The 72089-nt window shown below is 35.3% G+C and overlaps 2 protein-coding genes and 1 pseudogene across 2 annotated transcripts in view; 2 read left to right on the top strand and 1 right to left on the bottom strand.

Moving 5' to 3' along the window:
• LOC138311483 (nascent polypeptide-associated complex subunit alpha, muscle-specific form-like) overlaps window positions 1-1009 on the top strand; it is a 19423-nt gene extending 18414 nt beyond the window's left edge. The window contains 1 exon segment of the mRNA XM_069252815.1: window positions 1-1009. This exon segment is cut by the window's left edge and continues 1780 nt beyond it. The gene's annotated coding sequence lies outside the window, so the exon portion shown is untranslated.
• Window positions 1010-9503: 8494 nt separating this feature from the next.
• On the top strand, window positions 9504-30254 carry LOC138311482 (histone-lysine N-methyltransferase NSD2-like). The gene is made up of 16 exons (XM_069252814.1): window positions 9504-9830; window positions 12976-13083; window positions 16920-17045; window positions 17327-17573; window positions 17977-18180; window positions 19208-19387; window positions 22520-22679; window positions 23208-23336; window positions 23636-23715; window positions 23915-24027; window positions 25247-25519; window positions 26278-26399; window positions 27341-27477; window positions 27878-27984; window positions 28508-28721; window positions 29472-30254. Exons 1-16 carry the CDS (start codon window positions 9504-9506, stop codon window positions 30086-30088), a joined length of 3144 nt encoding a protein of 1047 aa, XP_069108915.1. The 3' UTR covers window positions 30089-30254.
• A 17964-nt stretch (window positions 30255-48218) lies between these two features.
• The window catches only part of LOC138311484 (histone-lysine N-methyltransferase NSD2-like), a 25285-nt pseudogene continuing 1414 nt past the window's right edge, over window positions 48219-72089 (bottom strand).

A 72089-nucleotide genomic window follows, 5' to 3' on the forward strand; every position in this document is an offset into this window, starting at 1 on the left:
AGACAAATAAAAATTCTTTCCTTTTTTTCACTCATCAACTGTTTGAAACAAGCTTACCTCGCTCTAAGCATATTCAAATATCTAATAACACAATTACAGTATTGTGAAATAGATTACATGTAATGCTTAATGTAAACCTAAAAAAAAGTGTTGTTGGTTGGTTTTTTTTTCTCTCTCTCTTTCTTTTCTGTCTTTCTGCGAATTGCAATTCTTAAAAAGATTGTTTTCATGTGAATGTGCTCATAGATTTTTATCAATATATGCCAGGATCATCTTTGTATATATTTCATGTACCATTGTCATAATATTATGTACTGTATTGTCTTGTTCAAAGTCGTGTACCATATTTTAAGTTAAAACTGTATTTAGTTATAGATATGGGAAGTGTCTTCCTAGAATCACTTGCTGCATAATGTGGAACTAAATATAGACTTCATTTGTGAAATATGATGTAATTGTGAAGTAGGTGTAGGAATGTAATTTGTTGTCGTGCATATGCCATGTTCATTTTTGTGCTTACCAGTATTTTAAATTTAAATTATTTGTTTTTACTATTATGTTCATTACTGGTTTTGGCTATTCTTTCAAGATAATTCAAAAAATTGTAACAAAGTTAAGAAATTTAGTCTTTCATTTTATATATCTATAAGGTAATGGTGTTCCCCAAATAGATTTTTTACAAGGCATTGATTGAACAAATTTAAGCAATTTCATTTTAAAGTGATTTCTAATATTTGTAATAAAATTTTAATAAGGTAAATTTTTAAACATATGAATAAGATATTTTAGAATCTTGAACAATTTGTAATGCATGTTTATGTAAATTGTACACTACTCTGCTATTGTCATCTTAAATGTTGTTGAATGCCTTGCTCGTTTCCAGGTAAAAATTTAATTTGATGTTGGCAAACATTACAGCATTGAAGGAAAGATATTGTTGAATTAATTATATCAGAATTATAGATATGATAGAAACATGAGTCTTATAACAATAAAAAGTCATCTCCAACATGCTGTTTATTTATTCTTTACTAGTTTAGTATAATGGTTTTACAAAATATGGGACAACATAACAGGTAACTTGTTTGTGGTTACTAATGTTCACCAACCCTTCACTTCAAACTAACTTTTTGTTGGTCTGGGGAAATGTGTCCATTTGTTGTAAACTGTATACCATTCTCGCTACTCCAGGGGCAACTATCAATTCTTATATCCACCCCTGGAAATTGGAATGTGTCGTAGCAGATTGGAAGGCTTGCAGATGAGCAGGTACCGTATATAGTTTGGTCATTTTGTTGTACACAAAAGAACCAAATAACGTACACTTTGGTTGACTGTTAGACTAGGCACCAGTCTCTAGATTATTAAAAAAATCACTGAAGTTTGGCTTGGTTATTTTTGTATCTAGTACATGCCTGATTCATAAGTTTTAATCTAGGGGGAGATAATCTAGTAAAGAACTCTGCTGACAAAGTCTTATCAACAACTTAGGGTCTGATGGCCAGTTTAGTTGACTATGACTTTGAAATTTGACTTATTGGCTCAATAATCTTCAAAAGAAGTCACCAGGCTTTTGGCAGATATAAACGGACAGAGACAAGATATATGTTGTACCGATGATAAATTATCGGTCTTTTGATAAAGGGTAATCCTATAGTCATATTGTACATTCTACATAGTAGTAATCCTACTTTAATAGTCTGAAATTGGGTCGTGTTATATGGCCGACAAGAGTTACAGACCATGACAGTATTACACATAACAAAAGCCTGTGGTAAAGTGCATTTTAACCATATTATCCCGTAAGTAAAGACCATCTAATATATAGAGAAAATGGTCTTTATAACTGGATGGGAAGAAATTGTTGACATTGGTCATTTGAGCGCAATTGACTGTTAGTGTTGCCGTGGCGATACGGGAATTATGTTGCACTACAGCACAGGTTTACGACGCGCGCAAAAAAAAAAATACAAAAACAAATACTAAAAATACTGAAAGGTTGTTAACTTAGCCCTGTATCCCATTTCCAGAAAATGGGGTAATTAATTTTAAAATGCTCTGAACACCACAAAAATCATCCGATCTGAATATTTTTTTTAGCTTACATTGAAGACAATTATCAGTATATTTATTTTTTTTTTTTTTGCGCGCGCGCGCGTCGTAAACCTGTGACTACAATGAACTTATGTGAATCTGTGATACTGTGGCGTCCGTCAAAAACCAACTTCTCCATAAACGCCGGTCAGAATTTAACAAAATTTGACTGGTAGTGTCCTTATGGGGTACTGACTGAAAATTGTACAAATGGTCAGGCTGAGGAGTGGGGTCAATTTGGCTATTTTCACATAAAGGAGTTTTTCTCTGAAACTAAGCATGGGATAATACTTATAATGCAATGGTAGCATCCTTATAGGACGATCCAAGATTGTACAAATAATGAGGCTGCTCCCCTGAGGGGCAGGGTCAACTTTGTTATTTCCATGCAATAGTAGCATCCTTATAGGGTGAGGACTCAAATTTGTACAAATGACGGGGCTCTGCCCCCCACCCTGGAGCCTGAGGGGCGGGCCAAAAGGCGTTAATTTGGCAATTTCCATATAAACAACTTCTCTGAAACAAAGCATTATGGGATAGCACTCATAATGCAACGGTAGCATCCTTTAGGGCAGGGATTCAAAATTATACAAATAATGGGACTGACCTACAGGTGCCTGAGGGGCGGGGTCAATTTGGCTATTTCCATATAAGCGACTTCTCTGAAACTAAGCACCCATAATGTAATGGTAACATCCTTGTAGGGCGGGGATTCAAAATTGTACAAATGATGGGGCTGACCCGGGCCCCTTGGGACCTGAGGGGCAGGGCCAAGAGTGTCGATTTGACTTCTTTTTATATAACTACTTCTCTGAAACTAAGCAATGGATAATACTCATAATGCAATGGAATAATCCTATTAGGGTGGAAATTCAAAATTATACAAATAATGGGGCTGACCCCCACCCCAGGGGCCTGAGGGGGGGGTCAAATAGGGCTATTTTCATACAAATAACTTCTGACACTGAAGCATGGGATAACGCTCATAATTCAATGGTAACATCCTTACAGGATGGGGATTCAAAATTATACAAATAGTGGGCTGATCCCTGTGGGCGTGGGGAGCTTAGAGACGGGGCCAAAAGTGTAAATTTGGTTATTTCCTTATAGATAACTTCTCCGAAACTAAGCATGGAATAGCACATATAATGCAATGGTAGCATTCTTATAGGCAGTAGGGGGTTCAAAATTGTACAAATGTTGGGACTGATCCCCCTTGGCCTGAGGCACGGGATCAAAAGGGTCAATTAGGCTACTATTTACATATAGATTACTTCCTCTCTGAAACTATGTATTGGATAGCATTCATAGTCGTATGGTATATGAAAATAAGGATATAAAAATATATATCTATAAGGTATATGAAAATAAAATCTATAAGGATCCAGTGTTATATGGAAAAAATTGTTGTCTTGATCTATATCTATAGCATCGTTATATTGTTGGGATCCATAATTAAATAAATTGTAAGATATATGTGATAATTACTTAAGATGCTCCACCGCTGAAAAATAGTATTTTTCTCGCTATCAAAAACAGTAGCAGAAGATTTAGTATTTTTCTTCAGTTACAAAAGTTACTTACTTTACACCATTTCCACCATTGAAAAGTTTGAGCTTCTAATTTTACTTCAATTCAAAAATAATTTATTGCATCCCGAAAAAAATCTGTGGCACTATGTCCTATATGGAATGAAGTATTGATTGCGCAAACACCAAAAGCAAAATGAATTATTTTGTATTATTTTTTGTGTTAATTAGACATATATATACACGATTAAACACCAATTATTGTTAAATTAATAAATATCGTTTATGCTCTGTCGGCGGTGAAGCATCTTTAAAAAACAGGTGAGAAATACAGGCCTTCTGGGCCTCTTATTGTTATTTGGGTATGTTGATGAGCACGAGTCTTACCGATTGCCGGCCTGTCAAATCTGACAGATGGTTGAGTTATCCCTACCAACTCCACAAACCCAGACTTGCTTATTATTATTATTATTATTATTTTTTTCTTTTGAAAACTTAAAACAAAAACGATGGATTTTCCCTAAATGAAATGCGACAAACCCCTGTGTTTACTATATTTTGTGGTCTTCTGTTAAAAAATCCAAGTATAAAGGCATAGGCATATAGCTACATGTACGGGGATAGAATGTGTACACCGAAACACACCATCACCAAGATTAAATAGCATCCTCGATATATCATCTGATTAGGCTGGCCTTTAATTCGTTTCAATTTTCGATCGTACTAAGCCTTTAAGGCTCCGAGGTATTTGTAAAAATTCAAAGTTAATTAAGTCGCCAAAATTATAAGACTTAAGTCCTATATGCACGGATCTTATAAATGTCAACGTTAGAATTGATTTTAAGATTGTGTCTATTTGCCTGGTCTGGAGAAATGGTCCAATTTTTAAGGTAATTTTCAGACTTTTTCATGAATTGAGACTGGAATTGGGTACAAATTATAGCTCTATGTGCTTTGTAATATACTTGTTTGTTTGATTAATTAAAGTCCTATTAACATCCAGGGTCGTATAAGGACGCCCTCCCATACATCCCTTAGTAGATAGTGAGTCTGTGAGCTTGTCACCCTTCTCGTCAGGTTCCGTTATTGACCTAGACATCTAAAACGTATGAAAATAGTCTTGGGGCACTCTGGTGGGTCCATGATTATATAATCTATAACTAATTATCAGATCCCTGTGTTTTTATAGTTCTATATCACTGAAACGTGTCCCCGAAGACACCAAGCAACACAACCCACCGGCCACATTGAATACTAACCATGGGAGAACCAGTCGTCCCACTCCCGTTATGCCGAGCGCTAAACAGGAGCAGTACCAATTTTAAAGACTTTGGGTTTGTCCCGGCCAGGGGACAGATCCCGGAACCTTTTTAATTCTCACAACAGCGAGCACTCAGCCGAAGACCAAAAGTCGGAGATGGTGTCAATTTAAGGGAGATATGGAAGAAGAAAGTAAGTTAAGAATTTCAAGAAAAGATATAACATCCTAAATTTAGCCGCCTTTTATCATCATGCAATAGAATTATACGTATGAATAAAAACAATAAACAGAAAATTCGGCTCCGTAAATTTATTTCCATAAATTGTACTTTTTAACATTGCATGATTAATGATTACTGAAACATCTGGCTGCGTCATTTAAGACCTTGCCTTCAGTCATATTATATTTTCTTTAGTAATTTTCTAATAGGTCTATGTTTATTTTTCAAATGTCAATATTTTAGTCATTCCATAGGCCGGCCTATAAAACCTATGTTTTCCTATGTAAGGAAAAATACCCAAGTGACAATATCTAGATTGAGTCAATTTCCTTTCTACCATAAGTATACAAAACGAAAGACAATCTTCTCAAAACTATAAAATGATGTATTTTGTCTTTTCAAGTCTTCAGTGTTCACCCTAAAGCTACTTTCGATATTACCCGCCGTTTGAAATGTTGAAATGTTGTCGGAATCTCCCGAAGTTTTCGATAGCCAATCATATTCAATTATTTTTCCCGCCGAATATTGCCGAGTGTTACCGACATTACTTGGAGGTAAATCGAAGCATGAAAGAGTATTTCTTCCGGTGGAGCTAAAACAGCTTGCCGCAAATCTTGTATGAAGATCCTGTGGTATATTTCATGGTAATCGCGTCGTTCTGGATATTTTTAATCTTTCTGTAGTTGTTGCCTTGTCTAATGAACTATAATTTCCATTTTAACCACATAAATGTGATAAAATATCAATCGAACACACTGGGAAGCCATAAGTGCGTTCGTGTATGAGTGTGGTCTATTGTGCTGCTGGATAGCCACCGTTATTATTTTTCTCGGTGGGCATCGTATTTACTTTGTCAACGCTGGGTAACTGTTTTTTGGCGATCTGAGATGTTTATGAAGTTAGTGAAAGGTTCTTAGAATCATATTTCATCTTCGGAAGATTATAAATAGGGTGTTGTTTGTCAACAAAATAGGCCTAATGGACTTGTTATGGTTTGCCATTTTGGTCTCTATCTCCTGCATATGTCGATAACATCAGAAATTACACGAGAATGTCCTCAAATATGTGTGTAGAGCAAGGTTTTTTGAAGGCAACACATGTGGGAGGACACATGTGTCACAACAGCCACATATAGGTCTAAAAATTGTCAAGTTTGGCAAAAGCATGCACATTCACTGCAGTGCTGTGTTGTTAAAGTCATGAAGCTGACCAGGAAATTTTAGGTTTACTTATCTGATAATTGTGTTATGTTTACAGTCAAAAAGAAGTTAAGAGTTTTAAGATTTATAATCGAGCTGTTAACCCTATTAATTCATGTTTGGAATAAGAAGCAAATTCGTTTTGCCAATTTAATAAAGAAGCAAATTTACATATATGCAGCAATGATTGGAATCATACTTGACCTACATGTATAACCTTAAATACACAAAAGAACGCATGAAAGACATGTAATGACTAGTAAAAGATGATGACAATTGATAAGAATGTTGATGATTTGCAAATTTATCAGTAACCATAGCTCAAAACTGTAACTACATATCAAGTGTATGATAAATATTAGAAATAGTACACAGATTAAGGTAATCTTATCAGTTTGTTTTTCAAATATATATATATAATCTGGTCTTAAAGGGACAATTCTATGAAGCAGTTATAGGAGTTTTCAGAAAAGATGGCGATGACGTCACACCAAGGTACATCCGGGCGCTCAAAGGTACAACTCTTATATCTATACACATAAACATTGTGGGAACACAATCGCTTGCGATGTTTGTTTACATTTTATTGTAATAAATAGTCGGCAATTCGAGAACTATTGCGTTATTTTAATCTCAAAAGGTGTAAATAAAAAATATTTTACAATAATATACAAATTTAAACATATGGTATTCATATATTTTACTCTGTTTATACTTCATTTTTGACCGCTACGAGAAAACACGGTCGCCATTACGTATAAACATTGACGGATATATTGCAAACATCAACTTGAAATTACAAATTAAATTCAAAATCCCCCAAAATGTAATTATAAGCAATTACTGTTTTCGAAGTGTTACTTGATAAAACACCTTACGATGTATGATTAGCGCAAAATTAAACATTTGTTTGTAGATTACCCCAAGCCCACGGCAGCCATTACAGTTCAGCTGAAAACCCGAATTTCGTCCATTTTCAGTGTCATAAAATTACGTATTTTGGTTAATTTTTTGTCATCAATTTTGGGATTTACTTTATAACATACAAATGAGTCGGTTTGTAGGCTCTTTTTATCATATTTTTAAACAAAACTTTGAGTATTTAGGATTCTTGAAGCCATGCACAATGTATCCTGGTCGGCATTTACAGTACTACGATCTGTAATTTATATCAATTTAAATGAAGTCTACTTAATACGTATTCAAATCATCTAAAAGTAATATTTCAATTTGAGACTAACACAGCAGTCTATGGGATAAAGCGGCTGAAAATGTCATAATAAAAATGAAATCTGCAGCATTAAAACTGAATGATTTCACCTTTTTATTTTTTGAGATTGGCAGCCTTACATAACATACGTGTACGTGCGACACCTATATTACTATTCGTAATTTTGTTACGATACAAGAGCATCGACACCTATATTACTATTCGTAATTTTGTTACGATACAAGAGCATTCCATTAAAACAACATGTGCATATTAAATAACAAAATATATATATCTTAAACAAGTCCTTATTGAGATAATAGTGTTGGTAATTATTAATGATTTATTTCCCCAACAATGCTGTGGCCTGCGGTGATCTACTAGCGACGAAGCCATACACGAGCGGGCGGGGCCGTGGTCTGGCCAGATATGGTCCACATTTCGTTATGTTAGATAGTGTTGTGCACAGCGTTTTCATGTACAACAGAAACATGACACAATACAATCAATTATCTATTCATAACTTTTTCACAACATGGATGTCTACGTGTGAACAAAAAACGGGTAGTGTGATGTGTCGACCCGGCACTGCTTCGCAAGCTGGCTTCAACACTAAATCTGCAGAAATATATTTAGCAACAAACAATTGTAAATAAAAAAAATATAAATGTCTGTAACCTCTTAAACAATAAGAAACCATTTTAAAATCAGAATTTGCAATTATGAAAGTGAATACTTTTGCCACAGTATCGATTGTGTAGCATGGATGTACGTAACTGTTATTGTTTTTATAAGTCGACATACTGTGTTTGTACCTTTGAGGACCCGGATGTAAACTTTGTGTGACGTCACGCCATCTTTTCTGAAATCTCCTATTTTCACCTACCCATGAAGCAAATTTTCCTTATGAAATGCAAGACAGAATATTGACAAATTCCACATTATTACTAAGAATCTTGATAATAGCATTGAAATTCCAGATCATATAGCTATACGATGGAAGTAGGTTGGATGTGTACGTTATAACAGAGCCAGATTCCTGTAAGGTTCGCATATTTCGCATATATACAACAAATAGCTACATGTGAGTTGTTAATTGTCTCTTTTGCTAACAAAAAGTACTTTTCACACATCATACATCTAAAAAGGTAAAATACAGTAGTTTTAGACAGACATAACTTTACTCCACTGGGCAGATTCGGGTTCAGCCTACAATGTAGCCCCCCAATATGTAATGGTGGAGAGAAAGCTTCAAATTTTTCGCATCATATGAACTTATCATGGTAGTGATAACAGCTACACCAATTTATATTTAGAAGAGGTTTATTTTCCTGGTAAATTGAAATTTCAATGTAGTTCCTGATTAAAATGTCCCTTTAGATAAATTAATAGAAGATACCGTATGGAAAAGAAGTATGTACATGTTATTATACAACGACCCTGAACATAAATGGAGGGCATGAGATTTATACCTGCTGCTCCATGGCACACGATAATAAACCATGGCTAAATTTAGGATCTTTTCTTTTCTTCCTAACTGACTTCTTTCTGATGTCTCCTTTGACACCACCCCACTTTTAGCCACCTATTAAATAAATAAAATCATAGTTTATCTACATACACATCAATTAGATTTTACTGTGCAAGTTAGACCTTGTTAACTTGTGCAGGACTCAAAGGTTCTGTAAGATTCAAAGTATTTGAAAAAGTCCAAAGCAATTTTTCTCAGACTCTACGAGTATATTGAAAACTTACATTTTACAATTTTTGTTTTGAAATGAACACTCATGTTTTGCCATTATCCCCCCAAACAATAGGAAGACTTGCTTTTGAAATTAATGACAATATTCACAACAACATGACATTGACGTTTGAAATGTATAGTTTAATACATCAATACAGATAAACAATAATAATAAGATGATGCATGTTGACTTTGCCTAAATGTATCTATTGTTTTTAAAGGTAATCTTACAACAGTGAGAGGACCATGGATGTTGACATGTCATCACCAACTCAGAAAGTTGGGGATAAGCCACTTGTTAATGGAGACTGTAAATCCCCAGTGGAGTTGGTTGATTCTGTCATTGACTCCACTAAGTCTGCTGGCACTACTGTTGGCTTTAGACATCATCTACCGCAGATTGCAAACTTAACACGGAGCACCAAGATAGCACAAAGCAAGGCCAGCGCCAAGAGGGAGAGTAATGAATGCATACCAGACGTCAAGGCAACTTTACATGTCGAGGGAACTGGAAAAGTGGTGCAGTTGGACACAGATTTGAAAACGGAGCTTTGTGTACAGGAAGCTGGAGACGTAAGCCCAGGTATATTAATTATGACAATTGTTTTCAATAAAAAACTAAAATCTATAAGGCTATTTATCACATAGCTGGCCCATCCAGCCATGTCACGAATATTGTAAGACATGTGTAATAACTCTATTATGATGTCGCATATAGTTTTGAGATCATAAATTATAAATGACGCTTTATGATTGTCTCAGCACTCATAAAATCCTCTATTTAACCTATAGCAAGGACCAAGGATTTATAAGTGAGAAGGATTTGTCACTGTCCTTTTACACTACTAAACATCACGTGAGATGCCTATGAACTGGGAATAAAAAAAAAAAACATTTTTTCTCAACAAATACATGTACTTGTAATATCATGTCCAATGAAACACCAATGTAAAGTTTTAAGGCCTGCAGATTTTGAAGAAATGTCATAAATTTTCATTAAAACTAAATGACATTTCATGTAATGATGGCCCGCTTCAAAAAGTAAGACAGCAACCCTCACATCCACAAGCTATATCAAAGTTTGCACCGGCAATATCAAAGAAAAATTGGTTGTCTCCCAACAGTGCACAAACACAAAAGCGCTCGCGAAGTATTCAGCCAAAACCCAGAGTGACCTATCCTCGTCATCTTACTTTTTGAAGCGGGCTGTCTTTACATGTCTTCTTAATCTTCCATTCTTAAAGCAAGGATTAGACATTGTGAAATTTATTATGCTTTGCATTTGTGTTTCATTTGACTCGATAAGGCAAATATTTGTTGAAAAAATATGTTTTTTTTATTCCCGGCTCATAAGCGTCTTGTGTGGTGTTTTGTAGTGTTAAGGGACAGTAACAAATCCTTATCACTTGTAACTCTATCACAAAATGAGGCTTATTTAAAGGGACAATTCAGTCTAAGAGAGCATTAAAATTTGTACATATATCGAAAACGAACCAGCTCTAATAAAAATTAGATTAGTTGGTTTTTACTGTGATATGCCAGAAAAGCCCTCTGTAGTGAAATGTATTTGAAATTGTCAAACTCGCTTACAGTCTGCCATTACACATAGTGGTCGGATGTCTTGTATGCCGAAACCCGGCCCTTGCAAGTGTAGTAAAACAAAAAATTTGTCTAGAACTACTCAAATCTCTCTTTTTAGTAGTGTAATTACCTTATATTATTAGATGCATGTTCTTGTTTAAAAATAATTTCATCAACTACTCAGTGGTCATGTATTGCATTTGTTTAACATGCTTGACTTTGGCTTAGGTATGGGTACAGCCTACATGTTGTACCTGCTTAATCGTGTTGATCAGCGATTTGGAATTTCAACAGTATCAATCAAAATATTTAACAATGTCATGAAAGTTATCAATGTTTCTTGTTTAATATTTGAGTATGTCATATTTTGCCTTGTGATTTAGTTATATGACAGAATGAGCCTCATCAATTGTCCCTTTAAAGATGCTCCACCGCTAACAAATGGGATTTTTTCACTATCAAAAACAGGAACAGACGATTGGGTATTTTTCTTCAGTTACAAAAGTTACTTACTTTACACCATTACCACCATTGAAAAGTTTCAGCTTCTAATTTTACTTCAAGTTAAAAATATGAAAAATAATTAATTGCATCAAGAAAAAAAATCTGTGACACTATATCGCATATGGAATGAAGTACTGATTGCGTATGCACCAAAGGCGAAAAATAAATTATTTTGTATCATTTTTTGTGTTAATTAGGCATATAAATACACATTGATTAAACACCAATCATTGTTTAAATGGTGAATATCACAGGCCTCAAAGTAGCACTTGGGAATGACTAGCCAATTGGCGAGTGACCTCTAAACTTTACTCGCCAAATGTTGTCAAAGAGAAATTTATAAGATTCATATATTGATTTGATGTGTTAAGAGCTTTATTGAGACACCTTACACTATTGAGCAAGCAGATACACATGTACAAGTATTAAAAACATGAAAAACATAATTTTGTGTTGGTCAAAACTCTTTTTATTCAACAACTGCAATGTCCACACTAAACAGCCTCTGTACTTCAGCTTCCTTTTTGCTTTAAACCATTTTTCAATCTGTTTAAATTTTATATACGGTAATATAAAGTAATTTATATATAAATGTATAGTAATTATCAATATATCTCAAATTTATTCAGTTACTAATTCATATCGCGCCGATTAGGGTTATTATATATTTTATTTAAAATTGAATAAATTGGGCCTAATATCTCAGGCAGTAATGTACAAGCTTCCAAGAGTCCGTTTTTCGATGCATATGTCTACCAGCGGCTTGGAATTTAGTTGTGGCTTGGCGATTCTATACATGTATGCATTGACGAACTTTATGTGCATATCTTGCAATGTTTTTTGCAACACATTGTTTGCGTTGTTTGAAAGTTGTGTCCGACTGTACTTTCGTTTGAACTTGAAGCGATAACAATATCATGAATGTCTTACTGTCTTTCTGTGTCACACAAGCGTCTGTCTCTTTCGTAACAATCAGTAGTTGGACACAAAGTCTGTTTTGCCGGCCATTGATCAATTAATAACCTGTTTACACATCTTTCAGAACATCGTACCTTCGTCATGTCTTGGCCACAACATTCGTTCAGCCATGTCGAAGCGTTTGCTTCCTGTTGATGTATTGGCTTCAGTCCCTTTTTTCACATGAATCCAGAGTCAAAACTGCCATTGTTCTCTGTTTGTTTTGACTTTTTAAAGCCAAAACAAGTCAGGGGGATTTGCCCCGGCCTTTTTTTTGCCGCCATATTGCTACTGATACATGAGGTAGGGTCATCAAGACGCTTTACAGCAGGCAGTGATTATGCTTTTAAGCGCTTTTCTTACACAGATTAGATATGTGTAACTATTAAAAGAACCGAACACATAAAATAAATCCGGAAATATTAAGGAATTTTTTACTCGCCGTTTGGCGATACATTGTTAATTTTAACTCGCCTTTGGGAATATTTACTCGCATATGCGAGTAAATTTCTCTCAACTTTGAGGCCTGTATCATGTATGCTCTGTCAGCGGTGGAGCATCTTTAAGTCACATTGAAAATGATTTGGTTTACACTGTACAGTATCTGGTATAAATTAACAGAATCAATAAGGGTATACCACAGATGAAAAGCTTTCTTCATTCTTCTTTATTCCAGGTTACTACGGATGTAGCTCGCAAAAACCGAGGAGTCATGACCGGAGCAAAAGCGCGGATAAGATTAGAAGAATACATTAACAAGTTGGGTGAAGTCTCAATAGTCTCGGTATTGGTATAACAAAAGGTATGTAAAAGTCTTTGCTACATTAGGTACAATGAGTGTAAGATGTAACAACAGGTATCCACCCAGAAGTACGGGGATAACAGCAATTAATTCAACACATTCTCCCTGAAGAAAGCTACATGCGGTCACTGTCAGAAGACAAAAGGAGGTACTTATAAAAAATAACTCATCCAGGAAAGAACTGTCATTCTTTGTAAACGCAACAGGAAAACGCTGAATAAAATTTGGACTTTTGAATGATGAAGAAGAGAAAAGCATCCACCAAGGGCAGCTGCTGAGTAGTTCACTGAAAAAAAGCAGAACCTAGAAAGAAAAACCCGCTGAGGTACGCCCCATTCAGATATAGCTTTGAAGCTTTAGAGAATTGAAGAAAGGCTCAGGCCTTCAATGGTGTAGTTGGTGATGTTCTGCTGGGGCAAAGTGCCAGGCATCCAATGTAGGCCATGTATGGTAGACCTACGATCATGCCTTTCAGGGGTCTCTACACTAAATTGCAATAGTAATACATAAGCATCCACGAAAATTAAATTCATATAAAAAAAAATTCTGTCTGCACCATCAAAACAGTGTTGCGACAATGTCAGGCGACTGTTAAATGTCATCCCAAATTCATTTGAAAAAACAAAAGTATTTGAGGTCTTTGAGACATTTCTAGTTTCTTTAAATTTAGTGACAAGCTCTTGGTAGGCATAGTAAAATAGTTCTCCATATGAAAAGGTTTGTCAGTAGTATGTTCCAATTTTTTATCTCAAAAAGAGCAAATATGTCAATTAAAGGTAAGAAAATTGACGCTGAAGTTAGCATAAAAAAAATCATGTTGTTTTAAGGTGACATTTTCTAGTCAAAGCCCTGTTTTTCAGGTCAAAATGAATTACAATAACATCTTGACCTGTGTTCTGATAATTATAATTAGTTCTTTTATATATCTAAGATCTAAATGATCCTTTAACAATGACGTGTGATCAAAGTGTTAAAAAGAAAAATGAAAGTAATCGCTCGATGTTTTCTTTTTCGCTCAGAGCACGTTCGTTCTCTTGGTATCACATGTGCACGTAAACTTCGGGTCAGAGATAGAAGAGGAAGAGAAAATAAGATGGCTCGTTTCTTCACGCGGCAGTTATGATATAATTCAAAGTATGATAAACAATATTGAGCGTAGCCATACAAAAGGGACAGAATTGTTCAAAAATTGCTGTAATAAGAAGTGAGACAAAAGGAAAACTTGTAGAAATCTATACAAGGTTGGAAAAACAGATCCGTGTGGCCAAGGCATGGGAATATTACAAGATAAAGGGAGGACAATAGGCGTGCACTTGCGGATGTCGAAGGACAGAATCGGTTCAAAACGAACACTTTAACCTAGATTCTATGAAATCAATAAGACTAGTCGGTGAAAGTATAATCAAAGGCAATTGAAAATGAGCGATAGCATGCGTAGCTGACCATTTAATACAGCGAGGTATACTCGATCCTTCTTGAAAAGAGTAACAAGGTAGAATAAAAAGTGAAGAATTGGAATGAAATGAATAATCCTGTATAAAGAACAGGGGGGTGTACAAAGCGAAAGAGATTTGGGGTGACACGCAAGTGTGGAGGTGTACCCTTGATATACACGCTCGAGTTACAGTCGAGGTGTCGGACGGATCTTTTGATTGTGATTTTCACGAGCTTCATATAAAGACAGTGCAGAAAGAATAAGCCATCCTGAATCGCTCGACAGATACATGCTATGATGTACGTATCTGCAAACAACATCGGTGTATGATGATAAAAAAGCAGAAGCTAGAATATCTAGGTCAACAGGTTCACAGGATCAGATTCATACATCAAAGGTAGTGTTTGCACTAACAGCTCTGAACAGCATGTAAATTAGGAGGCAGCCTGTGCCGATACCGGCAGAAAGCGTACCACACGATATAATTGTGCGATACCACAAAATCACGTATTGTGATAATTATTTGCATATAGTTATTTACCTAAAAACTCATATGTGTGTTTATTTCGTATAAAGTTCGCATAAATAAAAACACACCCTTACAGTTCATACATAACATACAGGTGCTATGTTACTGATAGTGTTTTACAATCGAATTTTCACCCATGGGTATGTTGAGTAACCTAAAATGTTGCAAGCATGGTGATGGGTTAATTTTGTTAAAGAAATAGATGAGTCGCTCGTTAAGCAAAGCTTATACTACAGAACGGAATCGTAACCGAACGTAATACATACAGAATAAACAAGAACATGATTTAGTGTCTAGCAAATAATACTCTTGTGAACGCTATATAATTAACACAATTGACGGAGACAATTGTGTCCAGGCAAAAGATACGCTATACTTTAAAAAAAAAAAAAGCATTTTGATTAAAACTACTCAAAAGAGCTGATCGGCTTTGGGCATTGTTGTATTTGATACGTGTAGGAAGTTCCGTAAAGATGGCAGGGCGGACCGATGAAGTCCTGAAATAACGACTGGCAAACATTCACTCGCCAGCCAGATGTATTCCACATCGGACACCTTAATAGTGATATAAGATAGAATTATATGATACTGCCGGAATTTTTGTAGTTGAAGGGAGCTAATGTCAACTTGTATAATATTTCAGCAACTTAGGCCTATAGTCATATTTTTATACATTCAACGACAAATTCAAAATAGTAATGTAATCCATCTATGGAACTTTATACACGTTAGTTTACATTGCAACAACTTTTGACGGACATTCGGCAAACTGCGAATGAAAAAGAAAGGATAAAGCCTCAGCCTGGCTTCATATTATTCCCCAGTTAACAGTAAAACAAAGTCACAAACTTTGCTGGTTATGTTCTATAAAAGTGACTAAGGTATTTTCTAATGTATATGACCTCAAACATCTATATGAAAATAATTGAATAGTCAGTAAAAGCAACACAACGGTACAGGGTAAACTGTAGTGCCCAGCGGTATCGAACATATTAATTTTTGGTGGTAGTATTGCAAAAGTATACCAAACACCAAATATAACCGGTTAAACCGCCGGCAGGCCGGAACGTAATTTATGATAATTAGTTGTATATGGTAATGTTGTTTTAAATGAATATTGTGCAACAGAGAAATAGCTCACATGAAACAAGAATTGATAACACAATGGTGTAGGGGCATGTAAAGAGTATCCGAGATCACATCGAGTATTCTACGAATTATTGAGTAAAAGAACGTATATTCAAAATTAAACGAAAAAATGATACGAATATTCGTCTACTCCTGATATTTGTGGATCGCAATCTTTCAAAAAAGCCAAATCAATAAAAAACCTTCTTTAATGTATCGTATTAGACAAGGATCTGTGTGACAGGTATTGTTGATGAATTGGAGAATGCTTATTCTTCGGGAGTATCCAGGCCCAGTTTCATCAACATTCCGTAACTTAAGGAAATTCCTTAGGCCAAAAAGTTAATATGTAAATATGTATGTTTTAGGCACCACTATCTACTCTAGATTTCATCTCCTACTCTTACAATTTCATCACATGCTTTGCAGAGAGAAAATAAAACCTGTTGTATTTCAGTTGTTATTAAATGTTTCAACTTCAATATAACATGTGTATACTACTAATATCAAGATCATGATCACTTTATTCCCTGAAAGTTGCATCCAAATGAACTCTTGAGAAAAAAGCATTAACGAAAAACAGCTCTTTATAGAAATTAAAATGGAAGATTTATATCTGTGGTATACCTTTCCAAAAAAGTCTCTTTAAAGCATTTTCTAATAGACTTATGCGATATTTGTAACAATTCAGCAAAAAGAAAATGAATCATGGGTGGTTTTGTTTAGAAAACCAGTGATACAGTGCCAGAGGTTAAACAAGAGGAGACCGCAACACCTGTTCCTGTGAAAGTCAGCCGGAGACGGAAGTCAGCAGCATCCTCCGTCGACACAGACAGCAACACAGACACTCAGGTATTTGAGAGATAATAACTGAGATTTGGTCTGAAGTTAATATTATCTTCTACATTTTCTAGAGAGACTCGCAAATTAAGTTTACCTATGACATAGGAATAGGAATATGCCATATTAGATACCTATATGTTTATCTGTGTACCAAAGCATATATTTTGACTGTAAAAGGAACAAGGGTAGTGTGCAGCAAGCTGCAATTAATCTCCAAATATTCTTTTTTCGACAGAGCTGTTCTGTCAAAAATGTTCACACCAAATCTGAATATGTGATCATCGTTTCAGGAGGAAAGCAAACCTGTGATACCAGTGCCCAAAGTGGTGCCTAAAGAACCTGAAGAGGAGTACGAGTTAGAGATATTTAAGTTGTCGTCCCGTGCCCCTGCGGTGAAGGAGACTCTGTGTGAGATCTGCCATAAGGTCGGGGACCTACTTATTTGTGAGGGCCAGTGCCAAGGAAGTTTTCATAAGGAGTGTCTCGGGCTAAGTGTGACCCCATCTGGAGTATTTAAATGTGATGAGTGCACCACAGGTAAATAATGAAATGATTTCTTTCATAGCTCACACTTTACTTTTGAGAATTCCATCTTTGCATATTACAGAGTTGGCTCCCTTGCGTATAGGTAACGAAACACATGACGTAAGTCAGATAACTCAGCAATTTGCAAATTCTGAATTTTGATAAAGCTTGTTTATTCAGATACTTTTTCATTCCATATTGACAAAGAAGCCGTGGCTTTTACTTTTGAAAACTGTTTTAAAATTTGTCATAGGAAGTCAGATTGGCTATTCGCTGACTATTCCATCCTATATTGGAAATGATTTCAATTAATCTGTTATACAGAAATTCCTTTTCATTCTCTTCATCGAATTTGTGTGCCAATGAAGCATTCTTGTGTATCTAGTATTAAATTATTCTTTTGGATCCATTTCAGGAAACCATACGTGCTTCTGTTGCAAGAAAGCAGATAAAGAGACAAAAATTTGTACTGTGCCTGCATGTGGAAAATTTTACCATGAAGAGTGTGTAAATAAGTGTTTGAATGTACGGACAGAAAGTAAAGGACTTGTGTGTCCACTACATTGTTGTGCTACATGTACTATAGATAATCCATCGAGTGCCAAGAATAGTAACCGAGGTAAGTTCATCAATCTATTGATAACAGGTTTCTGTTGTGTTGTCAAATAATTGAAAAGAAAGAACCACGAGGGGGAAAAAACCACATTTGGATCCCTGCAAAATCATGTGGTGGCAGGTGCCAAAATTATTCTTGGTATCCATTGTGAAATCCAGATAGATAAAAGGAATAATATTACAGAAAATGTTAAAGGCCCACTACCTTTCCGCATTAAAACATAAAGGTTTCGTTAAAACATTTATAACATCAGAAAAATATATATCGATGGCATAAGATGAGGTAACAACACCAAAAATATGCATGGTTTCTCCCGTAATATATGAAAACAGAGGAGAGCCATTTCGCTATTTTGCCGTCTGGCGCAGCGATAGTCAACTACCGCGCAGTATTTAGGACGACGGCGGGAAACATAAAACGACCCGCATTATGAAAATTAACATTTTATTTATTTTAATAAAATTGTTCAGAAGGTGATGATACGTGTAGTATTAACGGTAAGTTAATAATTTTTGTGACTCTTCAAAATTATCGGTCTCGTTTTACATTCCCATTTTAATAATTATAAGCCGTTTCGGAAAGGTAGTGGGCCTTTAATGTTATATACTTTTTATTATATTATTTGTAGACATAGTCACTTGGATTAAGACAGATGATTTATATATTCTGATATTAATAATGAACTTTATCTGAAGGTTATCAATTTTAATATATTTATCTCAAAATTGTTAATACGATGGACATCTACAAAGTAAATACTTGCATAGTGTGTATCAAAATATTGACTTTTGATATAAAGCCTTGTAGCACAATATCATATTGTTGGACAACTCAGTAAGCAGAGTATGAAAAGAAGCCTAGTCAGCAGACCTAGTTATTCCAGACATGAAGAAGTCAAACAAAACAATACAGTTATCAATTAAATCTGAAATCATTCAGCAGGTTCACAACTGGAAAGCCATAAATCTTATAACTGAAATCTTTAAAATCACTATTAAATGTATGTTAAAATTCTTTTTCTTCCATCCAGGTAAACTGTTACGGTGTATACAGTGTCCGACAGCATACCATGTAGGAGAGTTTTGTATAGCAGCAGGTAGCGAGATCTTACCAGGGTACAACATTTTATGTAGTAAACACTTTCAGCCTCTACCGTCCCAGCGACACCACAGTCATGTAAACCTCAGCTGGTGCTTCATCTGTAACAGAGGTACTAGCTCCTACTGTACTTCACAAATGTTGTTTTGGTATCTTGAAACCGACATATATATGTATTCTATCAAGTAAGTGCTTAGGGAGTGAAAATTTGTGGGGGCACATTTTTGGATCAAATTTAGACCTTTCACAATGTTAATATTATATATAGTAAACTACAAATCAATATACAAATGAAATTGAATAATAAAACTATGCTATTCATATTTGCAATCTACTTTTAATGAATATCTGGCCCCGATTTCTCGAAACTTAAGTGCAGACTTAAGTCAAAACTTAAGTTTTTCTCCTTATGTAACTTATATGAAAATTTATGACTTAAGTCAGTTTTTTACTTAAGTTTGTTTCGAGAAATCGGGGCCAGAACTAAGTGTTAAATAGAAAGCACACATAAATGGACAGGGATGCTTACAAGGCCAAATATGGAAGGTCCAAGATAAATACTACAGGACTAAGATATTTTTTCGTATACATCAATGACGTTTTATTTTGTCACTATCTCCATGGAAGGAATGCCTGTAAAGCTTTGATAAGTTTCCTTGAGCTTCATTTGTTCTTTTGTCGGAATACCAGTTAAAGATTCTTTGTGCTGCATTTGTTCTTTTGTCGGTATACTAGTTAAAGATTTCTTGAGCTTCATTTGTTTGTTTGTCAGTATATTACCGTATTTTTGCGCGTATAGTGCGCACTTTTTTTCATAATTTATCAAGTGAAAAGTTGGGGGTGCGCACTATACGCAGGTACAAGGCATGGCCAGGTCCTGGGTTATGATCACCGACCGACAGGTCCCGCGAGCTATGCAGTACGTTGTCGTGAAATAATTACAGTAAAACCCCTCTAACTCAAACCCGGATTCCTCGAATACCCCCTATTCGTCGAACTGGTCGTACGGTCCCGACCATCTCCCTATATAATCTATGTAACAAAACCCCGGATAGCTCGAACAGCTATTCGTCGAATACCCCTTATTCCTCGAACAGAAATATGTCCCCGTTTCATCAAATACATAGTATTTACCCATGTATTCGTCGAACAGGTGTTCGGCCCTTGAGATTTTTTACCTATGTCACACCTGACTGCACCGACCGACATGGATAACTGCTCACAATCTTGTGTTTATACAGTTGGCGTGTCAAGCCTTTAGGTCATTAATCAAGGGATTAACGGTGTCATTATTACCTACCTACACGATCGCAAGTTGTTGTTTGATGCTAACTTTATTTGATTATTTCAAATACGAAAATACGGAAGTTGTTGATCCGTGTTAATAGAAAGTACGCGTTGTAAATGCCAAAAGAGGCGGAAGATATTGCTGACTTCCGCCTAATTATAAAAGTTTATTTTTTTAAATTTCTTTGTTGGTTTCATTCGAAAGGCTAGCACAATATTATTATTCAAAAGATGTAAACGATATCAAAAGATACATGTAGAGTATATTTTATCAGTGCGTTCCGTATCTTTTCCCGTAAATTGTATTTTGTAAATTTACTCGTAAACACATGTAACATAGGGCCTAACGTTACGCTTTTATATTACTAAATAGACATCTATAGATATCATTTCTTATGTCTGTAAATATGCTGGTTATTAACATTATTGTGAGTATGTATTTTGTAAATGTGCTAAATGATTTGTGATAATTAAATAATAGAAAATGTACCCCTTGTTGACCAATATGGATTGTGCATTGACCTAGATGACGATCGCTTACTCTGCTGTGAATGGCATTTGATTTAGGGCTTTCTCGTAAGCATTTTCAAACGCTCAATTTATGTTATACATATTTTTTCAACTTGATATTACTATCAATTAAACACTTGAGTAAAGAGAAGGATACGTTAATCAAAATGTCATTGCCGTGCATTGTTTGACATAGTTTAAGACCGGACATTTTGATTGTCGATCGTGACCAACCTCGGATGAGTTGAATACCCCGTATTCCTCGAACTATTGACCTGGTCCCCTGCTGTTCGAGTTATAGGGGTTTTACTGTATGATTAAATACTTGGATCTTTAAGTCAGTGGTCAATGCATATATTCAATATAAAAGGAAAACATCTCTTGAAATTTTTATCCTTAATTCCTTGAAAGTCCGTTTTGAGAGCACGTGTGTTCATGACCGGATTCATGTTACGATCGTGAATATTCAGTAAGGTATCTCCAAATCTAAATGGCTAAATGAATATAGCCTGGAGCTTGAAACGATGTATAAGTGTGTAATTAATTCGTCACATTAGACAGATTACCTTATAAATAAGTTTCTCCAGCATGTGAAAACTTTTGAACTTGCAAATGTTTACGGAAGTGAGTGTAATCCCACATGCAGAGCCAGCAAATTAAATACGAAACTAAAACCTTCCTACATTAACACTGACCAATCGGCACTATAAATGATGGTATGACTGTAAAATTTACTCTTATTACTATCTTTTGAAATGGTTCTGTAAGATATCATCCTGATTTCAATACTAATTGAAATAATTGAGAATACGGAAGCGTGCAGTCAGTAATCAAATATGGCGGCCACCTGTGGTTGATTAGCCTACTCAGTCGGCTTTCCAGCTAATATCTTGGACAATGATTATAAATCTAAATGCCTATCAGATACACAATAGACTTGATTGATACCACTTGGAATTACACAAGGTATGGTTAATTATTTGATTGTAAAAACATCGTTGTTGATATCCTCATTATAGTGTCACAGGCAATTCACAAGCTAACTAGGCCTGCCGTTGTGTAAACAAAGTGTCAATCATCGTGTCAAACTCCTCTCGCCAGTTAATTTTAATGAACAGAAGGTTGTTTTAAGCACTGATAAACAATAAGAACCGTTTGATTTTGTTCTTCAAAAGTGTTTGGAGGCAATGCAAAATGTTGTGATCTAAGATACAAAAACTGAGATTTTTTTTTGTAAATATTTTTTTTTTCCAAAATGAAACTCAAAAACGTACATGCGCACTATACGCGGGTGCGCACTATACGCGCAAAAAATACGGTAGCTAGCCTAAAATATAGATATTTCTTAAAATTCTCTTTGCTATTGGATGTTAGATTTACATTGTAGCATTTTTGAGCATCTTCTGCTACCATTTAAGCAGTGATGTTATGGGTATCTGTTCCACAGGAGGATCACTGCTGTGCTGTGAGAGCTGTCCGGCTGCTTTCCATGCTGAGTGCCTCAAGATGGACCACACCCCTGAGGGCAGTTGGTACTGTCATGATTGTGCTCGCGGCAAAAGACCACTGTATGGTGATATCATCTGGGTGAAACTTGGCAACTATAGGTACATGCTGGAAACTGTTAAATTACATCTACAAAAGAGTGCATTTCTCTGTTTAAAAATACTTGAAAAATATTTTCCATAATCACATTTAAAAAAAAAAAAAAAAAACCAAAAGATATCTAATTACGAATGGTAGATACGCAAAAATATGTACTGTAAAACATGTATATAATGAACACACATGAAACAGATTCATGGTTATATTGTATTTTTCATTTCCTGTTGAAGTTTCTCCTTGATGTTTGTAATATACATGTAACATACAATGCGTGTAAAGAAATATTTCTGTTGCTTATAAAATATTTTTGTTATAACCTACTGTTGAAGAGTTACTTATACCTACACTTTTTTTTGGCAAACTAATATTTTGGAAAAAAATTTTTGTAAATCTGAAAAATGCATTTTGCATAATAAACAATGTAAAACTTGTGTCATAATTCTGTATCCTTGTTATGATCAGGTGATTAGAAAAAACCTGCAATTTATCTGCTGCTTGTCCTGATTTGTAGTCTGTCTGTTCTACTCTAGATGGTGGCCCGGTGAGATTTGTTGTCCTCATAATGTGCCTTTAAATATCCAAGAGAAAAGTCACCAGGTGGGCGAGTTTCCTGTCCGATTCTTTGGTTCCCATGACTACTTTTGGATACACATGGGCAGGTAAGATTATATTAACAGCTTGCGAGGCAATAATTTATTTATTTTCCTGTGTACCTAAACTTTCAAAAGGATTCTTAGTATTCCATTTATTTTTTCTGTGTGCCAAAGATTCACAGAATTCCTAGAAATAATTAATGTTAACCTTGATATGGTACTTGTAGTTGATGACAATAAAGATAAAAATGACTCATGAAAAGTAATTGTAAATTGACCACTGAGTAAGATAACTATTAGCTTTATTCTGCATTACTTATGTATTAGACACCTCTGTTTTCATGGATGTCTTGCATTCTCCTCAGGGTATTTTCATTCCAAGAAGGAGACAAGGGAAGTAAAGAGTCGAGCCTTGGAAAGCACCTGGCTAAGGTGTTCTCTAATGGTAAGTGACTCCAAGATGACAGAAATCACAGAAATGACAGAAAGATGAAATAGAAATTAATAATGTAGCTAAATAAGATTAAAATTTGGGGCTTTCAATGTTACCCCTAGTCCATCCAGTCACATGGTATTTTATCCTTACTTTGGCATCCTCTTCTGTATCTTCCTATTCTTGGGTAATTTTGTTGTTCTCATTGCAGGTGTAAAAGAAGCCATTGAAGCTTATCAGTTGTGGAAGAAGGCCAAGGAGAACAAAGATAAGATAGAACAGCAAAAGTCCGATAGAAAACCAGCCCCATATAGATTCATTAAAGTAAGTAGGGCACGAAACAGACAGTGTTTAACTTGTGTACATAGTGAATCACTTATTAGACTGCCTATCAGAAATGATTTTGAGTGTAAGGCTGGAGTTATATAATTTTAAGTTTTAAGGATATAAAGAGCTTCTAGAAATGCCTCTAATATTAAAGAGACAATTCAATCAGGCTAATTCTTATACATAATCAAGAAGCAAAATATGGCATAAATGTATTGTTCTATATTTCTTACGGAACATATAACATAAAATATTGACAAATTACACGTCATTGTTTAGTATTGTAATTGATATCGTTGTAATTACAAATTGTTGATCAATACCATTAAGCAGGTACAATATGTACCTGTACCCATTCCCAAGCCAAAGTCACTCACATTAAACAAATGAACTACATAACCACTGAGGAGGTAATAAAATGATTTTTAGGCAAGATAATTCACCTAATAAGGTAAACATACTACTGGCAGAGCAATTTGAGCAGTTCTAGACAAAAGTTGCATTACTCTAAGAGCAAGGGACAGGGTTCAGCATACAAGATGTTCGACCACAATGTGTAATGGCGGACAGCGAGCAAGTTTGAACATTTCACACGCATTTCATCACCATGGGCTTTTCCGACATATCACAGTAAAACCGACTGATCTAATTTTCATTAGAACTGGAATTTTTCCGATATATGTACAAATTTTTATGTTCTCTTAGACTGAATTGTCCCTTTTAAATATATCAGCAAAGACATTGTTTTAATAATACAGATAGAAAGAACTCTGAAGCAAGTAATATTTAAAAAGTGAACTATTGCTCAGTATTATCACAAAATGCTTGAAATTGTGAAAATCAGCTTCTGACTTTTGTATCCAAGGTGGTTATTAAATAGAGGTTTGTGTTCAGCAATAGAAATCACTTGTAAAACTGAAAGCATTCGGAGACAGTGCACCAAATGCAATATCATTTTTCACTGATCAAACTTTACTGAAGGACAAGAACATTCCTGGTCTGTTGAATTGTCACTGGATTGATAACTATAATCTAGACTCCACGTAAAGATCAGAAACTGATCCAAAACAAGGGAACTATTTTTGTAGTGCATCCTGTATTGACAGTCATAGTCATTAAGATGTCCAGATGAGTGATGCAGACCCTCTTGTCATGTTGTTAAGTGCTTGTGGTTTTATTTCTAAAAGATAACTGTAAGCCTGTTCTTCCTTCACAGACTAATATACCATTGGGTAGTGTACAGATTCACAAGGCAGATTTGTCCGAGATCCCCCGGTGTGAGTGTCGACCAGACCAGGAGAATCCCTGTAGCAGTGAAACAGATTGCATTAACCGAATGTTGATGTATGAATGTCATCCTGCAGTCTGTCCAGCTGGAGAAAAGTGTCTGAACCAACGTTTCCAGAAACGCTCCTATCCCGACTCCGTACCATTTAAGACAGCAGAGGGCAGGGGCTGGGGATTGAAAACACTAGTAGATATTAAAAAGGTACTGCATGGCGATCAGTAATATATCTTTGTCAGTGCATTCTGTGTGAAGTGTCCATATTGTAGAAATATTAAAAACATAATATAGATATTATAGAGAATGAATATCACTGTCTATTTCCATGTACAGATTTGTAGTATGCACAAGACATTAACTTCAGTAGATCAAAACAAAATATGTAGACATGATGACAAATAATGACTTGAGACTGTGATATTTCTATACTTCTTTGACTTATTCACTCCTGAAGACATATTTAGACTCTTCTAAATCAAAGTCTTTACCAGTCCATTATGTATTTCAGGGGTAAATAAGTTGATGCCACAAGGTGAGAGATATTTTATCTTTCATGTGTGGATTTTACAGCAAATGACATGTCAAAGCCTTTTCATTTGACATTATTATTAACAATATCACACCTTTTGGTTATAGCAATGAAAATCTCTGAGTGAACATGTTACTTCATATTTAATGCAGAAGTAAAATTGACAAAGAGTGATAACCTTATTGTTAAATACACAATGAAGGATTTTGTCTCATCAGTTATCTGTATTTCATATTACAGAGTTATCTGCCCTTGTGGATAGGTATTGATTGTGGTGTCATGTATTTGTGAGCACTACATCATACTTTTCAGAGAAAACAACGTGAATTTCTCTCAGAAAAATATGACGTCACAATCCATACCATCCCACAAGGGAGATAACTGAGGTTTATGGATGATTGTGTTGTTAATAATCACTCTGTTGTGTTTACAGGGACAGTTTGTTAACGAATATGTGGGGGATCTTATAGACGAACAGGAAGTCAAGAAGAGAATCAATTCAGCTCATGAGAACAACATTTGTAACTTCTACATGTTAACTCTTGATAAAAACAGGTTAGTGGAGTGAAATATTTCATATGGAGGAGAGATTTGTCAGCTTTCCAAAACTTACCTCTACATGGTTACCAACAGTGCATATCCTTTGGACGGCCGTAACGTATTTATGCGTAATTATGCATTTGCCCCATTTCATGCACCCTTCTGGAGCCCCACTGAGACCGTTGAAAACTAAATACTAGTTTTTTGAAAAGAAGATGTTCATCCCTATATAGCATGTCAATATCGATTCGGTCATTGCATTAGTGACGTCACAAATCACCTTTGAACATGCCCAAATAAGTCAAAAATTGAGGTCTGAAATCCGGATTTTAGTGTGTGCCCGGAAACCTGTCGTTGTGAGCTTAATTATCAAGATACAGACATGCAGATGGTCTTAAACGATAGAAGAGATATCAAAGTAAGAGAAAATAGAGAGAAAGGGGAAAAAGGGGAAAGAAGGGGAAAATAGCACCGATTTCAAAAAAAAAAAAAAAAAAAAAAAAAAAAACAAGTCCCACGCGCAGGTTTCTGCCTTCCATGACCTGTGCGTGGTGACCTTTAGGGGACTTCCGGTGACTGTTTTTACTTGTTTGTAGTGTGTGCTGTTTGTTATCATCGTGAAAATGGCATCAAACCGAAATCTAGATGCAAACTGCTTTCATAGTTCATAGATGGCATTTGTAATAACCTACTATCAAAATTGAGTCAAGTTCGAATCCTGCCGGCCGTCGAAAGGATATAGGGCACACACAAATTATATGCCTATTTAAAAGTTTCCATTGAAATTGAAATCAGTGGGGTCCATTATGCTTAACAATTTATGTTCAGCAACCCTCAGCTCATTACTGAACTTGGACATCAGCCCAGCTACGCACCAAATTTAAAAATCGTAAATTTAGTTTGAATGGGCAGCCATTATTTTAACCTAATACTCACCAATCTGCTCTTTGTTGTAGAATTATAGATGCCGGTCCCAAAGGCAACCTGTCTCGGTTCATGAATCACTGCTGTAATCCGAATTGCGAGACACAAAAGTGGACCGTCAATGGAGATGTGCGTGTGGGTCTCTTTGCACTGAACGACATATCAGCAGGTTAGTTTACAACACTCCTAAGATGAGTCCTTTGTAGGAGTAGTCAGTGCCGAACATTTCTGAATATGTTGGTTCTTTTTGTACAAAACATTCTTTGGGGTCCTTCTAGTAACAAACATTTCTTTAACTATAGATGGTCTTCTATTAAAAAAAAAAAACATTTCTTAAACCTTGGGGTCATTCTAGTACCAAAGATTTCTTTAACTATGGATGGTCTTCTAGTTAACAAGTATTTCTTAAAACTATTTGGATGGTCTTCTAGTTAACAAGTATTTCTTAAAACTATTTTCTTTTCCTTTCTTTTTTTAAACATTTCTTTAACTTTGTGGATACAAGAAACAAAAAACATGAGCAATAATGATTGTCAAAATGGTTCAGATGAATTTCTTTGGATTGCCAGGTTCAGAGCTAACCTTTAACTATAACTTGGAATGCCTGGGTAATGATAAGACTGCTTGTTGTTGTGGAGCACCTAATTGCAGTGGATTCCTTGGTGTTCGACCTAAGGTAATGTTTTAAATTTAAGTTTAAAACAACATTTTACTGACCGTGGCAGCATAGTTAAGGTAAAGTAACTTCACAAGATTAAAACATTTTACTGACCGTGGCAGCATAGTTAAGGTAAAGTAACTTCACAAGTTTTAAACAACATTTTAATGACCATGACAGCATGAATATGACTTGGTTTTAAAGTGATTAAATTATGATATTTCATACATCATAAATATGGGAATTAATGGTAAACATAATTTACACTTGGTAAACATAATTTACACTTGGTTTCTAGATTTTTCAGCAATGATAGAAAAAGACCATGAGCCAGTATCTTTTTGGGTATTTGGTTTTTGAACACTTTGATTATAATGTTGGTTAGGATCCACTTAAGCTGGATTAATCCATCTTACATATGAAGCTTGAGAATGCTGGAATATGTTTCTTTTCCTAGAAGTCTTTATGATGAATTTCATGAATGATTTTGTGTTGAATTTTTGTTGAATTATCTATACTTATCTCTTGGTTGTTATTGTAGACGGCAGCTGCTGTGGCTAATGAGAAAAGAAAGGAGACATCTGATCCCAAGAAGAAGAAAAGGAAACCCAAGAAGATAAAGATGGATATCAAGAAAGAACATGAGGATGAATGTTTCCGGTGTGGTGAAGGGGGTGAAGTTGTCATGTGTGACAAACCAAATTGTCCCAAAGTCTATCATCTGCAATGTCTCAAACTCAACAAACCTCCACATGGTCAGTTTTCTTGTACTTCCTTGCAGTGGTTTTCCAAACTTTCAAGAAAACATTTTTTTTACCTCATTTTGGGAAGAAAATATAGAGGTAGATTGGGATTTTGGGGAATTTAGCTAAAATTTGAAAAAGAGAAAATGTAATTTTTAAGAATCCCTAGGAATCTTCTAATTTTAGTGATCTAATCAAGGTCACTGGTAGTGTTGGGACGATTGTCTCTAAAACTTGATATCAGTCAATCAAGAGGCACATTAGAAACATTCGATTTAAACCTTGTCACTTTCAATACTATCAATATTCAAAAAGTTCTACATTTGTTTGTTATATGCTAGTGTTTGGTATCATATAAAAGTGGTATTAAAAGGCAACTATAATATATATATATATATATATACATGAAAAGAGTTACAGTTGTACAAACACAGTAAATGCATTCTAATTCTAGCAATACTTTCAGGAAAAACGTAGGTCTGATTCCCAGTACTAGTCATAGGAATCAAATATGTTGAAATATTGTAGCAACTTGTTTCTCAATATAAAAAGGTCAGTATACCTAATATTGCATCTAGCAGGTGTGAGTGAAGAGTTAACAAGATTTGTGACCTTGACATTGAATATTTAAGATGCCTAGAGAACTGATATACATGAACGTTGATTATAGAATATTTAAGATGGCTGAAATTAGTGATTTACTTGTCTATTGTAGGAATATGTAAGATGGCAGAACTTGACTGATTTACTTGTCTTTTGTAGGGATTTGGTACTGTCCGTGGCATCACTGTGATACGTGCGGTAAAGTAGCAGTCAAGATGTGCCAGGAATGTCCCAACTCGTTTTGTCAGAACCATACTGAGGACAACCTGGTGGAATTAAATGGACTACTGTTATGTTTGGACCACGATGATACAGAGATCAACTCGTCAAGCTGTGCTTCCTCCATAGTTTCAGACAGCCAATCAGACACTGGCGAGGCTAACGAAACACTTACAGAGACCACTGCTGAGAACAGTAATCATTCTACAGCAAGCGGTCGCGAGAACGGAAAAGGTGAAACCTCAAAACCAATAGAGGCGAAGAAAGCTGTGAAAACAATGTCAAAAAATCTTCCTGCTGTAAACATTCCTCATAAAGCTATCACCAACCTTGACAGAAAACGCAGCTTAAACAAAAAAGACAGTCGCCGAAAACGACAGTTAGGAGGTAATGAGACCATAGAAGTGGGAGGAAAGAAAGGACGTAAGGCTGATTGTGTGGAGGGACGGAAAGTCAACGGGGTGAAGATTGACCCTCTGGCTGTAGCTCCTATGTTTGATGATAGTGATGACGACGGTTTCTCCAATCTTGTTATAGACATACCACAGATCAATTAAGTACACAGGAATCACTTCATCATTGTTTAAAAGGATTGTACAATTTTAACCTAAATTTGAATTACTACACATCAAATGTTTATTTTAGAAAATAGTTTCTTTTCTCGTTTATTTGTTATTGTAAACATTATCTGGGTTTTGTGATTCTATGCTATATTTTAATATTTTTTTTCACCTGGTCCGAAGGACCAAGGTGAGCTTATGCCATACCGTGGCGTCCGGCGTCCGTCGTCCGTCGTCCGTCGTCCGTCGTCCGTCGTCCGTCGTCCGTCCGTCCGTCCGTCCGTCAACAATCGACTTCTTCTCCATAACCGCTGGTCGGATTTCAACAAAATTTGACTGGTAGCATCCTTATGGGCTACTAACTGAAAATTGTACAAATGATGGGGCTGACCCCCCAGGGGCCTGAGGGGCGGGGCCAAAAGGGGTCAATTTGGCTATTTCCATATAAACGACTTCTTCTCTGAAACCAAGCATGGGATAGCATCCATAATGCAATGGTAGCATCCTTATAGGGTGGGGATTCAAAATTGTACAAATGATGGGGCTGACCCCCCGGGGGCCTGAGGGGCGGGGCCAAAAGGGGTCAATTTGGCTATTTCCATATTAACGACTTCTTCTCTGAAACCAAGCATGGGATAGCATCCATAATGCAATGGTAGCATCCTTATAGGGTGGGGATTCAAAATTGTACAAATGATGGGGCTGACCCCCCGGGGGCCTGAGGGGCGGGGTCAAATGGGGTCAATTTGGCTATTTCCATATAAACGACTTCTTCTCTGAAACTAAGCATGAGATAGCACTCATAATGCAATGGTAGTATCGTTATAGGGTGGGGATTAAAAATTGTACAAATGATGTGGCTGACCCCCCGGGGGCCTAAGGGGCGGGGTCAAAAGGGGTCAATTTGGCTATTTCCATATAAACAACTTCTTCTCTGAAACCAAGCATGGGATAGCACTCATAATGCAATGGTAGTATCTTTATAGGTTGGGGATTCAAAATTGTACAAATGATGGGGCTGACCCCCGGGGGGCCTGAGGGGCGGGGTCAAAAGGGGCCAATTTGGCTATTTCCATATAAACGACTTCTTCTCTGAAACTAAGCATGGTATAGCACCCATAATGCAATGGTGGCATCTTTATAGGGTGGGGATTCAAAATTGTGCAAATGATGGGGCTGACCCCCAGGGGGCCTGAGGGGCGGGGTCGAAAGTGGCCAATTTGGCTATTTCCATTTAAACGACTTCTTCTCTGAAACTAAGCACGGTATAGCACCCATAATACAATGGTAGTATCCTTATAGTGTGGGGATTCAAAATTGTGCAAATGATAGGGCTGACCCCCCGGGGGCCTGAGGGGCGGGGTCAAAAGTGGTCAATTTCCATATATATATGACTTTTTCTCTGCAACTTAACATGGGATTACGCTCATAATGCAATGGTTACATCCTTATAGGGTTTGGATTCAAAATTTTGCAAATGATGGGGCTGACCCCCCGGGGGCCTGAAGGGTGGGGTCAAAAGGGGTCAATTTAGCTATTTCCATATAAACGACTTCTTCTCTGCAACTAAGAATGGAAGAGCACTTATAGTGCAATGGTAGCATCCTTATAGGGTTGGGATTTGAAATTGTACAAATGATAGGGCTGACCCCCCGGGGCCTTAGACGGCAATAGATGCGAGGTCAAAAGGTCAATTAGGCTACTATTTTCATATAAATTACTTTGTCTCTGAACCTATGTATTGGATAGCATATTTGTATGGTATCAATAGCATCATTGTATGGTTGTGATTCAAAATTAAACTTTGGGAGTCAATTTTGCTTATTTTTCTAATTGTCAGAGTCTTGTGATAATTACTAACAAAAAACCAGGTGAGCGATACAGGCCCTCTGGGCCTCTTGTTTTTTTTTGAAAAACCAAATTTGAACTGACATATATTATTGAAGCTATGCAATCTTCTCTTTCACAATTTTATATCCAAAAAATAACTTCTGTTGATTTGACAAATATATATTCTTTTTAAAAGAAAGCTAAGAATCATGGCCTACACTTAAGGATTTCCTATAAAAGGTTTGGTGAAAAGAGGGGGAAAAGCATGAAATTGGGGAAAAAATTAACGGACTTTAGCCCATGCACGTTTTATATTTTTATCCAGTAAATTTTTTTTTACTTTTCTCATAGTTCTGTTTTAATTTTCCTTCTATCTATTCTTTAACATAGCTAGTCACACAGTATTAATCTATGGGGCTCATGTATACAGGAAAAAAGTAAAATATATAAAGTGGCATGATATTACACCAATGCTGAATTTAAGTCTTGTATGATTATTTTAATATGTAAATACGATTGATGTATATATGTACAAATTATTTGTGTAAGGAAACTGATGTTAACATCATTGTGGTTAGATATTGTCTTGTGATGAAATTTTAATGTGAAGCTTTGGAAATTTAGCCACAATAAGTACATGTATTAAAGTGTCAAACACTAATGGGGATAATGAAATTTTGTTTCATACAAGTTCATACTGAAGTACATGTATGAAGTAAACTTTTCATACTTTGTGATAGACCAACAGTAGAAATATTTTCATGGTTAATTACAAATAAAAACTTTATATGAAAGCATGTTGAAGTGCAAAGGGGACAAAATCATGTGAATAAATAACCTAATCCGTTTTTCCTTTGAATGATCTGTATACAAAAGTAGTTGTAGACTTGTTTGTGAATCAATCAATATAGAACCATTCAGGGAGATTTCAGCTGGCCCACTTTGTCTGTTACAGTCTGGTTGAAATTGAGCAGGTGCCCTTTTATCATAGAGCAGCTAGAGGGAGATGCACTAAGATGTGGATCTGGTCGGTCAATGTACATATAACCTGTGGTACATTTATCTGTCATTTTGTATCGTTGGAACAGAAAATGACCGGTAGAGAATATGTTTTACAAAGAACGTCTCTTCATAAGAGTTAAATGAAAATTATAATACACTGGTACATGTATCCTTGAAATGGTGGAAACTTTCATCCTAGCACTACAGATGTAGCTTAAGTGATCCCATCAAATTCTCTCCATATGAATATCCATATTCTATAAAGGTGTGTTTTCAAAAATAAATGAGATAGTTTATCTTATTGGCTCCGAGAAAGATTTATAAATTGTTTAAAAAAGAATAAAAATGAAATAGAATTGTTTATCCAACACTTGAAATATGGTTGGTGCTATGAAGTTTGTTCTTCAACATTTAAATATAAACAAAAATTATGGACCAGATTATTATAAGGATATTTTTTGGAAATGAAAGTAACTATTCATGCAATGTTTACTAGTAATCATATTTCCTGGGGTATTTTGGGTATTGAATACTGACTGTGTCAACAAGAGTATTTGTACTATTTCATCAATGTTGTAAATTATACTTCTACCATGTAACCAACTTCATTAAGATGTACTATATACCATATTTTGATAATAGAGATAATTTCAGTCAGAATCAACATGACATGTACACAATGGAAAATTTGTAAATGTAAATTTTTATCATGTGCATAGACTTTTATCACCTCGTGTAATTCTGTGCATGCATATTTCTGCATCATAATAAAAAGTATGTTTTCATCAGTGACTTCATTCTTCATTAAAACACATTTAGCTCATCATATTGTGGTTATCAAATTGTTGGAACTTTATAGCAATTGTTATTCAAGTGCTTTCACAGAATAAATCGCTGGCTGCCCTTTAAATAATTCTGCAGTTGTAGAAAGCTTGTATCTGTGTTCTGATGTTCAGCCAAGAAAGCTTAGTATAATGTCTGGGCACTGAGTTTGTATCAGGATACTAATTTTCAGCCAAGAAAGTTTGTATCTTTGTACTAATGTTCAGCCAAGATAGCTTGTAACTGGGTACTGATGCTCGGTTAAGAAAGCTTGTATCTGGGCACTGATGTTCAGCCAAGAAAGCTTGAATCTGGGCACTGATGTTCAGCCAAGAAAGCTTGTATCTGGGCACTGATGTTCAGCCAAGAAAGCTTGAATCTGGGCACTGATGTTCAGCCAAGAAAGCTTGTATCTGGGCACTGATGTTCAGCCAAGAAAGCTTGAATCTGGGCACTGATGTTCAGCCAAGAAAGCTTGAATCTGGGCACTGATGTTCAGCCAAGAAGAACCTGGAGAAGAGCCTGCTAAACTATTAGGATTGGATATCGTCATAATCTGAAGGTCCACAATTTAAATGCTAGAAAAACATCAGAAATATCAATTTCCATACGAAACCACGTGTTATATTAATCATGTATCTATATATGCATGAATCAATTTCTGTTGCAGAGAAAAATTTTAAGCCTTAGTACAAGTCTTGGTACCAATTGGGGTTCTTGTTGAACTCAAAAAATCCAGAGTTTTGTCTCATAAAATCGTAACATGACCAATGAACAACGCAGAAATAAACGTCGCGTTTTCAAAAGACAGCAGCAATTTCTCACTTTCACAAGTTTCTTAGGGCATGTACCATTATGGGCCTCTTGAATTTCTCATAATTTTCATAACAAAAAATTGCATGAAATATTTTTTTTTTTTAGGAAATCTAGAGCGCCAGTTTTTGGTTAACCCACTACAGAACATTATGACCAAGAGATTGCCCTCGTGTGTAGGGCCAGACCGCCACGAACTAAATGGAAAATTAGGAACTCGTCGACAACGCGTTTATAAACCCCGAGACAGGTCTACCAATTATCTTGTCGGATTATCTCGGGCTAGTCTTCGTGTGGTTCTAACACCTAATGGCACAACGTCCTTTCTGGAACAAAATCCAATGCAACATAACATTCGCCTTATTAAGCACACATATATGTGAAGTTGCCCTAATTTGGTATCTAATGTTATTCAAAAAAGAGAAAAGCTTTTTTTTAAGGGGTGAAAATGCCGTATTTCCCATGATCTGATCAAGAATCATTCTGTGGTAAGCGCTCATAACCCCATATGAAATAATATTGTTCACTATTATTTTAATGGCGAGTCATAGACGGAGTTTTTTTAATAATCAGATGGATTATGGGGTTATCAGCTATGTCTAAGCACGATCATCAGAAAATTCAGACAAGACTAACAAGAGATAAGGGATTAACTTGAATATATTTTTTATGTTATGGAGATATAACACAAAAATCTGAGTGTACTCTAAATAAACCGCGAAGTGCGGTTTATGATGAGAGTACACTCAGATTTTTGTGTTATATCTCCATATCATAAAAAATATATTCAAATTAATCCTTATTATTCAATTTACTAAAGATAATCTCTTCAATATTCAAAATTCATTTTTGGACTCTTTTGTCTATGAAATCATTACGCCGTCATCTCAGCCATTCAGAAGCAACGTTATAAAACGGCGACGCCATTTTTTTCCTTTTGGGCTGATAAAGTAAATTTTTAAGCCATATGAAACATGCTCGTAACAAGCAAAAATTGAAATTATACGACTATTTAAAACTTAATATTGATGGACCTTAAGGGTCAAGATTCAATTGATACCTGTAATAGATAACTGGGAATCCTCTGGTTTAAAACGTGTTTGATCATCTGATATGTTAGTAGAAAATCAGTGTTAGGTTAAAAAAGGAAAAAGTAAAGTACAAAAATGGCCTGATTGGCATATTTAACATTCTCCGCAAATTCTATTTATCATCTACATTGTTATAATATGTCATTAATAGAATCTTATTCCATATACCAACACATTAGTATCTTTATGAAAACGTGGCAATTATTTTTTAATAGTAGTAAAATTTTATTATGGTTTAGCTCAACCCCGAGTCAAAAATAACCAGGAAATGACACTTTCCGCGAGCGGAAAATACCGTACAGAACTTCGGAGGATACAGAGAATACAATGAGGGCCTTCATTTGTAAACATAGATCTGTTTTTAGTTATATGTATTAGCTGTGAAATTTAAACCAATTAGCGAGATTGGCACAATATGTATGTATGTAACAAACGAAAATTCCTTCCGTTATATTTTGTTAGGTAGCACTCACAACCTATTTGACGGTTCATACGAAGTCAGGATACACTTCACAAGGGTTTACTGGGTTTAGTGTTCGACATCCAACCACGGAACTCAAATTAATTTACTCATTTTACATACAAACATGGCATAATGCAAACCATTTCTAAGAGAAAATTTAATTTAGTTTTGTCATGGTTGGATTAACTGCCTACTGTAACTAAAACAACCGAAAATATCACTTCGACTAAAAATTTGATTTCAAAAAATGTTTGTTAAGCCCAGAAACATACTAGATAGATACTAGCAAGAGTAGGCCAAAGGGCGTATTTAAAGAAAAAAAAAATGACGTCTAATTTAAACTGCTAGTTTGGGCTCGAAGAAAGGAAAACGAAAGAGTTAGAAGAAAAGAAACCGCCAATTATTTTTTAAAGTTAGCTTTTGCGGAATGCAAATTGAATGTAGTTGCTAGCTTTTCAAAGTTTGAAATTGTAATCGGTTAATCAATAATGACCAAAATGCATTTCACGATTATTAAAATTCTATACAAAGTAGTTGGGATTTTTTAAGATAACAGCTCTTGATCAAGTTGATCAAATATGACCGTAAATAGATTTTCGCATCGTCGCTGATTTTTTTTTATTCCCCGCGAAACGTGTTTGCTGTTTCTTATTGTTTGGAAAGGGCTATAACTCAAAAACCGTTCAAACGCAGCTCACTAAAACTTTCTGTATACATCAGACAGCTGCCCTAGCTAGTTGTGCCTTTTGCTATTGCAGAGCTTCCGTTTTGGGGAATTGTTTTCGTTACCATATAGGAAACTTAGTCATAAAACTCTACAATTCAACTGGCAGCTATTTGTAAACTTTCTGGATATACGAACAGACAAGATGCCCTAGGCCGATGTTATGCCTTTTTGTTATTGCCAACCATGATTTTTTGTTCTTATCTTATTCCGTTATGGAAAATTAGTTCAAAATATTCTTTATTACAGTTTTCCTATTTTTGTTTCCAGAGCTTATAACATGAAACTTTAATTCTGAACATATCAGGACAAGTGCCCTAGCTAGTTGTGTTTGCTTTTGCTTTTCCCATGTAAGGTGATTGTTCTGGTTACCCCATGATATTATTATCAAATTTACTGTTTCTTTTGTTTACCTACGGCGGCGTATTAGGGCCACTACAAACTTTTATTTATCTTGTACGTACAAGTTATTAAATTCTTGTACGTACAAGTTATTATCTTGTTCGTACAACTTAGTATCTTGTACGTACAAGTTAGTATCTTGTACGTACAAGATAGTATCTTGTACGTACAAGTTATTATATGTACGTACAAGTTAGTATCTTGTACGTACAACTTAGTATCTTGTACTAGTATCTTGTACGTACAACTTAGTATCTTGTACGTTACAAGTTAGTATCTTGTACGTACAAGTTTAGTATCTTGTACGTACAAGTTAGTATTTTGTACGTACAAGTTAGTATCTAGTACTAAGTTTTGTACGTACAAGATACTAAGTTGTACGTACAAGATACTAGTACAAGATACTATCTTGTACGTACAAGATACTATACTTGTACGTACAAGATAAAATAAAACTTTGTAGTGGCCCTAATACGCCGCCGTACCTACCTAACGTTAGATCTACTGTTTTTTTTCAGTTTAAACAATACTCTCATTCATTTGTTACTTTGGGTTTTAATGCCACTTCTTGTTTCAACTTGTTTTACAATATTCCAGAGCTCTGAGCAGTAAATTACCGAGAGTAAGTAGGGATCGGTATGAAAAATATATCATTTATCATTATAATTTTGGATACGTTCAGTTTTTATGTACACCAAAAAATACGTAAGATTTCGAAGACCATAAAGCAATGCACCAACGGTGAAGAGTTATCTTCACGTAAAAAGAGAACTATATTATTTTAAGGTGGATAATATGAATTCAAATACGTAACGAAAACAGCACGTCAAAAGAAAAAAGTGATGTCGACACACGAAAAGGACGTATAATTTCGCATTTTGCATCTTGGAATAGGTCTGGTAAGTTACCCTCTTGTGAGTGCGCCTTTTAATATAAACAAAGCTGTTTAAAAGCCTTTTGTCCCAGTAGTATTGGCTGAGCCAACGTCAACTTGTTCTTTCCAAACTTACAAGGTGAATCGAACCAAGTGACTGCTGGTTCTGTAGTCGTCCATCAAAATTTGCGCACAGCTGGGGGAACCAACGAACAGTTTCTCCTCAACACACTTCATGGTGGAATATTTAACTTTGTCTTTTCACCTGATGGCTATTTTCCTCGCTAACAATCAAAAATATCTTCCAAAACTAGACGAGAAAGTGAACGAGGAAAACATGATGACATTAATTTTACGAGTTGGGGACAATCCCCGTATATGCAAGATAATAGTCCTTCATTTGAGTAACAGTCACTGTATTTGAGGGATTAATTTTATTACGCACGGTAGTTCACTAGTCGACCAATCTATATCACTAGGCTATTGAGATTCCTCCGTCAAAGATCTCTTCATATTCGGACATTTGCATGGATGTCTCGAGACGTCCGAATAAAACGTGTAATTATATGGCATATATGCAATCTCTGGAACAAAATTATGAAATATGTTACAATTGTGAAGATACCTTTACATGGGTTTATGTTATAGCAACAAAATCCTGTAGCTGATTTTTTCAATTAATTGTATATAGTGATAACAGTTGGCTCTTCTAGCTTCGCGCTATGGGAGGATTCCCTTTAGCTCAGTTGGTATCTAGAGCCAACTGACAAGTAGTCTTGGGTCGCGAGGTTCGATGCCCGCTTGCGGCACAGTACGATCGTCCTGCTACAATCCAATAAGATACAGTTGTAGCTATCAGCTGCCTGTGTACATGAGTGGTTCTCATATTAAGCAACGTCAAAATGAGACTTGCTTCTTGATTGGATAACCAATCCAGGTCAGTTTTGGTCCCTGCCACAGGCTACATTTCATGTTGCAAGATGGAACAGGCCTAGGTTCCAGTAAGGTTGCCATCAGAGCACCTCTGGAAACACAAAATGTGGTAATAACAAGTGTTCATAAGGCATGTATCCTCGCTTAACAAACAAGCGGGTGACAATGCATCTAAATTTTGATAGAATGCAAACATGACATGGGTGATGTTAAGATTATACTGTTGATAAATCCCAACTTACAGGGTGCTGCAATTTTTCTAATGGTTAAATTGGATGTTAGCTCATGTCATTTAAGTAATTTTCATAAAACCCGCAAGTTTTGGAATGTGTGTATTACTTGGATATCCAGGAGAGGAATCCATAGAAGCTTTGAAAACAAAGCCTTTATTGAGCAAGGACGGTCAATGTAACATTTACATTGAATTTACCATATAATGGTTTGCAATACGCTTATTTGTCAAGAGTGCTCTATTCAAAAGTCATGACAGAGTTTTTTGGTTTCATCTACATAAAAAAAGATACAACTAAGTGGCAATGCTCTGCATGTGGTCCAACCCTAATATGGTACCACCATATTCAGGATGACCTCCTGCAAATATCTAATAAGCAGTTATCATTCAGTTTTTTGTTTTATATGTTTAGCAGAGTGTTTACGGTTTCTTTTTAGCTTTGCACTAGAAGAAATTTCCTTTACCTCAGTCCAGTGCCCAATTAGGTACAGGGTTTGCAGGTTCAGTCCTAGGTTTTTTGGTTAAGGTGTACTAAAGACTTTGTATGGAGATAGACCCAGCTGATTGCCAATTGATATGTATTTGAAGAGTGAACAACATTTCTATAGATTTAAGTCGGGGAACCGGGAGGTATGCAAGTTGTGACAGCCAGCAATGTATCACTAATGTACACTATTTACAGAGTAGTTGTCATCAGTTGTGATCAAGCCAGCAACTGTATCACTAATGTACACTATTTACAGAGTAGTATGTCATCAGTTGCTGATCAAGCCAGCAACTGTATCACTAATGTACACTATTTACAGAGTAGTATGTCCATCAGTTGTGATCAAGCCTACTGTATCTGTACACTATTTACAGAGTAGTATGCCATCAGTTTGTGATCAAGCCAGCAACTGTATCACTAATGTACACTATTTACAGAGTAGGTATATGCCATCAGTTTTGTAATCAAGCCAGCAACTGTATCACTAATGTACACTATTTCAGAGTAGTATGTCATCCAGTTGTAATCAAGCCAGCAACTGTATCACTAATGTACACTATTTACAGAGTAGTATGTCATCAGTTGTGATCAAGCCAGCAACTGTATCACTAATGTTACACTATTTACAGAGTAGTATGCCATCAGTTGTGATCAAGCCAGCAACTGTATCACTAATGTACACACTATTTAACAGAGTAGTATGTCATCAGTTGTAATCAAGCCAGCAACTGTATCACTAATGTACACTATTTACAGAGTAGTATGTCATCAGTTGTGATCAAGCCAGCAACTGTATCACTAATGTACACTATTTACAGAGTAGTATGCCATCAGTTGTAATCAAGCCAGCAACTGTATCACTAATGTACACTATTTACAGAGTAGTATGTCCATCAGTTGTAATCAAGCCAGCAACTGTATCACTAATGTACACTATTTACAGAGTAGTATGTCATCAGTTGTAATCAAGCCAGCAACTGTATCACTAATGTACACTATTTACAGAGTAGTATGTCATCAGTTGTGATCAAGCCAGCAACTGTATCACTAATGTACACTATTTACAGAGTAGTATGTCATCAGTTGTAATCAAGCCAGCAACTGTATCACTAATGTACACTATTTACAGAGTAGTATGCCATCAGTTGTGGATCAGGAGCCAGCAACTGTATCACTAATGTACACTATTTACAGAGTAGTATGCTCATCAGTTGTGATCAAGCCAGCAACTGTATCACTAATGTACACTATTTACAGAGTAGTATGCCATCAGTTGTGATCAAGCCTAGCAACTGTATCACTAATGTACACTATTTACAGAGTAGTATGTGCATCAGTTGTGATCAAGCCAGCAACTGTATCACTAACGTACACTATTCTACAGAGTAGTATGTCATCAGTTGTGATCAAGCCAGCAACTGTATCACTAATGTACACTATTTACAGAGTAGTATGCCATCAGTTGTGATCAAGCCAGCAACTGTATCACTAATGTACACTATTTACAGAGTAGTATGATATCATCAGTTTGTGATCAAGCCAGCAACTGTATCACTAATTGTACACTATTTACAGAGTAGTATGTCATCAGTTGTGATCAAGCCAGCAACTGTATCACTAATGTACACTATTTACAGAGTAGTATGTCATCAGTTGTGATCAAGCCAGCAACTGTATCACTAATGTTACACTATTTACAGAGTAGTATGCCATCAGTTGTGATCAAGCCAGCAACTGTATCACTAATGTACACTATTTACAGAGTAGTATGTCATCAGTTGTGATCAAGCCAGCAACTGTATCACTAAATGTACACTATTTACAGAGTAGTATGTCATCAGTTGTAATCAAGCCAGCAACTGTTATCACTAATGTACACTATTTACAGAGTAGTATGTCATCAGTTGTGATCAAGCCAGCAACTGTATCACTATTGTACACTATTTACAGAGTAGCATGTGCCATCAGTTGTGATCAAGCCAGCAACTGTATACATAATGTATCAAGCCAGCACTATTTACATTTTACAGAGTAGTATGTCATCAGTTGTGATCAAGCCCAGCAACTGTATCACTAATGTACACTATTACAGAGTAGTATGTCATCAGTTGTAATCAAGCCAGCAACTGTATCACTAATGTACACTATTTACAGAGTAGTATGCCATCAGTTGTGATCAAGCCAGCAACTGGATCACTAATGTACACTATTTACAGAGTAGTATGCCATCAGTTGTGATCAAGCCAGCAACTGTATCACTAATGTACACTATTTACAGAGTAGTATGCCATCAGTTGTGATCAAGCAGCCACAACTGTATCACTAACGTACACTATTTTACAGAGAGTAGTATGTCATCAGTTGTGATCAAGCCAGCAACTGTATCACTAATGTACACTATTTACAGAGTAGTATGCCATCAGTTGTGATCAAGCCAGCAAACTGTATCACTAACGTACACTATTTACAGAGTAGTATGCCATCAGTTGTGATCAAGCCAGCAACTGTATCACTAATGTACACTAATGGCATATTTACAGAGTAGTATGTATCATCAGTTGTGATCAAGCCAGCAACTGTATCACTAATGTACACTATTTACAGAGTAGTATGTCATCAGTTGTAATCAAGCCAGCAACTGTATCACTAATGTACACTATTTTTAAATAAAGTCTTCTATACTATGTATACTCCCGGTCCCCTCTTAATCTTTTGAAATGTGTTCACTCTCAAATACATATCAATTGCAACTCAGGGTCTATCTCCATCAAAGTCTTTAGTCACCTTAACCAACCTAGACTGAACCTGCAACCCTGACCTAATTGGCACTGACTGAGGTAAAGGAAATTTCTTCTAGTGCAAAGCTAAAAAGAAACCGTATCACTATGTAAACTATAAACAAAAAATGAATTGATAACTGCTATAGATATGCGAGTCCTGAAATTGGTGTACATATTAGGGATGACCACATGCAGAGCATGCCACTTATTGTATCTTTTTTTATGTAGATGAAACAAAAACTTGTATGACTTTTGATAGAGCACTCTTACAAAAGCTATGCAACCAATATGTATTCATGTATGGTTACATTGCCTCCTTGCCAAAAAGCTTTGTTTCAAAGCTTCCATGGATTCATCCTGACATCCTCGATCAGCACACAAATCTTGGGGATTTGAAAATACTTAAATGACATGAGTAACAGCCAATTTACCATTGATAAGTGCACCCCGGTAAGTGGGATTTATCAACAGTAAATCTTACATCACCCATGTCTTTTTGGCATCTTAAAATTGATGCATTGTCCCCACTGCTGTTAAGCGGTACTGCCTTATGACCACATGTATTACCACATTGTGTTTCCCATGGTGTCTGATGGCACCCTTCAGGATGCCAGGCCTGTTCCATCCTGCCACTGAATGTGCCGAGGCAGGGACCAAACTGACGGATTGGTTATCCATTCAAGAGCAAGTCTCATTTGACGTTGCTTAAATGCAACACTCATCTACACAGGCAGCTGATAGCTACACTGTATCTTATTGGATTGTAGCAGGACGATAGTACTGTGCCGCAAGCCGGGCTCGAACTCGCGACCCAAGACTTACTTGTCGGTTGCTCTACCAACTGAGCTAAAGGGAAATCCTCCCTAACGCGAAGCCAGAAGGCAACTGTATCACTATATACAATTAATTGATAAAATCTGCTACAGGATTTTGTTGCTATACATAAATCCATGTAAAGGTATCTTCACAATTGAACATATTCATAATTTTGCCAGAGATTGCATATATGCCATATAATTACACGTTTATTCGGACGTCTTGAGACATCCATCAAATGTCCGAATATGAAAGAGTCTTGAGGAGGAATCTCAATAGCCTAGTGATTAGATTGGTCGACTAGTGAACTACCGTGCGTAATAAAATTATCCCTCAAATACAGGACTGTTACTCAAATGCAGGACTATCCTGCATATACGGGAGTGTCCCCAACCTGTAAAATAATGTCATCATGTTACCTGTTCACTTCGCTAGTTTGGAAGCAATTTTGATTTTAGCGTGAAACCTACCCATCAGGTGAAAAGTCAAAGTTAAATATTCCCCCATGATGAGTGTTGAGAGAACTGTTCGATGGTTCCCAGCTGTGCAAAAGTTTGATGGACGAATACAACCCAGCTGTCACTTGGTTCGATTCACCTGGTAAGTTTGGAAAGCCAAGTTGACGTCTGCTCTGCCAATACCACGGACAAAAGGCTTTTAACAGCTTGTTTCTATTTAAAGGCACACCAGAAGGGTAAATACCGACCGATTCCATGATGCAAAAAGCGAATTATACTCCCTTTCGTGTGTCGACATCACTTTTTCTTTTGACGCTGTTTCGTTTCGTTTGGTATTCATTTATCCACCTTCAAATAGAGAGTTCTTTTTACGGAAGATAACTCTTCACCGTTGGTGCATGCTTTATGGTCTTCGAAATCTTACGTATGTTTGGTGTACATAAAAATGAACGTATCCAAAATTATACTGATAAATGATATATTTTCATACCGATCCCTACTTACTCTCGGTAATTTACTGCTCAGAGCTCTGGAATATTGTAAACAAGTTGAAACAAGAAGCGTGGCATAAAAACCCAAAGTAACAAATGAATGAGAGTATTGTTAAACTGAAAAAATACAGTAGATCTAACGTTAGGTAGGTACGGCGGCGTATTAGGGCCACTACAAAGTTTTATTTATCTTGTACGTACAAGTTAGTATCTTGTACGTACAAGATAGTATCTTGTACTAGTATCTTGTACGTACAACTTAGTATCTTGTACGTACAACTTAGTACTAGATACTAACTTGTACGTACAAAATACTAACTTGTACGTACAAGATACTAACTTGTACGTACAAGATACTAACTTGTACGTACAAGATACTAAGTTGTACGTACAAGATACTAGTACAAGATACTAAGTTGTACGTACAAGATACTAACTTGTACGTACAATATAATAACTTGTACGTACAAGATACTATCTTGTACGTACAAGATACTAACTTGTACGTACAAGATACTAAGTTGTACGTACAAGATAATAACTTGTACGTACAAGATAATAACTTGTACGTACAAGATAAATAAAAGTTTGTAGTGGCCCTAATACGCCGCCGTAGGTAACAAAAGAAACAGTAATTTGATATTTTTTCCATGGTAACAGAAAAATCACCTTACATGGAATAGCAAAAGGCACAACTAGCTAGGGCACTTGTCCGATATGTTCAGAATTAAAGTTTCATGTTAAAGCCTGGAAACAAAAGGAAACAGTAATAAGATATTTTGACTAATTTTCCATAACGGAAAGATAAACAAAAAATATGGTTGGCAATAACAAAAGGCATAACTAGGCCTAGGGCACTTGTCTGTTGTATACAGAAAGTTTCAAATAGCTGCGTTGAATGGTAGAGTTATGACTAAGTTTTCCATGGTAACGAAAACAATTCCAAAAACGGAAGCTCTGCAATAGCAAAAGGCACAACTAGCTAGGGCTGCTGTCTGATGTGTACAGAAAGTTTAGTGAGCTGCGTTGAACGGTTTTTTTAGTTATAGCCCTTTCCAAACAATAAGAAACAGCAAACACGTTTCGCGAGGGATAAAAAAAATCAGCGACGATGCGAAAATCTATTTACGGTCATATTTGATCAACTTGATCAAGAGCTGTTATCTTAAAAAATCCCAACTACTTTGTATAGAATTTTAATAATCGTGAAATGCATTTGGTCATTATTGATTAACCGATTACAATTTCAAACTTTGAAAAGCTAGCAACTACATTCAATTTGCATTCCGCAAAAGCTAACTTTAAAATAATTGGCGGTTTCTTTCTTTCTAACTCTTTCGTTTTCCTTTCTTCGAGCCCAAACTAGCAGTTTAAATTAGACGTCATTTTTTTTCTTTAAATACGCCTTTGGCCTACTCTTGCTAGTATCTATCTAGTATGTTTCTGGCTTTTAAAACACTTTTAAACAATTTAGTCAAGTGAGTGTTCGGTTGTTTAGTACAAGGCAGTAACCAACCTTGACAAACTAATTAATTGTTCTCTTTGTATGGTTACATGTGCATGTTTGTATGTAAATTGTAATTAATTTGAGTTGGTTTTTGGATGCCGACACTAAACCCAGTAATCCCTTGTGAAGTGTACCTGATATCGTTGTACCGTCATATAGGCGGGTGCTCCGAAAAATAAACGGAGGAATTTACGTTGTTACATACATACATATAGCAACGCTAATTTGTTCATTCACAGCTAATTCATTTTACTAAAAACTACTTTGTACAAATATAGGCCTCATTGTTTCCTCTGTATCATCGCAGTTCTGTCGGTTTTACCGCGCGAAAGTTCATTTCTGGTCTTTTTGACTCGGGGTGAGCTAAACCCATAAAAGTTACTTTAAAAATATGCCACGTTTTCATAAAGATATATGTGTTGTATATGGAAAAGATATTTTGACATATTATACAATGTAGATGAAAATAGAATTCGGAGAATGTTAAGAAGCCAAATCGGTCATTTTGTACTTTACTTTTCCTTTTCAACCTACACTGATTTCTACTAACATATCAGATGATCTAACACGTTTACCAGAGATACAGTTATCTATTACAGGTACAATTGAATCTTGACCCTTAGGTCCATCAATATTAAGTTTATTGTCGTATAATTCAATTTTGCTTGTTACGAGCATTTTCATTGGCTTAAAAATTTACTTTATCAGCCCATAAAGGAAAAAATGGCGTCGCCGTTTATAACGTTGCTTCTGATTGGCTGAGATGACGGCGTAATGATTTCATAGACAAAAGAGTCCAAAAATGAATTTTGAATATTGAAGAGATTATCTTTAGTAAATTGAATTATAAGGATTAATTTGAATATATTTTTTTATGTTATGGAGATATAACACAAAAATCTGAGTGTACTCTCATCATAAACCGCTTCGCGGTTTATTTAGAGTACACTCAGATTTTTGTGTTATATCTCCATAACATAAAAAATATATTCAAGTTAATCCTTATCTCTTGTTAGTCTTGTCTGAATTTTCTGATGATCGTGCTTAGACATAGCTGATAACCCCATAATCCATCTGATTATCCGTTATGACGCCATTAAAATAACAGTGATTAAGATATTCCAGATGGATTATGGCGCTTACCAAAGAATGATCTTTATCAGACAATGGAAATACGGATTTTTTCCCTATGCTTTTCTCTTTTTTTTTGAAACATTAGATACACATAGGGGAACTTCACATTAAGTGTGCTTAATATGGCTATGTTGTGCTTGGATTTGTTCCAGAATGGATATGTGCATAGGTAAAGACCAAGAAGACTAGCCCGAGATACTCCTACAGATAATTGTGACCTGGCCCGATACTAAACGGTGTCGACGAGTTCCTAATTTTCATTTAGTAGTGCGGTCTGGCCCTACACGAGGCATCTCTCTGTCATAATGTCGGTGGGTAACAACTGGCGCAGATTTCTAAAATATCATGCAATTTTTGTTATGAAAATTATGAGAAATTCAAGAGGCCCAATTGTACCATGCTAAGAAACTTGGTGAAAGTTGAGAATTGCTGATGTCTTTGAAAACCGAAGTTTATTTCTGCGTTGTTCTTGGTATGGTACGATTTTATGAGACAAAACTCTGGATTTTGAGTTTCAACAAGAACCCCAATGTACCAAGTTGTACTAAGGCTTAAAATTTTCTCTGCAACAGAAATTGATTCATGCATATATAGATACATGATTAATATAACCACGTGGTTCGTATGGAAATTGATATTTCTGATGTTTCTAGCATTTAAATTGTGACCTTCAGATTATGACGATATCCAATCCTAATAGTTTAGCAGGCTCTTCTCCAGGTTCTTCTTGGCTGAACATCAGTGCCCAGATTCAAGCTTTCTTGGCTGAACATCAGTGCCCAGATTCAAGCTTTCTTGGCTGAACATCAGTGCCCAGATTCAAGCTTTCTTGGCTGAACATCAGTGCCCAGATTCAAGCTTTCTTGGCTGAACATCAGTGCCCAGATACAAGCTTTCTTGGCTGAACATCAGTGCCCAGATTCAAGCTTTCTTGGCTGAACATCAGTGCCCAGATACAAGCTTTCTTAACCGAGCATCAGTACCCAGTTACAAGCTATCTTGGCTGAACATTAGTACAAAGATACAAAACTTTCTTGGCTGAAAATTAGTATCCTGATACAAACTCAGTGCCCAGACATTATACTAAGCTTTCTTGGCTGAACATCAGAACACAGATACAAGCTTTCTACAACTGCAGAATTATTTGAAGGGCAGCCAGCGATTTATTCTGTGCAAGCACTTGAATAACAATTGCTATAAAGTTCCAACAATTTGATTACCACAATATGATGAGCTTAATGTGTTTTAATGAAGAATGAAGTCACTGATGAAAACATACTTTTTATTATGATGCAGAAATATGCATGCACAGAATTACACGAGGTGATAAAAGTCTATGCACATGATAAAAATTTACATTTACAAATTTTCCATTGTGTACATGTCATGTTGATTCTGACTGAAATTATCTCTATTATCAAAATATGGTATATAGTACATCTTAATGAAGTTGGTTACATGGTAGAAGTATAATTTACAACATTGATGAAATAGTACAAATACTCTTGTTGACACAGTCAGTATTCAATACCCAAAATACCCCAGGAAATATGATTACTAGTAAACATTGCATGAATAGTTACTTTCATTTTCCAAAAATATCCTTATAATAATCTGGTCCATAATTTTTGTTTATATTTAAATGTTGAAGAACAAACTTCATAGCACCAACCATATTTCAAGTGTTGGATAAACAATTCTATTTCATTTTTATTCTTTTTTAAACAATTTATAAATCTTTCTCGGAGCCAATAAGATAAACTATCTCATTTATTTTTGAAAACACACCAATTATAGAATATGGATATTCATATGGAGAGAATTTGATGGGATCACTTAAGCTACATCTGTAGTGCTAGGATGAAAGTTTCCACCATTTCAAGGATACATGTACCAGTGTATTATAATTTTCATTGAACGCTTATGAAGAGACGTTCTTTGTAAAACATATTCTCTACCGGTTATTTTCTGTTCCAACGATACAAAATGACAGATAAATGTACCACAGGTTATATGTACATTGACCGACCAGATCCACATCTTGGTGCATCTCCCTCTAGCTGCTCTATGATAAAAGGGCACCTGCTCAATTTCAACCAGACTGTAACAGACAAAGTGGGCCAGCTGAAATCTCCCTGAATGGTTCTATATTGATTGATTCACAAACAAATCTACAACTACTTTTGTATACAGATCATTCAAAGGAAAAACGGATTAGGTTATTTATTCACATGATTTTGTCCCCTTTGCACTTCAACATGCTTTCATATAAAGTTTTTATTTGTAATTAACCATGAAAATATTTCTACTGTTGGTCTATCACAAAGTATGAAAAGTTTACTTCATACATGTACTTCAGTATGAACTTGCATGAAACAAAATTTAATTATCCCCATTAGTGTTTGACACTTTAATACATGTACTTATTGTGGCTAAATTTCCAAAGCTTCACATTAAAATTTCATCACAAGACAATATCTAACCACAATGATGTTAACATCAGTTTCCTTACACAAATAATTTGTACATATATACATCAATCGTATTTACATATTAAAATAATCATACAAGACTTAAATTCAGCATTGGTGTAATATCATGCCACTTTATATATTTTACTTTTTTCCTGTATACATGAGCCCCATAGATTAATACTGTGTGACTAGCTATGTTAAAGAATAGATAGAAGGAAAATTAAAACAGAACTATGAGAAAAGTAAAAAAAAATTTACTGGATAAAAAATATAAAACGTGCATGGGCTAAAGTCCGTTAATTTTTTCCCCAATTTCATGCTTTTCCCCCTCTTTTCACCAAACCTTTTATAGGAAATCCTTAAGTGTAGGCCATGATTCTTAGCTTTCTTTTAAAAAGAATATATATTTGTCAAATCAACAGAAGTTATTTTTTGGATATAAAATTGTGAAAGAAAAGATTGCATAGCTTCAATAATATATGTCAGTTCAAATTTGGTTTTTCAAAAAAAAAAAATTAAAATATAGCATAGAATCACAAAACCCAGATAATGTTTACAATAACAAATAAACGAAAAAAGAAACTATTTTCTAAAATAAACATTTGATACGTAGTAATTCAAATTTAGGTTAAAATTGTACAATCCTTTTAAACAATGATGAAGTGATTCCTGTGTACTTAATTGATCTGTGGTATGTCTATAACAAGATTGGAGAAACCGTCGTCATCACTATCATCAAACATAGGAGCTACAGCCAGAGGGTCAATCTTCACCCCGTTGACTTTCCGTCCCTCCACACAATCAGCCTTACGTCCTTTCTTTCCTCCCACTTCTCATGGTCTCATTACCTCCTAACTGTGTCGTTTTCGGCGACTGTCTTTTTTGTTTAAGCTGCGTTTTCTGTCAAGGTTGGTGATAGCTTTATGAGGAATGTTTACAGCAGGAAGATTTTTTGACATTGTTTTCACAGCTTTCTTCGCCTCTAATGGTTTTGAGGTTTCACCTTTTCCATTTCTCGCGACTGCTTGCTGTAGAATGATTACTGTTCTCAGCAGTGGTCTCTGTAAGTGTTTCGTTAGCCTCGCCAGTGTCTGATTGGCTGTCTGAAACTATGGAGGAAGCACAGCTTGACGAGTTGACCTCTGTATCATCGTGGTCCAAACATAACAGTAGTCCATTTAATTCCACCAGGTTGTCCTCGGTATGGTTCTGACAAAACGAGTTGGGACATTCCTGGCACATCTTGACTGCTACTTTACCGCACGTATCACAGTGATGCCACGGACAGTACCAAATCCCTACAAAAGACAAGTAAATCAGTCAAGTTCTGCCATCTTACATATTCCTACAATAGACAAGTAATCACTAATTTCAGCCATCTTAAATATTCTATAATCAACGTTCATGTATATCAGTTCTCTAGGCATCTTAAATATTCAATGTCAAGGTCACAAATCTTGTTAACTCTTCACTCACACCTGCTAGATGCAATATTAGGTATACTGACCTTTTTATATTGAGAAACAAGTTGCTACAATATTTCAACATATTTGATTCCTATGACTAGTACTGGGAATCAGACCTACGTTTTTCCTGAAAGTATTGCTAGAATTAGAATGCATTTACTGTGTTTGTACAACTGTAACTCTTTTCATGTAATTATATATATATATATATTATAGTTGCCTTTTAATACCACTTTTATATGATACCAAATACTAGCATATAACAAACAAATGTAGAACTTTTTGAATATTGATAGTATTGAAAGTGACAAGCTTTAAATCAAATAGTTTCTAATGTGCCCCTTGATTGACTGATATCAAGTTTTAGAGACAATCATCCCAACACACTACCAGTGAACCTTGATTAGATTCACTAAAATTAGAAGATTCCTAGGGATTCTTATTTATTAAAAATTACATTTTTTTTTATCTTTTTCAAATTTTAGCTAAATTCCCCCAAAATCCCAATCTACCTCTATATTTTCTTTCCCAAAATGAGGTAAAAAAAATTGTTTTCTTGAAAGTTTGGAAAACCACTGCAAGGAAGTACAAGAAAACTGACCATGTGGAGGTTTTGTTTGAGTTTGAGAACATTGCAGATGATAGACTTTGGACAATTTGGTTTGTCACACATGACAACTTCACCCCCTTCACCACACCGGAAAAACATTCATCCTCATGTTCTTTCTTGATATCCATCTTTATCTTCTTGGGTTTCCTTTTCTTCTTCTTGGGATCAGACGTCTCCTTTCTTTTCTCATTAGCCACAGCAGCTGCCGTCTACAATAACAACCAAGAGATAAGTATAGATAAATTCAACAAAAATTCAACACAAAATCATTCATGAAATTCATCATAAAGACTTCTAGGAAAAGAAACATATTCCAGCATTCTCAAGCTTCATATGAAAGATGGATTAATCCAGCTTAAGTGGACCCTAACCAACATTATAATCAAAGTGTTCAAAAACCAAATACCCAAAAAGATACTGGCTCATGGTCTTTTTCTATCATTGCTGAAAAATCTAGAAACCAAGTGTAAATTATGTTTACCATTAATTCCCATATTTATGATGTATGAAATATCATAATTTAATCACTTTAAAACCAAGTCATATTCATGCTGTCATGGTCATTAAAAATGTTAGTTTAAAACTTGTGAAGTTACTTTACCTTATACTATGCCCTGCCACTGGTCAGTAAAATGTGTTTTTAAACTTGTGAAGTTACTTTACCTTAACTATGCTGCCCGACGGTCGAATAAAATGTCCTTTAAACTTGTGAAGTTACTTTACCTTAACTATGGCTGCCACGGGTCAAATAAAATGTTTTAAACTTGTGAAGTTTACTTTTACCTTAACCATATGCTGCAATCCTACGGTCAAATAAAAATGTTTATTAACTTTTGAAGCTTAACACTTTACCTTAAACTATGCTGCCGACTGTCAATATAATATTTTTTAATCATGTGAAGTTTTACTTTAACATGTACTATGGCTGCCTCGGTCAATAAAAAGTTTTTAATCTTAGTGACAGTAACTTTAACCTTAAGCTATATGCCGTCTGTCAATAAAATGTGTTTATAATTGTGAAGTTAATTTACCTTAAACTATGCAGCCACGGTCAGTAAAATGTTATTATCATGTGAAGTTTACTTTTTACCTTAATCTATGCAGCAACAACGGTCAGTATAAATTGTTGTTATTAAAATCTTATATTAAACACCATTACCTTAGGATAGAACACCAAGGAATCCACTGCAATTAAGGTGCCTTACACAACAACAAGACAGTGCTTAACATTTACCACTGGACATCATCGCAATGTTAATAGTTAATAGGTTAGCTCCCACGAAACCTGGAAATCCATAAGATGATTTTCCATCTGAAACCATATTTGTCATTCTTGTAGTGCTTTTGTTTGTTTGTTTCTTGTATCCACACAAAGTTAAAAGAAATGTTAATAAAAAGATAGGAAAAGAAAATAGTTATTTAAGAAATAATTGGTAGACTAATCATGAATCGGATAGTTTTCAAGAAATTCTTTGGTTACTTGAATGACCCCATGGTCTTTTAAGAATTTGGTTTTTATTTTAATAGAAGACCATACTATCGTTTTTTAAAGAAATTGTTTTGTTACTAGGAAGGACCCCAAAGAATGTTTTGTATACAAAAAGAACCCAAACATATACAGAAAAGTTACGGACACTGACTACATCCTACAAAGGACTCAATCTATAGGAGTGTGTGATAAAATATCCAGATGATTTGTCGTTCAGTTGAAAAGAGAACCAACACGCACATTCACCATTGACGGGTTCCACAATTGTGTTCTCGCAGATTCGGATTACATGCAGTGATTCATGATAACCGAGACAGGTTGCCCATTGGGAACAGCATCTATCAATTCTAACAACACTTGTGCAGTATTGGGTGTGAGTATTCAGGTTTAAAAAAAATGGCTGCCCATTCATCAAAAAAAAAAAAACTAAAATTTACGCATTTTCTAAATTTGTGTGCGAAGCTGGGGCATGCATGACCCAAGTTCAGTAATTAGGCTGAGTGTTGTCTGAACATAAATTTGTTTAAGCAAAATTTGGACTCCACTGATTTCAATTTCAATGGAAACTTTTAAATAGGCCATATAATTTGTGTGCCCTATATGCAGCAGTTTGGTAACCAAGTTGAGGTAAGTTTTGGGGAAAGCTGACAAATCCTCTCCTCCATAAGAGAAATGATTTCACTCCACTTACCTGTTATTATCTAGATGTTTATTTAACATGTATGACATTAACAAAGATGTATCCTCATGAGCCTGAATTGATTACACTCTCTTGGACATCCATGTTACGTCCTATACGATCCCCCACATAATCGTTAACCAACTGTCCCTGTAACACACAACTGAGTGATTTTAAATCACCACCATTCATCCATAAACATCAGTTATCTCCCTTTGAGGGAATGGTAATTGATTTGTTACTTCATATTATCCGTGAGAGGAAATTCACGTACGATTTTCTCTGATAATAGTATGAATGTAATGCTCACAAAATACCTGACCACCCACAATCCTTAAACCTATCCACAAGGGGCAGATAATTCTGTAATATAGAAATACTGAGAACTGACAAAAATCCTTCACTGTGTATTTAACAATATGGATAACACTCTATGTCAATTGTACTTCAGCATTTAAATATGAAGAAACATGTGCACTCAAGAGATTGTCATTGCTATAATACCAAAAGGTGCGTTATTGTTTAAATTAATTATGTAAATTGAAAGAGGCTTTGAACCATGTCATTTGCTGTTAAAAAATCTACACAAGAAAATATAAAATATCTCTCACGCTTGTGCAATCAAATATATTTTACCCCTGAAAATTACATATTGGACTTGGTTAAGGACTTTGATTGTTGAATAGTCCTAATTATCGACATACAGGACGTGAAAAAGTCAAAGAAGTTATAGAACAATCCCTGTCTCAAAGTCATTATCTATGTCATCATGTCTACATATTTTGTTTTGATTTACTCAAGTTATTGTCTTGTTCTTAGCTACAAAATCTGTACATGGAAATAGACAGTGATTTTCTTTCTCTAGAATATCTATATTATGTTTTTATTATTGCTACAAATAGTGGCCAGCTTCACACAGGAATGTCTCTTGACAAAGATATATTACTGATCGGACATGCACTAGTAACTTTTTAATATCTACTAGTGTTTTCTATCCCCCACAGGCCCCTCATGACCCACTGCTGTCTTAATTGGTTCTGGGAGTAGGGACTAGTAGCGTTTCTGGAAACGTTGGTTCAACGACACTTATTTTTCAGCCCTGGACAGAACTGACAGTATGACATTCTCATAGCATCAACATACGGTTAATGCAATCTGTTTCAACTGCTACCAGGGATTATCCTGGTCTGGTCGCCACACCCACCCCCCCCGCCATCACAAAGTGGAATCTCGGACAATATCTGCCATTGTTTTTTTTATTTTTTTTTTTTTTTTTATTTTTTTTTTTTTTTTTTTTTTTTTTTTTTTTTTTGGGTGAATCTGTACACAACGCCAATGGTTATAATTAATGCAATTAGTGCAGTTGAATGAAGTACAGGCATTACATTTATCTTTTAGAAATAAAAATCAACAATCACACTCTTAACAACTTGACAAGAGGGTCTGCATCACTCCATCCTGGACATCTTTATATGAATATGACTGTCCATTACAGGATGCATCCTACAAAAATAGTTCCCCCGTGTTTAGATCAGTTTTCTGATCTTTTAAGGAGAAGTTTAGTGATTTAAAGTTAACTATCCAAGTGACAATTCAACAAACCAGGAATGGTTCTTGGTCCCTCAGTAAAGTTTGTTCAGTGAAAAATGATATTGTCATTTTGTGGGCGACAGTCCTTCGAATGCTTTCTGTTTTTACAAGTTGATATCGATTGGCTGAACACAAACCTCTATGTAATAAACCACCTTGGATACAAAAGTCAGAAGCTGATTTTCACAATTGTACAAAGCATTTTTGTGATAATACTGAGCAATAGTATTTCACTTCTTAAAATAATACATGCTATCTGGCTTCTTTCTATCTGTATTATTAAAACAATGTCATTGCTGATATATTTTTTTTAAAAGCGGACAATTCAGTATAAGTAGAACTTTAAAAATTTGTACATAAATCGGAAAAATTCCAGATCTAATGGGGAAAAAATTAGATTCAGTTGGTTTTTACTGTGGAAATGTTCGGAAAAGCCCATGGTTTGCTTGAATAAATGCGTGTGAGAATCTGTGTTCAAATGCCGTTGCCTCGCTGTCCGCCATTACCACATTGGTGGCAGATCGAACCATCTTGTATGCACAATCCCTGGCCCTTGCCTCTTAGAGTAATGCAAACTTTTGTCTAGAAACTGCTAAAATTAGATCTGCCAGTAGGTTTGTGGATACCTGTATTAGGGTGAATTATTCTTGCCCTAAAAATTCAATTTTAATTCCTCCTACAGTGGTTATGTAGTTCATTTTGTTTATATGCTGCGTGACTTTGGCTTGGGATTTGGATGGAAGTTAAGGTACACTATTGTACCTGGCTTAATGGTAATTGATCAAAATTTTGTACATTACAACGATATCAATTACAATACAAAACAATGAAGTGTTGGTATTTTGGTCAATATATTATGTATTTCTTGTTCCGTAAGAAAAATAGAACAATACATATGATGCCATATTATTAGCTTTTTGATTATGTATTAGAATTAGCCTAGATTGAATTGTCTCTTTAATAATAAGAGTGCATTTCCAAGAAAGCTCTTTATATCCTTACAACTTAAAAATATATAACTCCCAGCCATACACACAAAATCATTTATCGATAGGCAGTCTAATAATGTTGATTCAATATGTTCACAAGTTTAAAAAACTGTCTTGTTTTCGTTGCCCTACTTTAATGATATCTATATGGGGGCTGGTTTTCTAGTCCGACGTTTTGCGTTTCTATCTTATCTTTTGTTCTTCCTGGCTTAGTTCCACAAACTTTGATAATGCTTCAATTGGATTCTTTTACACCTGCAATGAGAACAAACAAAGATTACCAAAGATTAGGAAAATACAAGAAGAGGAAGCACAAAGTAAGGATAAAATTACCATGTGACTGAATGGGACTAGGAGGTAACATTGGAAGAGACCAATCTTTTAATCTTATTTAGCTACATTATTAATTTCTATTTCATCTTTTCTGTCATTTCTGTGTTTTTCTGTCATCTTGGAGTCAGCTTACCTTTATAGAACACCCTGTTTTGCCAGGTGCTATCCAAGGCTCGACTCTTTACTTCCCTTGTTCGTTCCTTCTCTTGGAATGATGAAAATACCCTGTAGGAGAATGGCAAGACATCCATGAAAACAGAGGTGTACTAATTACATCAGGTAAATGCAGACAATAAAGCTAATAGTATATCTTACTCAGTGGGTCCAATTTACCAATTAGGGGGTCTTTTCATGAGTTCATTTTTATCTTATTGTCTTGATACTACAAAGTCCCTTAGCAAGGTTAAGATTAGTTAATGTCTAGGAATTCTGTGAAATCTTTGGCAACACAGAAAAATAAATGGAATTCTAAGAATCCTGTTTGAAAGTTTCACACAGGAAAATAAATATTTTGCCTCACAAGCTGTTAATATAATCTTTGCCCATGTGTATCCAAAAGTAGTCATGGGAACCTGAATCGGACAGGAATTTGCCCAGACTTTTTTCTTGGATATTTAAAGGCACATTATGAGGACAACAAATTAGGCCACCATCTAGAGTAACAGAACAGATTATAGGAATTCTAGGTTTTTTCTAATCAATTCTGTGACACAATCTTTGGCAGATTTACACAGCCAAAAAAAGTGTAGCCCCTCTTCAACAGTAGGTTAGAACCAAAATTTTATAAGCACAGAAATATTTCCTTACACGCAAGTATGTTACATGTATATTACCAACATCAAGGAGAAACTTCAACAGAAATGAAAAATACAATATAACATGAATCTGTTTCATGTGTGTTCATTATATACATGTTTTTACAGTACTATTTTTGCGTATCTACCCCCGGGGGTAATCAGAGCCAAAATCTTTTGGTTTTTTTGTTTTTTTTTTAATGTGATTATGGAAAAATTTGGTCAACTATTTTTAAACAGAGAAATGCAGAACTCTTTTGTAGATGAACATTTACAGTTTTATATGTATTTAGTTGCCAAGTTTCACCCAGATGATATCACCATACAGTGGTCTTTTGCCGCGAGCACAAATCATGACAGTACCAACTGCCCTCAGGGGTGGGTCCATCTTGAGGCAAAATTTATACAAGTTCTGTTCAGCTTCACAGCACAGCAGGATCCTCCTCTGGAAGATACCCATAACATCACTGCTTAAATGGTTAAAAATGCTACAATGTAAATCTAACATCCAATAGCAAAGAGAATTTTAAGAAATATCTATATTTTAGGCTAGCTACCGTATTTTTTGCGCGTATAGTGCGCAGGTACGTTTTTGAGTTTCATTTTGGAAAGGAATAATGGAATACTAAGAATCCTTTTGAAAGTTTAGGTACACAGGAAAATAAATAACTTTGCCTCACAAGCTGTTTATATAATCTTACCTGCCCATGTGTATCCAAAAGTAGTCATGAGAACCAAAGAATCGGACAGGAAACTCACCCACCTGGTGACTTTTCTCTTGGATATTTAAAGGCACATTATGAGGACAACAAATCTCACCTGGCCACCATCTAGAGTAGAACAGACAGACTACAAATCAGGACAAGCAGCAGATAAATTGCAGGTTTTTTTCTAATCACCTTATCATAAAAAGGATACAGAATTATAACACAAGTTTTACATTGTTTATTATGCAAAATGCATTTTTCAGATTTACAAAAATTTTTTTCCAAAATATTAGTTTGCCAAAAAAAAGTGTAGGTATAAGTAACTCTTCAACAGTAGGTTATAACAAAAATATTTTATAAGCAACAGAAATATTTCTTTACACGCATTGTATGTTACATGTATATTACAAACATCAAGGAGAAACTTCAACAGGAAATGAAAAATACAATATAACCATGAATCTGTTTCATGTGTGTTCATTATATACATGTTTTACAGTACATATTTTTTTGCGTATCTACCATTCGTAATTAGATATCTTTTGGGTTTTTTTTTTTTTTTTAATGTGATTATGGAAAATATTTTTCAACTATTTTTAAACAGAGAAATGCACTCTTTTGTAGATGTAGTTTAACAGTTTCCAGCATGTACCTATAGTTGCCAAGTTTCACCCAGATGATATCACCATACAGTGGTCTTTTGCCGCGAGCACAATCATGACAGTACCAACTGCCCTCAGGGGTGTGGTCCATCTTGAGGCACTCAGCATGGAAAGCAGCCGGACAGCTCTCACAGCACAGCAGTGATCCTCCTGTGGAACAGATACCCATAACATCACTGCTTAAATGGTAGCAGAAGATGCTCAAAAATGCTACAATGTAAATCTAACATCCAATAGCAAAGAGAATTTTAAGAAATATCTATATTTTAGGCTAGTTAATATACTGACAAACGAACAAATGAAGCTCAAGAAATCTTTAACTAGTATACCGACAAAAGAACAAATGCAGCACAAAGAATCTTTAACTGGTATACCGACAAAAGAACAAATGAAGCTCAAGGAATCTTTAAACAATAACTGGTATACCAACAAAAGAACAAATGCAGCACAAGGAATCTTTAACTGGTATACCAACAAAAGAACAAATGAAGCTCAAGAAATCTTTAAAAAGTTTTTTATCAAAGCTTTACAGGCATTCCTTCCATGGAGATAGTGACAAAATAAAACGTCATTGATGTATACGAAAAAAATATCTTAGTCCTGTAGTATTTATCTTGGACCTTCCATATTTGGCCTTGTAAGCATCCCTGTCCATTTATGTGTGCTTTCTATTTAACACTTAGTTCTGGCCCCGATTTCTCGAAACAAACTTAAGTCAAAAACTGACTTAAGTCATAAATTTTCATATAAGTTACATAAGGAGAAAAACTTAAGTTTTGACTTAAGTCTGCACTTAAGTTTCGAGAAATCGGGGCCAGATATTCATTAAAAGTAGATTGCAAATATGAATAGCATAGTTTTATTATTCAATTTCATTTGTATATTGATTTGTAGTTTACTATATATAATATTAACATTGTGAAAGGTCTAAATTTGATCCAAAAATGTGCCCCCACAAATTTTCACTCCCTAAGCACTTACTTGATAGAATACATATATATGTCGGTTTCAAGATACCAAAACAACATTTGTGAAGTACAGTAGGAGCTAGTACCTCTGTTACAGATGAAGCACCAGCTGAGGTTTACATGACTGTGGTGTCGCTGGGACGGTAGAGGCTGGAAGTGTTTACTACATAAAATGTTGTACCCTGGTAAGATCTCGCTACCTGCTGCTATACAAAACTCTCCTACATGGTATGCTGTCGGACACTGTATACACCGTAACAGTTTACCTGGATGGAAGAAAAAGAATTTTAACATACATCTAATAGTGATTTAAAGATTTCAGTTATAAGATTTATGGCTTTCCAGTTGTGAACCTGCTGAATGATTTCAGATTTAATTGATAACTGTATTGTTTTGTTTGACTTCTTCATGTCTGGAATAACTAGGTCTGCTGACTAGGCTTCTTTTCATACTCTGCTTACTGAGTTGTCCAACAATATGATATTGTGCTACAAGGCTTTATATCAAAAGTCAATATTTTGATACACACTATGCAAGTATTTACTTTGTAGATGTCCATCGTATTAACAATTTTGAGATAAATATATTAAAATTGATAACCTTCAGATAAAGTTCATTATTAATATCAGAATATATAAATCATCTGTCTTAATCCAAGTGACTATGTCTACAAATAATATAATAAAAAGTATATAACATTAAAGGCCCACTACCTTTCCGAAACGGCTTATAATTATTAAAATGGGAATGTAAAACGAGACCGATAATTTTGAAGAGTCACAAAAATTATTAACTTACCGTTAATACTACACGTATCATCACCTTCTGAACAATTTTATTAAAATAAATAAAATGTTAATTTTCATAACGCGGGTCGTTTTATGTTTCCCGCCGTCGTCCTAAATACTGCGCGGTAGTTGACTATCGCTGCGCCAGACGGCAAAATAGCGAAATGGCTCTCCTCTGTTTTCATATATTACGGGAGAAACCATGCATATTTTTGGTGTTGTTACCTCATCTTATGCCATCGATATATATTTTCTGATGTTATAAATGTTTTAACGAAACCTTTATGTTTTAATGCGGAAAGGTAGTGGGCCTTTAACATTTTCTGTAATATTATTCCTTTTATCTATCTGGATTTCACAATGGATACCAAGAATAATTTTGGCACCTGCCACCACATGATTTTGCAGGGATCCAAATGTGGTTTTTTCCCCTCGTGGTTCTTTCTTTTCAATTATTTGACAACACAACAGAAACCTGTTATCAATAGATTGATGAACTTACCTCGGTTACTATTCTTGGCACTCGATGGATTATCTATAGTACATGTAGCACAACAATGTAGTGGACACACAAGTCCTTTACTTTCTGTCCGTACATTCAAACACTTATTTACACACTCTTCATGGTAAAATTTTCCACATGCAGGCACAGTACAAATTTTTGTCTCTTTATCTGCTTTCTTGCAACAGAAGCACGTATGGTTTCCTGAAATGGATCCAAAAGAATAATTTAATACTAGATACACAAGAATGCTTCATTGGCACACAAATTCGATGAAGAGAATGAAAAGTAATTTCTGTATAACAGATTAATTGAAATCATTTCCAATATAGGATGGAATAGTCAGCGAATAGCCAATCTGACTTCCTATGACAAATTTTAAAACAGTTTTCAAAAGTAAAAGCCACGGCTTCTTTGTCAATATGGAATGAAAAAGTATCTGAATAAACAAGCTTTATCAAAATTCAGAATTTGCAAATTGCTGAGTTATCTGACTTACGTCATGTGTTTCGTTACCTATACGCAAGGGAGCCAACTCTGTAATATGCAAAGATGGAATTCTCAAAAGTAAAGTGTGAGCTATGAAAGAAATCATTTCATTATTTACCTGTGGTGCACTCATCACATTTAAATACTCCAGATGGGGTCACACTTAGCCCGAGACACTCCTTATGAAAACTTCCTTGGCACTGGCCCTCACAAATAAGTAGGTCCCCGACCTTATGGCAGATCTCACACAGAGTCTCCTTCACCGCAGGGGCACGGGACGACAACTTAAATATCTCTAACTCGTACTCCTCTTCAGGTTCTTTAGGCACCACTTTGGGCACTGGTATCACAGGTTTGCTTTCCTCCTGAAACGATGATCACATATTCAGATTTGGTGTGAACATTTTTGACAGAACAGCTCTGTCGAAAAAAGAATATTTGGAGATTAATTGCAGCTTGCTGCACACTACCCTTGTTCCTTTTACAGTCAAAATATATGCTTTGGTACACAGATAAACATATAGGTATCTAATATGGCATATTCCTATTCCTATGTCATAGGTAAACTTAATTTGCGAGTCTCTCTAGAAAATGTAGAAGATAATATTAACTTCAGACCAAATCTCAGTTATTATCTCTCAAATACCTGAGTGTCTGTGTTGCTGTCTGTGTCGACGGAGGATGCTGCTGACTTCCGTCTCCGGCTGACTTTCACAGGAACAGGTGTTGCGGTCTCCTCTTGTTTCACCTCTGGCACTGTATCACTGGTTTTCTAAACAAAACCACCCATGATTCATTTTCTTTTTGCTGAATTGTTACAAATATCGCATAAGTCTAATAGAAAATGCTTTAAAGAGACTTTTTTGGAAAGGTATACCACAGATATAAACCTTCCATTTTAATTTCTATAAAGAGCTGTTTTTCGTTAATGCTTTTTTCTCAAGAGTTCATTTGGATGCAACTTTCAGGGAATAAAGTGATCATGATCTTGATATTAGTAGTATACACATGTTATATTGAAGTTGAAACATTCAATAACAACTGAAATACAACAGGTTTTATTTTCTCTCTGCAAAGCATGTGATGAAATTGTAAGAGTAGGAGATGAAATCTAGAGTAGATAGTGGTGCCTAAAACATACATATTTACATATTAACTTTTTGGCCTAAGGAATTTCCTTAAGTTACGGAATGTTGATGAAACTGGGCCTGGATACTCCCGAAGAATAAGCATTCTCCAATTCATCAACAATACCTGTCATACAGATCCTTGTCTAATACGAGCAGTCACGATCTTTACCTTTAGTCACAGATAAAAAAGATATGATTAGATCCCTAGAAACCCTACCTCTTGAACTGCAGTTAATCCTGCGATCACATTGTTAATGGTATCATCTAGAGTGGACTCTGGTGTAGCAGCTCTTCGCAAAGATCTTGTATTTGTCTACATCAAAAGCAAGAAAAAGCTGTGTCATTTAAAGGAAATAACAACTAGTTGTCTTTTTACTTGTTTTCTGAATATTGCTGTCAATATTCTAGTTTGTATCCATGTCCATGAAATTTGTGTGCTTTAAATAGGCTTTTTTAATAATCTGCATTGCCATTGATAAGAAATACAAAAAAGTTGCTATTGTGGAATTGTTATCACTTAATCACCTTTGCTTTTGGTGTGGATTTTTTATTTGATGAGTCAGAAAGCTCCTCTTCTTCCTCTTTTTCTTCTAACATTTCCAGATATTTGGTGGTTGGTTTAGAGATTCGGCCTGATGCCATCTTTCTCTGTGTTTCCGGAGATCCTGAAATAAATTGAAAATATAAATAAATTGATTTCACAAATATATTTTAATGCAGTTCACATAAGCAAGAAAATAATTGCTTCCAAAAATTGTACTCTGAACAAGAACATCATTAATTCGTACCTTGCTCTGCAGTTGTGTATGAAGTTAAAAGTTCAATAAGTTCAAATGTTTTAATGATCTTGTACATGTATAAGAAATCTTGAGAGGCCAACAAAACCATTATTATAAGTTGAAAATGTTTCCACATCAAAAAGTAATTTTCACAGAATGAATTTATACTCTCAACAATAAGTAATTTTTAAAGGGATTTATACTCTCAACTAAAAGTAATTTTCAAACGGATTTATACTCTATACATTACAGTTTAAGCCCATTGTTAGGGCTGTGGATTGTCTAACATGTGGCGATCCGATCTGATCCACGATTCAGGGTTGACGATTCACAGATCTGACCACGAATCACCAGTTAGATACAAGCAAAAGATTCAATTGAAGTAAAACTGTTTTTATTGATAATAAAACCAATTTTAGTAGTTTTACATTCCTTATCATTAAGCAATAGAGTTACAGGTGAAGTACAGCAGGATTCAGTCACTGTAACTGTAAAAAAATCAAATCATTTGAATTTTGAAATAACATCATCTCAAAAATACTACTGCACATCAATAACGGCATGAATCAAAGTCAAACCATCTGTGAACAGGTACACCACAGGGCCATGTATAGTTTCTATATGAAAAAATTCTTATATGTATTTCTGGCTATTTTTTCATATAGAAACTATACATGGCCCTGTGGGTACACTGTATATAAATTATCATGGTAAGGCATAAATTACCATATCAAAACAATTCATTGTTACTTTTATCTTGGTCAAATACAGAAAAACATTGAAATTAAGAAAAAAATTATTTAAAATCTATAAGAGCAGTTACAATTTACTTTGGTTCTAGGCCTATAGTTTTAATCAGGTGATTTATGATTTTGACTCATAATTAGCCTACCTTTCGTTTTTGACATGGGGTTCACATCTACAGTCCTCAGTCGCCTAATATATATTCGTATTTTTAGATATTTCCGACCCGTAATGAAAACGAAATCGTTAATAATCTTTTACATCTCTAGAAGTCAATAATTATGTTTTTATCATTATTATTTTATGAAGAATTCACAACATTGCATCGAAGCTCGGGTACGAAAATAACATGTTGCTAGCTTTACTTCACGCAGCTCTTGTGTACTTCCGGTCTACTTCAAAGTAAAAACATTGATGATATTCAGACTTTAGTGTACATTCCTTCACATTTTTGAGCTATGACAGCATTAAAGAAGGTATTATTGTTTTGCTTTTGAAAGATCGCGATCCACAAATATCAGGAGTAACGAATATTCGTATCCGATCTTTCTCAATAATTCGTGAATACTCGAGTACTCGGATACTCGTTACAGCCCTACCCATTGTGTTATCAATTTTGTTTCTGTAACTATTTCTCTTGCACAATATTCATTTTAAAACAACATTACCATTAACTAATTTAAATTAGGGCTGCCGCGGTTAACCGGTATATTGGGGTATTGCAATACACCACCAAAAAAATATTGTACCGCGATACAGTTTACCTGTACCGGTTTTTTACGATATATCTAGTTCATAATTTCATTAATTTGATATAATTAAAACATCCTGTCATTAAAACAAAACCAGCAAGTTGTATTTGTTTTCCTTTCCGATAATATGAAGCCATGTGGGTATCCCTTTCGTTTTCATTCGATTCCGATGTCGGTCAAACGTTTGTAACTAACGTGTATAATGTTCAAATGATTCAAACATTTGCATGACGTTGAATATAAACAATATGACATTAGGCTAGTTTCTGAAATATTATCAAGTTGATTCGCTCCATCAATCAACAATACTGGAATATATAATTCTCTTAACACATTTAAGGTCCGCTGAATACATTGGCTGCAGGGATTTTGCCAGCTATTTCAGGCTTCATCGTCCGCCGCCATTTTCGAATTCCTACACGTGTCAAAACAACACTGCAAGCCGATCAGCCCTTTGAAGTTTAATCACGATCGTAAGCGTATTTTGCCAGGACAATTGTACGTAAATTGTTCATTATTTAGGTTCAAAAGTGTAAATATTTGCAGACACTATCATGTTTAGATATTGTATTATTAGGTTACGATCGTCTGTAGTCTAGCTTTTTCACAGACTCGTAATTTTTACAAAAACCTCACATTTGAACATTTTTGTTACTCAACAACATGGTTGAAATCGATGTAAAACTACATAACATAGCACTGTATGTTTGTATAATGTAAAGGGTGTTTTTATTATGGAATATATACAAAATAAACACCACATATGTTAAGGTCAAAATATTGCAATATATATCACAATACAGTTGTTGTGTATCACAATATATCGTGGTACGCTTCTGCCGTATCGCGGCAGCCCTAGTTTTACATGCTGTTCAGAGCTGTAAGAGAAACCTACCTTGGTCAGATGTGAACTTTGACCTGTATCTAGCTTTCTGTTTTTTACTCATCATACACCACTGTTGTTTGAGATACGACATCAAAGCTGTATCGTCGAGATCAGGATGCTCTTCTTTTGCACTGTCTTTATGATGTTGAAAAAACACATCAAAAGATCCGTCCACACTCGCCTGTCTGGGTGATATCAAGGGTTCACCCACACTTGCTGTCTCAACTCTCTTTCGCTTAGCTGTATTTACTGGTTCATCTTTCTCCACTTTCCTTTTTCTTTTTCTTGTATCTTTCAAAGAATCGGTTTCCTCTGTCTTAATGTCAGTAGAAGCATCGTCATTATCAATTGCTTTTTTACTTTCACCACTGTCTTTTGATTCATAGATATATGTAAAGTGTTGTTTACGTTCGTTCCTCGACATCGGCAATGCGCCTTCTGCCTCCTTTATTGCTATATTCCATGCTGCCACACGACTGTTTCCAACCTTGTATAATTTCTCAAGTTTTCCTTTTTCACTTTTATTCGCATTTTTTAACAATTCAGCTTTATGGTCCTCATATTGTTTTCTACCTTGAAATTCCATAATGCGTGAAGAAAAGAGCCATCCTCTCTCTTCTTCCTGCCCGAAGTACTGCACATGATACAAACGAACACGCTCTGGAAAAAGAAACAATCGGCATTACTTTCTTTTCTTTTTAACACTTTGATCACACTCATGTTCAAGGGATCTAGATCTTAGATAAATAAAAGAAACTAATTATAATTATCAGAACACAGGCAAGATGTTTGTAATTCATTTTGACCTGAAAACAGCTTGACTAGAAATTCACCTTAAAACAACATGAATTTTTTTTATGTAACTTCAGGTCAATTTCTTACCTTTAATTGACATATTTGCTCTTTTTGGATAAAATTGAACATCTACTGACAACCTTTTCATGGAGACTATTTTACTATGCCTACCAAGAGTTTCACCTAAAATTTAAAAGAAACTAGAAATGTCTCAAAGACTCAAATACTTTTGTTTTCAAATGAATTGGGATGACATTTAACAGGCTGACATTGGCAACACTGTTTGATGGTGAGACAGAATTTTTTTATATGAATTTAATTTGTGGATGTTACTTACTATTGAATTTAGTGTAGAGACCCTGAAAGGGATCGTAGGCTACCATACATGGCCACCATGGATGCCCTGGCACTTTGCCCCACAGAACATCACCAACTAACCATTGAGCTGGCTTCTCATTCTCTAACTTCAAAGCTATATCTGAAGGTACCTCAGCGTTTTTCTCTGGTGTTTTTTTCCGTGAACTACTAGCAGCTGCCTTTGGTGATGTTTTCTCTTCTTCATCATCAAAGTCAATTTTCTTAGGTTTTCTGTTTCGTTTACCCAGAATGACAGTTTCCTGGAAGATATTTTTATAAGACTGCTTTGCTGCTGCTGGTTTTTCAGGGGAAGGTTTTGATTCTGTGTTATCCCCCGTCTTCTGTGGCTCTGTTGTACTCTTCCTTTTACCAGTAGAAGACTTTCTACCCTTTTTACCACTACGAGACTTCACCTTGTTTGCATCTTCAATCTTATCCGCGTCGGTCGACTCCTCGGTTTTGGCTACATCCCCAGTACCTGAATAAAGAAGAATGCAGAACTTTCATCTGTGTATACCTTATGTTCTGTTAATTTATACCAGATACTGTACCGTGTAAACCAAATCATTTTCAATGTGACTTAAAGATGCTCCACCGCTGACAGAGCATACATGATATTCATCATTTAAACAATGATTGGTGTTTAATCATGTGTATATATGCCTAATTAACACAAAAAAAGATACAAAATAATTTATTTCGCCTTTGGTGCATACGCAATCAGCACTACATTCCATATGTGATATAGTGTCACAGATTTTTTTCTTGATGCAATTAATTATTTTTCATATTTTTAACTTGAAGTAAAATTAGAAGCTGAAACTTTTCAATGGTGGTAATGATGTAAAGTAAGTAACTTTTGTAACTGAAGAAAAATACCCAATCGTCTGTTCCTGTTTTTGATAGTGAAAAAATCCCATTTGTTAGCGGTGGAGCATCTTTAAAGGGACAATTGATGAGGCTCATTCTGTCATATAACCAAATCACAAGGCAAAATATGACATACTCATATATTAAACAAGAAACATTGATAACTTTCATGACATTGTTAAATATTTTGATTGATACTGTCGAAATTCCAAATCGCTGATCAATACGATTAAGCAGGTACAACATGTAGGCTGTACCCATACCTAAGCCAAAGTCAATCATGTTAAACAAATGCAATACATGACCACTGAGTAGTTGATGAAATTATTTTTAGACAAGAACATGCATCTAATAATATAAGGTAATTACACTACTAAAAGAGAGATTTGAGTAGTTCTAGACAAATTTTTTGTTTTACTACACTTGCAAGGGCCGGGTTTCGGCATACAAGACATCCGACCACTATGTGTAATGGCAGACTGTAAGCGAGTTTGACCATTTCAAATACATTTCACTACAGTGGGCTTTTCTGGCATATCACAGTAAAACCAACTAATCTAATTTTTATTAGAGCTGGTTCGTTTTCGATATATGTACAAATTTTAATGCTCTCTTAGACTGAATTGTCCCTTTAAATAAGCCTCATTTTGTGATAGAGTTACAAGTGATAAGGATTTGTTACTGTCCCTTAACACTACAAAACACCACACAAGACGCTTATGAGCCGGGAATAAAAACATATTTTTTCAACAAATATTTGTCTTATCGAGTCAAATGAAACACAAATGCAAAGCATAATAAATTTCACAATGTCCAATCCTTGCTTTAAGAATGGAAGATTAAGAAGAAATTTTTTTCATCAAAAAAATTTCATGTAAAGACAGCCCGCTTCAAAAAGTAAGATGACGAGGATAGGTCACTCTGGGTTTTGGCTGAATACTTCGCGAGCGCTTTTGTGTTTGTGCACTGTTTGGGAGACAACCAATTTTTCTTTGATATTGCCGGTGCAAACTTTGATATAGCTTGTGGATGTGAGGGTTGCTGTCTTACTTTCTGAAGCAGGCCATCATTACATGATATGTCATTTAGTTTTAATGAAAATTTATGACATTTCTTCAAAATCTTCAGGCCTTAAAACTTTACATTGGTGTTTCATTGGACGTGATATTACAAGTACATGTATTTGTTGAGAAAAATGGGTTTTTTTTTTTATTCCCAGTTCATAGGCATCTCACGTGATGTTTAGTGGTGTAAAAGGACAGTGACAAATCCTTCTCACTTATAAATCCTTGGTCCTTGCTATAGGTTAAATAGAGGATTTTTATGAGTGCTGAGACAATCATAAAGCGTCATTTATAATTTATGATATCAAAACTATATGCGACATCATAATAGATTTATTACACATGTCTTACAATATTCGTGACATGGCTGGATGGGCCAGCTATGTGATAAATAGCCTTATAGATTTTAGTTTTTTATTGAAAACAATTGTGACAATTAATATACCTGGGCTTACGTCTCCAGCTTCCTGTACACAAAGCTCCGTTTTCAAATCTGTGTCCAACTGCACCACTTTTCCAGTTCCCTCGACATGTAAAGTTGCCTTAACATCTGGTACACATTCATTACTCTCCCTCTTGGCGCTGGCCTTGCTTTGTGCTATCTTGGTGCTCCGTGTTAAGTTTGCAATCTGCGGTAGATGATGTCTAAAGCCAACAGTAGTGCCAGCAGACTTAGTGGAGTCAATGACAGAATCAACCAACTCCACTGGGGATTTACAGTCTCCATTAACAAGTGGCTTATCCCCAACTTTCTGAGTTGGTGATGACATGTCAACATCCATGGTCCTCTCACTGTTGTAAGATTACCTTTAAAAACAATAGATACATTTAGCAAAGTCAACATGCATCATCTTATTATTATTGTTTATCTGTATTGACGTATTAAACTATACATTTCAAACGTCAATGTCATGTTGTTGTGAATATTGTCATTAATTTCAAAAGCAAGTCTTCCTATTGTTTGGGGGGATAATGGCAAAACATGAGTGTTCATTTCAAAACAAAAATTGTAAAATGTAAGTTTTCAATATACTCGTAGAGTCTGAGAAAAATTGCTTTGGACTTTTTCAAATACTTTGAATCTTACAGAACCTTCGAGTCCTGCACAAGTTAACAAGGTCTAACTTGCACAGTAAAATATAATTGATGTGTATGTAGATAAACTAGGATTTTATTTATTAGGTGGCTAAAAGTGTGGTGGTGTCAAAGGAGACATCAGAAAGAAGTCAGTAAGGAAGAAAAGAAAAGATCCTAAATTTAGCCATGGTTTATTATCATGTGCCATGGAGCAGCAGGTATAAATCTCATGCCCTCCATTTATTTTCAGGGTCGTTGTATAATAACATGTACATACTTCTTTTCCATACGGTATCTTCTATTAATTTATCTAAAGGGACATTTTAATCAGGAACTACATTGAAATTTCAATTTACCAGGAAAATAAACCTCTTCTAAATATAAATTGGTGTAGCTGTTATCACTACCATGATAAGTTCATATGATGCGAAAAATTTGAAGCTTTCTCTCCGCCATTACATATTGGGGGGCTACATTGTAGGCTGAACCCGAATCTGCCCAGTGGAGTAAAGTTATGTCTGTCTAAAACTACTGTATTTTACCTTTTTAGATGTATGATGTGTGAAAAGTACTTTTTGTTAGCAAAAGAGACAATTAACAACTCACATGTAGCTTTTTGTTGTATATGCGAAATATGCGAACCTTACAGGAGTCTGGCTCTGTTATAACGTACACATCCAACCTACTTCCATCGTATAGCTATATGATCTGGAATTTCAATGCTATTATCAAGATTCTTAGTAATAATGTGGAATTTGTCAATATTCTGTCTTTTGCATTTCATAAGGAATATTTGCTTCATGGGTAGGTGAAAATAGGAGATTTCAGAAAAGATGGCGTGACGTCACAGAAAGTTTACATCCGGGTCCTCAAAGGTACAAACACAGTATGTCGACTTATAAAAACAATAACAGTTACGTACATCCATGCTACACAATCGATACTGTGGCAAAAGTATTCACTTTCATAATTGCAAATTCTGATTTTAAAATGGTTTCTTATTGTTTAAGAGGTTACAGACATTTATATTTTTATATTTACAATTGTTTGTTGCTAAATATATTTCTGCAGATTTAGTGTTGAAGCCAGCTTGCGAAGCAGTGCCGGGTCGACACATCACACTACCCGTTTTTTGTTCACACGTAGACATCCATGTTGTGAAAAAGTTATGAATAGATAATTGATTGTATTGTGTCATGTTTCTGTTGTACATGAAAACGCTGTGCACAACACTATCTAACATAACGAAATGTGGACCATATCTGGCCAGACCACGGCCGCCCGCTCGTGTATGGCTTCGTCGCTAGTAGATCACCGCAGGCCACAGCATTGTTGGGGAAATAAATCATATTAATAATTACCAACACTATTATCTCAATAAGGACTTGTTTAAGATATATATATTTTGTTATTTAATATGCACATGTTGTTTTAATGAAATGCTCTTGTATCGTAACAAAATTACGAATAGTAATATAGGTGTCGATGCTCTTGTATCGTAACAAAATTACGAATAGTAATATAGGTGTCGCACGTACACGTATGTTATGTAAGGCTGCCAATCTCAAAAAATAAAAAGGTGAAATCATTCAGTTTTAATGCTGCAGATTTCATTTTTATTATGACATTTTCAGCCGCTTTATCCCATAGACTGCTGTGTTAGTCTCAAATTGAAATATTACTTTTAGATGATTTGAATACGTATTAAGTAGACTTCATTTAAATTGATATAAATTACAGATCGTAGTACTGTAAATGCCGACCAGGATACATTGTGCATGGCTTCAAGAATCCTAAATACTTAAAGTTTTGTTTAAAAATATGATAAAAAGAGCCTACAAACCGACTCATTTGTATGTTATAAAGTAAATCCCAAAATTGATGACAAAAAATTAACCAAAATACGTAATTTTATGACACTGAAAATGGACGAAATTCTGGTTTTCAGCTGAACTGTAATGGCTGCCGTGGGCTTGGGGTAATCTACAAACAAATGTTTAATTTTGCGCTAATCATACATCGTAAGGTGTTTTATCAAGTAACACTTCGAAAACAGTAATTGCTTATAATTACATTTTGGGGGATTTTGAATTTAATTTGTAATTTCAAGTTGATGTTTGCAATATATCCGTCAATGTTTATACG

Source organism: Argopecten irradians, unplaced genomic scaffold, assembly GCF_041381155.1.
Source record: "Argopecten irradians isolate NY unplaced genomic scaffold, Ai_NY scaffold_0031, whole genome shotgun sequence".
In the NCBI taxonomy this organism is placed as follows: Eukaryota; Metazoa; Mollusca; class Bivalvia; order Pectinida; family Pectinidae; genus Argopecten; species Argopecten irradians.

Excerpts from the sequence above, each read along its gene's own strand:
- LOC138311482 (XM_069252814.1), top strand. The coding sequence starts at position 9,504 with ATGGATGTTGACATGTCATCACCAACTCAGAAAGTTGGGGATAAGCCA. Across the intron at positions 18,181-19,207 it reads TGCCAAGAATAGTAACCGAG|GTAAACTGTTACGGTGTATA; the intron begins GTAAGTTCATCA and ends TCTTCCATCCAG. Across the intron at positions 23,716-23,914 it reads GGCTAAGGTGTTCTCTAATG|GTGTAAAAGAAGCCATTGAA; the intron begins GTAAGTGACTCC and ends TTCTCATTGCAG.